The following is a 72,089-nucleotide window of genomic DNA, read 5'->3' on the forward strand; positions in this document are numbered from 1 at the left end:
TGAGGGCTGTAAAGCTGAAAACAAATGTGCCAATTGCAGTGGCAACCACCCTGCCTACTCCAGATCATGTGAGCTCTTCAAAAAAGAAAAAGAAATCCTTGCACTTAAGGTTAAAGAAAACATAACCTACCAAGATGCAAAGCGTCGCCTTTCCGCTTTCCAGAGAGGCTCTTTTGCCGAGGCGGTGTCCAGCAGGGGACCTGCGACGTCTAAGGTATCAGTGGCAACCCAGGTGTCCCTTGGGAACCCTGGGAAACCACTCCAGTCCTCCACGCCCAGGTTGAAGCTTTCTCTTCCTGGGCATTCCCTCTCGGCTGCCAAGGCAGCCGTGGCACCCGGTCATTCCAAAGACTCGGGTGCCATTGAGGCAATGGAGGTGACTCCATTGCCCACACCTCGCAGGTCGTCCTTGGAAGAGAGCGAGCGAGCCCCTCGCTCCTCTCAGAAGAGGACTTCCTCACCCAAGAAACCTCCAGCTTCGGGGGGAAGCACACCAGCTGACTCCCGGAGTCAGAATGGGCAGGCAATGCCTGTCCGTGGTTTGAGGACTTCCTCTGGTGAGGGGCGGCACTCTCGCCAAAACTCGCTGGAGAGGTCCTGCTCATCCAAAGGGCAGCATCGGGCTGCCCCTTCAGGATCTCAAGGGCAGGAACAGAGGGACTCGGGCAATATCACGCCCAGTATCTCCCCTTCGTCTTCAGTGGGGGGGGGGGGGGGGGGGTGGTCGTGGACGGAATTCTTCGCCCCACGCTGCGGACCTACCCAAAACTCTAGGAAAGGTCTCGTCTGAGGAGGTAGAGGCGATCGACGACGCTACTGATTCGGCTACTCCTGCGTCTGACCATGAAGACATGGAGTGGCAAACCCCAAACCGTAAATCGAAAGGGAAGAAGCCTGTGACTGCTCCCAAATAGATTATACCAGTTTACCTCTTTAATCGCGAGCATTAATTTTCTTTTCTTTACTTTTTATTAATTTATTCGTGTACTTTTTTACTTAAATGAGAAACTTGCATTTTATGCAATGGAACTGTCGAGGTCTCTTACCCAACATCGATGGTGTTAATTATTTTATGGATGAGCTTCGGCCAATTGTCCTCTCTTTACAAGAAACTCATCTTCAAACACATCATACACACATTTTGCGACATCATCAAGTTTTCCGCAAAGACCGTTCGAACTCCACTTCTGGTGGGGTAGCAGTGGTCGTGCAGAGTGGGGTTGCCTGCTCGGAGGTTCCTCTTTGCACGCCTCTCGAAGCTGTATCGGTACGCCTCCTTTTAGATCGCCTCATAAAAATTGTGTCCATTTATTTGCCACCAAACGTTCCATTGCAACTTCACGAACTCCAAGGGCTTGCAGGGCAACTCCCTCAACCCTTCTTAATTTTAGGAGATTTTAATGCCCATCACCCTATGTGGGGCAGTACTCGCCTTGATTCCCGAGGCCGAGTAATCGAGCGGTTTTTATTATCATCTAACTTGTGTATTTTTAACGGGAAAGAACTTACTTTTTTTAGTTCTGCTCACAACTCATTTACGTCTATTGACCTTTCTATTACTTCACCTTCATTACTTCCATGCTTTTCATGGAAGGTTTTTAATAATGTTTTGGGGAGCGATAACTTCCCTATCGGTTTAGAAAGTACTGTCTCTCTTCCGACTCTTTTAACGCGAATGCCTCGGTGGAAGCTAGACAAGGCAGATTGGTCCATCTTTCAATTGGAGGCACTAATTGATTCTTTTATAATCTCGAACATGAACCCAGATGAAGCAACACTGTATGTCACAGAGGTTATAATAAGCGCTGCCACACGGAGTATTCCTCAAACGTCTGGTCGTCTTCCTAAAAGATGCAAGCCTTGGTGGAATGATGATTGTAAAACAACACGAAAGTCTCAGAACAAAGCTTGGTGCATCTTTCGTAGATATCCGACTTCTAGGAACTTACTTGAGTTTAAGAAAAGAAGAGCTAAAGCTCGCTCGACAAGACGCCAGGCGAAGGGAAGCTCCTGGAGGAAGTATTTGACGTCCTTAAGTAGCTTTGTACCTGCAAAAGAAGCGTGGGATCGGCTTAGAAAAATTAGAGGTGACTACTTACCCTTCAGAATTCCACTTTTCCCTGCATCATCCTCAACGTCCCTGAAAGATCAAGCGAATGTTCTTGGGGAACATTTCCAAGACGTTTCTAGTTTACGCAACTGCAGTGACGCATTTAAAAAGTTCAGCGCAACAGCAGAGAAACAACCGATCATTCTGTCTGGGGCTCGTGATGCTCCATACAACAGGCCTTTTACACTCTCTGAGCTCGAACTGGCTCTATGTGTAAAGAAACAGTCTGCTCCTGGACCAGACAATATTCATTATGAGATGCTGAGGCACCTGTCACCTGATTCTCTAGACAGTTTGCTGACCTTTTATAACTCATTGTGGCACTGCTCTGCATTCCCCGAAGTTTGGAAAAGAGCACATGTAATCGCTCTTCTGAAGCCTGGTAAGGATTCTTCTCAACCAACTAGCTACCGTCCCATTGCGCTCACAAGCTGCTTGGGAAAAACCTACGAAAGAATTATTAATCGACGTCTCATTCATTTCCTGGAGACTGAGAATGTGCTTGACATTAATCAATGTGGTTTTCGAGCTAGACGTTCCACATTTGACCACCTAGTCCGCCTTGAAACCTCTATTCGGGAGGCATTTGTACACCGCCAGTTCTCTCTCTCTCTGTGTTCTTCGATCTGCAAAAGGCGTATGACACGACCTGGCGCTATGGGATCCTACGGGATCTCTATGCTTACGGTGTTCAGGGTCGCATGTTGCGGTGTATACAAAACTTCTTAATGGGACGTACCTTCCAAGTACGTCTGGGCTCCACCTTATCGGACGTGTTTTTTCAAGAAAGTGGTGTCCCTCAGGAAGGGGTGCTGAGTGTCACACTTTTTGCTGTTAAAATCAATAGCCTGGCTAAGGTGATACCACCGACAGTGTCTTATTCTCTGTATGTGGATGATGTGCAAATTTCAGTTTCTTCTTGCAATCTGCATAGTTGCGAACGTCAGCTGCAACTGACAATCAACAGAATGAGCAAATGGGCAGCCGAAAATGGGTTTCGTTTCTCCCCCGACAAAACCGTATGCGTTCCTTTTTCGCTGCGTCGAGGGTTGTCACCGGATCCTACCTTGCATCTGAATAATCATTCCATTACTGTAAAGGAGGCGCATAAGTTTCTAGGCGTGATATTCGACAAAAAGCTCACATTCGTACCCCACTTGAAAGAACTGAAACAAAAATGCCTACGATCTTCCAATATTCTTAAGGTGCTGTCTCACACAACTTGGGGGTCTGACAGACGATGCTTGCTGCGAATTTATAACTCTCTAGTGCGGTCCCGGTTGGATTATGGTGCACCGGTATATGCGTCGGCACGACCATCTGCTTTGAAGATGTTAGACCCAATCCATCACCTTGGCCTGCGTCTAGCCACAGGTGCTTTTCGCACGTCGGCCGTGCCGAGTCTGTATGCTGAAACACATCAGATGTCCCTTGAGCGACGCAGACAATATCTTAGTCTCTGCTATGCCTACAAAGTTTATAGTGATCCACACCACCCTTCATTCTCTGCTCTGCAGACCTCTGCATCATTGCGCCTTTTTGAGAATAAGCCCAGTATTGTTCGGCCCTTGAGCCTTCGGGCTGAGAGCATGGCAAGGTCGCTGCACCTTTCTTTTGATGAGCCTCCATAGTTGAGACAGGCCTATAGGGTTGCTCCTTGGGACTTGGTGCCAGTCTCTTGTGATTGGTCCCTTTCAAGGTACAGCAAAAAGGTAGTTCCTCTTTTCGTTCTTTTGCTGGAGTTCGCAGAGCTAGAGCAGAAATATAGTGACTATCTCCACTTTTACACTGATGGCTCGAAAACATTGACTTGCGTAGGCTGCGCAGTTTGTTCTCTCGCTTTCAGTGAAGTCAGGCAACTCAACCCTCTAGCAACTATTTTTACTGCTGATTTGTATGGTATCCTGATAGCTGTTGAATATATTCTAAAAAATAGCATTAACAAAGCAATTGTGTTTGTTGATTCCCAAAGTGTTCTCTTAGCTATTTCATCTTTAGCAGACAGCAAGAACGCCCTTGTGCAACAGGTTCGTTTTCAGATAAACAAAGCTTTCCATCTAGGACAACTTATAAAATTTTGCTGGGTGCCCAGTCATGTGGGAATACCCGGTAACGAGAATGCAGACCACCTTGCACTTAGTGCAAAAAACTACACGGAAACGTCTTTTGGCCTGCCACACCAAGACCTCAAGCCAGCCCTAAACAAGTCAATTATTAAGTTATGGCAGCTGGACTGGGACGCACAGATCGATTACAAACTCCACATTATTAAGCTCAACTTAGAAGTATGGGAGAGTTCCTCCCATAAGGACCGCCGTTCGGAAGTCCTTTTGTGTCGCTTGAGAATCGGTCATTCTCGATTGACGCACCTGCACTTGCTCTGCGGTGAAGATGTAAAGCTCTGCGAAAAGTGTGGGAAAGTGTTAACCGTCCTTCACATCCTTTGGAATTGTAGATTTCTTGATCATCAACGTCGAAGATATTTTCCTGAACTTTTCAGAAACCACCTTCCATTTCATCCTTATTTTTTGCTTGGAGATAGACCTTTGGTACCATTTGCTCGTGTTTTAAGTTTCCTACATGCAATTGGCTTTTTGCATCTGATATAAGTAGACAAGTAAGTTTAGACATAACTGCATGCTAGGCTTTTTAAATTAACTTTCTTGGCGCAATATGGGCACAGTCGCTGTTGCGCCATTAAACCCCAATCATCATCATCAGGCTGTAAAGCTTGTGCTCGAACGGGGCATATTGAACACTGGTGGTGTCTTTGACTGAAGTAATATACAAAGTATGAACAGGAGTGATAAAGAAACACAACATTTAATGCCGGTCATCTCCACTTTTAGAAAGTATCTCAGCGTAAGATTAATTTGACATTTCGTAGTAAGGGTGCTGAATTCCAGACATGGTGACACAAACCGTTTTGATAAAAACGTAAAAACAAAATGTAACTACTCCATAGAGGTGCTTAATAGTTTGATGACTAGGAAACAACACGGAGGAATAGAGAAATGTGATGAATATAAACGAATAAAGCGGGTCAGGAATTGAAGCATACTTAGGTATGTGAGCCACACAACTTGCAGCTGCCATCTCAAGGAAAATAAACAAAGCCTTTAGTGATTTCGAAAATCGGAACAATCCTGGCAGGAGTTTTACAGACTTTGGCGATCGCACTATGTGATCAGCAATCAGGCTACAGGTGTTTTCTTGATTGTATTAATCACCTTGATTGCAACTGGCCGTACCTGTGAGTAGATTAGAATAAGACGAAGACTCTCAAAAAGGCAGCTCGTATTGTACGTCTTCTGGCCATGGGCGAAGCCGAAAAGCCAGTAGGCCACCATGACCACAGTAAAGCCTTCGAAAAGTCAAATGGTTCCCTCCTGCATATAAAAGCAGAATTGATTCAGTCAGAGAATAATAAAAGTCGCACTGATGAGTATGATTTTAATGCTTTTAGCTCCCGGCCACCAAACTGATCACGTATCTTTTCGGGAACTAACGCCAAAAATCACTTCAAAACATCCCAGGTTTCAAAGTTGACTTTGGCGTTGGTTTTCTTATTTGAAACCGGCTTTGAAACCTACTGGGTCTCGAAGTCAGTTTTGGATCAGAAAGGTGTGCACTAGCAGGGTTCAAATTTGCTGTCAAAATTTTGTTTCCTTGAGACAAGGAAACAAAAAGAAACATACACACCACCGTCTCAAAACCAGCACAGCATACAGCTGTCATTTATTTCCACAAGTCTTCCTCCTTGTCATCCTACACGTTGCACATTCTATGGAACCTATTCCTATACACGCTATGAAACCTATTAATTCCGAACTACAACTTTATAAAATTATCCCACCTTCGAATTACTTTTTTGTATCACATCTCACTACCGAATTCTAAACCAAGAGCGCATCATTCGTTTAAACCGTTTGAAGCAATCGCCTGACGAGGAGCCCGTTGTCGTCACGCTTTGACGGCGCACTTTAGTTCACCTTTCTGCCGCCGTCTGGGGGGGGGGGGTCTCAGGCATCGTCCCCGCACAAATATTACCACAACTGTTTAATTGATTGGTGCGGCACACAAACTTCTGTTCGGGCTGGAACTTGGTCAACAGTGTCGGAGATGAGCCAGACGCCCCATTTCAGACGTCAAATAAAATTTCGAAATTGCTTTTATGGTCTCTTTAAGAGTTTTAATATAGGCGTCTGGAATTCACAAAATTTAGTGGCCGCGATTATGTCCTCTGTGACCGATTTGCAAAAATAAATGGTTTTACAGTAATGATTCAGATTGTGATTTATTGGGAATTAACCAGTGCTGTTAATAACATGCTCTGTATTGTCCACTCTGCTGGTGTTTTTTTTTTTTTGCCGTCATTGCATCCACGCAGCTTGAAAGTGCACTGCTTTATGTGACATGTGGCACGCACACACCGTGGCACTCCACTTCATAGCGTTGCGTGTGGTGGCAGCAATAGCCCCTGCCAAAGACATGCTAAGCACAGCATTTGTGGCGGCAGAAAAGATACAAGTATTAACTTGTTCCCGAGAGTATAGTATGCTGCAGGTTAAGACGTACGTGAGGGGAAGAAGCTCCGTCTACACTCTTTCCACTTCAGCAGAAAGGATGCTATAGAGAAAAGAAGGAAACCGCCAATCGTGGCAAGCAAACCCTTTTTGGACTGGCGGAAGTGATGGGAGACGCCAGGCAGTGTAAAAAAAGGGGAAGGGGGGGGGGGGGGGGGGGGGAGTGGACTGCAAACGTGTTTACCAAGAATAAAAATGGGAAAGAGTGAAAAGAGGTATTTTTCTGTAGATTCCTTTTTCTCCCGGAGCTGTGAATGTGCCATGGCCGGACTGGGCTCAACTCAATGCCCCAAATCATATCTAAAAAAAAAAAAAAAAAATTATTGCCGGCAGAGTTTTGCGGACTCCTAAAATGCCTTTACGGAAAGGTTCCACAAACCCTCTTTCCAGAACCGTTGGCCTAGATTGCGGGCATGGGCATCTGCAGTACGTTTTGCAGGAAAAGAAGGGGGAGGGGGGCAAACCTTGTTTTCTTTCAAAGTTATAGGTTTGAAAGCTACACCCCCGAGAATAATCCCCCCCCCCCCCCCCTTTTCCGCCACTGTGCTGACGCCCATGATTGTGGGCACCTCATCACTTAAAAAATGTTTCCTAGGACCCATGTGTAGAAAGTAGGAGCCACCATTCAAGCCCCTGTCATGACTACAGTGCAGACATATCACAATAGCAGGGAAGAACAATAAATAATAATGGACAGTCTGACCGAAAACAATGGTACAGTTTCAGACTCGCTGCTTGACTTGCCAGCTGAGTTAGGCTAGAAAAACGAAATTGGCAAAGTGAATGAGTTGCGAGTATAAAGATACAACAACAAAACCCTACTGGAGTTCTTAGAAAATGTTGGGGCCTTCTTGTCAATGGAAAAGGTACTCAGTAATTAAATCCAATACCCTTTCGGATAGTGAGATTGATCTTGTGGTAAGGTGGGTGCTTGTCCCAAGCTCTTGTTTTAGCACCAGTGGGTGTCAGGTTACACACGGCCAGAAAACAAATCAGCATAGCCAAACGAAGCACAACACAACAATTGCATCCGTAAAATAGCCAATGTTCCATATTTCAATTAGTTTTTGACACAATTCGTAGCAGACGATTGTCCCTTTCTGGCTCTGTTCGCAGATGACTTGCCAGTCTGTTCGTCGTTTTGTTTCCGTCAGAGAATGATACCTAGTAGCAAACAAACTCATTATTATTCCCTCATGTTAGCAGACGATGCGTCTGGTAGCGGTATTTTATAGCGAGTTCGTTTCACACGCACTGGCACCGTTCGAGGTCTCTCCCAGAATGCATCGCACTCGCAGAGTGTTGCAGGGAGAACTGGACTCAAACGAATTCGCCAAATGCACCAAGTGCGGAAAACTGATGCTGCCGCCATCTATGTTGTAGAAAGAATACCGACCTCAAACCGAAGCTGGCGCCTTGCTGTTCGCAGTGATGGGTGGGAATGCGAGAGTACAGTCGCTACCAACGTTTATCTACAAACCTTGGTCGCTGCAGCCTGTAGTTTATAGTTGCGATGACTTCAAGCAACTCGGCTGTCATAGCTACATAGGGATAGTTACATAGGGATAGTTACAGACGGCGTAAACTTCTGCAACTAGCTGTCCACAAAGCAGCTGGTTGCGATCTTTCAATTCTCATAACCGTTTACACTGAAGAAAACGGATGATGCTGTCCGAGCAGAAGCCTGATCCATTTGAGCATGGCATTATGCATGGACCACTGAAAGGGTACGGCTTAAAACTAGTCTGCTGGAATATCCAGCAAAAATTTTCGATTTCGATCGTCATTACAGGTGGATCAGATATTAGCTTTGGTGAGGGCGTCGAGAATGAGAGCTTTTTCGAACAAAATATGACGGGGCAAGTTAGCTGACGTAGGTAAATGTTAAACATGATGATGTTGCCCAAGCCTCGGGTAAAATCACTATGTTTAGCTTTCTCTGATGATTATTGGGCAGTCAAAGTTTCTGCTGGGGGAGTTTTGTCGACAAATGTTCAATTTTTCACCCGCAAACGTTGGTGATAAACATCTCGGGGGCCGCTGATGCATTTGTTCTGAGCATTCCTTGACACACTGGTATATTTCAGCGTTTTTACGGCAACAGAGCGACTTAGAACCTCCAAATAAAGCATGGTTTGTCAACTGCTTCCTTCACGAAATAGGAGACGCTCACAGTTCAAGCTCGCGTTTGCTTCCGTTGCCCGCGGGACGCAATTTCTATCAGAAAATCTACTTTTTTTCCTTTCAGTTCTGCGACACATCGTAGCATACGAACTTTCGTCGTCTGCTTCCGCACCTCGCCGGCCTAGCCGGAGCGAGGAACGACGGGTTGCATTTTAGCGCAATCTCGATTTTCTCCGTGCAGCGAGTGCATGCACATGTGCGGTGTCAGCGATGAAACGAACTCGGAGAGTGCAACCACTCGTGGAGTGCCGACTGAAACAAACCCGCTTGTAGTGGACCGCGTTCACGCTTGCGTGGATGTGCGACGCGAAGAGCATGGACAAAGAGACGACATCTTTGGGCCCGTACGAAAATATATTAAAGCGTTAAACACTAGAGAATGAGAAAATTTAAAAAAAAATAATTATCGGAAAATCTAACACTTAAAGGGTAATTAAAGAGGAGTACTTCACATAGTCCGTGAAGCGGGTCTGAGTTCTGATCATGGTTGACACGCCGAAGTCTTGATGCCAGGTAGATTGGCGCGTTGGGGCTGGGTAGTGGACGACGGGGTGGCTTGAAGAGTGTGGCCTGAAGTAGCGGCAGGGCAGCCTCGGAGGCCCGCTGACCAGGCCTGTGTTTGTGGACGACGAACTGAAGCCGTGCCGACCACGCCTATCGTTGCGGGTCGGTTTTTTCGTCCACCAGATCCTGCTCGCTTGTCCTGTTCGGTCACCTCCAGGCTTCCTTCTACTTCTTCTTTTTCCACCACCCGCCACTCGCGCCACATTTTTTCCGTGCACACAAACACGCAGTCAACCAGCCACATCAGTATTCCTTTTCGTCGTCGTTCTCTTTTTTCTTCTACATTGAAATCCGTAATCACCACAATTACCCCTCACTTAAGAGCATTGTTTCGGTCAAACAATGTCTACAACATGACAAAAAAAAAAAAAAAAACTTGTCCACAAACTATATTACAGTTTACACATTTGACACTTGGTTCGTTCAAACTTTTGGTTTCTGCCACACACAAACATATGCAAAGTAATTGAATCAACAACCCTGTCATACGCACGTTACACTCATAAGAAAAAAAAACTGTTTTGACCATTGTACACAATGCATCACTACAAAGAATAATAATAAAGTTTAAATTCTTATTTAACAGACATGCGACTCATATAATCGGCGCCCACATTTTCACAGCCCTTGATATATTCGACTGTAAAATCGTACTCCATGAGCGTCAAGCTCCAACGTAGCACACGGCTGTTGAGGTGCTTTGCAGAGTTTATGTACAATAAAGGCTGATGGTCGCTTTGCAGAATGAATGGTTTCCCGTACAAGTACACATGAAATTTTTTAACTGCCCATATCAGTGCCAGGCTTTCTCGCTCTATCGTTGAATAGCCGGCTTCACGAGGTAGCAGTTTACGACTCGCGTAAGCTACAGGATGGAGTATTCCATTATGCCGTTGCATGAGAACCGCCCCCACGCTTGTGGATGACGCATCCGTACTAAGCACGAAAGATTCAGAAAAGTTTGGTGCCCTTAAGATGGGTCGGCTCGACAGTACTTCTTTCAGTTTCTCAAAAGCGTGTTGTTCCTTTCTCCCCCAACTCACTTTGTTCGGGGCCCTTTTTCGTGTCAACTCCGTTAGCGGTTGTGAAATTTCAGAGTATTGCGGAACGAAATCTCTGTAGTAGCCTGTCAGGCCAAGAAACGAGCGGATGCCCTTTTTTGTCTCGGGTGGCTCGGCGACTTGAATCTTTTTTAGCGTTTCGATTTGCGGTCGCAGGAGGTTATGCCCAATGATGTGACCGAGGAACTTGACTGATGCAAAGCCGACTTCGCTCTTCGTTGGCCGTATCGTCAAACCAGCATCCCTCACCCGCTGAAAGAATGACTTGAGTGTTTCCAGGTGCTCTTCCCAGTTTTCTGTGGCGACGAGGACGTCGTCAAAATAGTGGTAGATGTTTGGCAGGCCTTGGACCACCTTCCTCATGAGCCGGGTAAACACCGCCGGTGCAGTCTTGATCCCAAAAGGCATAAATCGAAACTGGAAAAGTCCCGAAGCCGTAGGGAAAGCTGTCATTTGCTTTGATACTTCGTGCATCGGCACCTGCCAATAACCTTTCGAAAAGTCGAACTTTGAGAAGCATCGGCTGCTTCCCAACTTAGCGAACATCATGTCCACCCTTGGGATGGGTTCATTGTCGCGGAAGCCAGATATGTAGTGGACCGCGTTCACGCTTGCGTGGGTGTGCGACGCGAAGAGCATGGACAAAGAGACGACATCTTTGGGCCCGTACGAAAATATATTAAAGCGTTAAACACTAGAGAATGAGAAAATTTAAAAAAAAATTAATTATCGGAAAATCTAACACTTAAAGGGTAATTAAAGAGGAGTACTTCACATAGTCCGTGAAGCGGGTCTGAGTTCTGATCATGGTTGACACGCCGAAGTCTTGATGCCAGGTAGATTGGCGCGTTGGGGCTGGGTAGTGGACGACAAGGTGGCTTGAAGAGTGTGGCCTGAAGTAGCGGCAGGGCAGCCTCGGAGGCCCGCTGACCAGGCCTGTGTTTGTGGACGACGAACTGAAGCCGTGCCGACCACGCCTATCGTTGCGGGTCGGTTTTTTCGTCCACCAGATCCTGCTCGCTTGTCCTGTTCGGTCACCTCCAGGCTTCCTTCTACTTCTTCTTTTTCCACCACCCGCCACTCGCGCCACATTTTCTCCGTGCACACAAACACGCAGTCAACCAGCCACATCAGTATTCCTTTTCGTCGTCGTTCTCTTTTTTCTTCTACATTGAAATCCGTAATCACCACACCGCTCCACGCTGCGAGTGGACACGCGTGGGCACGAGTGCCGTGAAACGAACTCGCTAATACTTCTTCAGTGCAAGCCGGTTGACACCTCAATGACCAAAATCGGGCTCTCGGTGAGATGGAATGGCAAACTGAGAATGATTTCATGACCAGGGGCCAAACAAATAACAGGTGCATCGTATGGTGAGAGTATTAGCACCGAGAAGTTTGGGTGGCGACCCCTTTCGGCGAGCCGGGGTGACGTCATGCTAAGGACGAAATTTATCCCCTCACTCGCCCTACAAAGGCCGAGACGGCGTTAGCTGTCGGTATACTAGTTTTTTTATGTTTTTTTTGCGCGCATTTTACGTAGGAATTGTGAATTATTATATGCGGCCTTATCAAGGTATGTTCTGTAGCTGCAGGCGAAACTTCAACCAACATTCCGAGCATGGTTTCCTGGGCAGACAGCGCATGAATCACAGCTGGTATATAAAAAGGAAGAAATGCCACCACACTTGCCGGAGCATTGCAATATATTTACATCTCGCACAATCAACGCTGCTGATGATTTGAATAAATTAAGAGGTTTTTTCAACTTTGTTTCTAGACAAAAAAGTCTCCGCGAAAAAGCTGCACTCTGCTCGAGCAAAATGTTAAATATATTCTGGGCCATGGAGAGAAAATTACAAGTGAGATCGCCCAAAGGCCTTTGACTTAAATGCCATTTCTATGCCCGCAAAGCGGGGTCTGATGATCTCCTAAAGCACGAGACACATGGACGGCAGAATCGTCTGATCCGACAGTCCTAACGCCGCTCCGAATTGAGACACACGCTTCCGACCTTGCAAGCGACACGACGATCCGTTCGGCTCCGCCCAGGAGATACAACTTCCAAGTACTCCAGCGGAGGTCCGCGTTCACAAATCTCTGGTCCCAGATTGATGGTTTAGCTCGCACGAGCGAAGCTAGGAGCTCGTTCTCGTTAGCGCGTGCATTCTTTGCCGGGGCCATCTTTCTCGAATGGATCAGCGGGATCCACGCGTCTGGCTTCCCGTCGCCCGTCCCGTTTTCTTATTTGTCCCTACAGACCCAGTACGTCATCATGACGTTCGCGCTAGCTGTGCTGTCATTGGCTGGACGCATCCGACAATCCGTCCGCCGTGCGAAACTATCTGGCGCGTTTGACGCATGTCGGATCGCTGATCCGACGCCTGAAGCGACCAAATTTTTCGGATCAGGCAGTCGTACTGCCGGATCGGACGTCGGATCGGATGGATTTTTTGCGCATGTGTCTCGCGCTTAACTCATGAACCTGCAAAGAACAGAATTTCAGTGTCTGAAAGACTTACACCGCCGCTTCCACAACCCCTTGCACAACCGCCTTATATTGTCTGGAGGGGGCGGGGGGGTTCATCGACGGAATTCCCTCCACCGATGGCTCTTCATACATATAACCCAATTATAAAGATAAACGTGACAAACACGGTTGGAAAAGCTATGAAAATTCTGTCGCCATAAGTCTCACCCAGCGCCTTTTACACTGGGTAAACGAAGCCCCGCTTCTCGACGTGCTTACAGCTCACAACGGCCGATGTTGGCGGTGCCTTTCCCATCCTTAAGCCTAGTTCACATGCAGCGGTTTTGGCCCTAGAGAGGCGCGATTTCTGCCGTCGCGGCGCTCGTGCCACTGAATTGCTGGTGCTGGCCAGAGCGCCGCGACGGCAGAAATCGCGCCGCTTTAGGGCCAAAACCGCTGCATGTGAACTAGGCTTTAGTCTGACTGTCTATGCTCTCTTTAATCTCGAAGTTTTCGGGTGGTGGAATATGGTACCAGCTTCTTTCTGGAAATTGCATTTCAGCGCTGAACAGTAGGTCAGCATGATCACAAACCTCCGATCGTGAGGAAACGGGCGCAGGGAAGCCAGCCAGATGCCAGAACGCGAAGCGGAGTCCGTCACCAGACGTCACGGTACACCTCACCCAATCAAGACGGGGCGACCGCAGCGACACTTGTGTCTGCTCTGAAGACTAAAAGTACGCCGTGCAAGCAATACCTTTGATCTCCACGACAATTTGCTGGATCGCGTGTCTCCGCTTGGTCGTTGCAGCTCAGGTGCGGCCACCGGATGGCCACCTTGGGAAAAGATTATCAGTCAACCTTTTGGAGCGTTGCGGAGGCTGGGCGGCAGTAAGCTGAAGACATATTTTCTGCTCGTTCGTTGTCATTTACCGAAGAAGTTTGTTAAAACCCCGAACGGTGAGAATTGCGTTTGAGAACACATGGAAATTTTTACGAAAACTCAGCACCGCAAGAAAAAGGGGCAACTCGTCTAACGCAAGTCTCGCCGTTCTGGCGGCATGACCAAAGCTTCCTTGGCATGCCAAAGTGCTGCATCTTTGTCTTCGCACGCTTGAATACCGATCAAGAATTAACGCCGTGTGAATTTGTTTCGTGAGTGCAAAGTGCATGAAGATGCATATGCCTCTGGAGCAGCATTTTAATTTACTCTTACGACTGTATTTGTAACTTGCGGCAGTTGCAGTCCAGAAACGGGCATGATCCAGTGACGACAAAGGAGGGGTAGGAGGCTATGGCGACGGCGACAGATTGCACACAACCATATGGACGGGCCACGTTTGAAAAACTTTCGATCTCGCCGCTTCATACTTTTGCCTTCGAAAACCTACCTTCCTCCACAGCATTGCTCTATTTGTGCTGTCACGTGATCCATTTGAGTAGATCTGGAACATAGCCATGGTTAATACATAATAGCAACCACCGATTTCGTTTCCTATTGATAGCAACTCGCTGGAACAGCTGGGTGATAGAGAAGACGTCTATGTGCGACATACCTTCAAAGCTCTGCCATGGCATCGATTTTTGATAAGTATCCAAGCGTGAAAAGGCACAGAGACGCAGCAGTTTGGCAGGCCAAAAAAGCTTTGATCACGCCGCAAGACCGGCGAGACTCGCGTTCGACAAGTTGTGCCTTTTTCCTGCGGTGCCGCGCTTTTGCAAAAGATTTCATGTGTTTTCAAAGGAAATTCTCATTGTTAACACATAGCGAGCGTTTGGTACTCCTTTCACTAAACAGACGGGAACGCCGCCGGAGACTGACACTCGAGCTCGCTGTTCGTGCTCCGAGCATTTCTGGGAACACAAGTGACTTCTTTGCGCTCCGTGATGTCACGTCACCAAACAAGATGGCTGTGCTATTGTTGAGATTGTTGAAACAAAAGGCGTGGCCGGACAGCTGCTCCTTTTCAGTCCATTAGTGGTTAATCCAGCAGGTAAAAACAATTTGATTTGAAAGCCAAGAAAGCAATTAGCATTCCGGAAAAGGTTTGTTCATGTGCCTTGCCTGAAAACAAAGTGATCTATCGAACGAGCGTGCTGATAGCTCGGCGACAGAAAAGTTGCCGAGAAGACAGTGGGACGGCTGCCCTTTTAAACTGCTTAGTCCAGCTGCAGCGAATAAAAATACTTAGATTGGAAAGCCGAAGCATCAATTAGCATTGTGGGAAATGTTTGTTCGTGCATCTCGCCTGAAAACGAATTCATCTATTGAACGGAAGGTTACCGACAGCACAGGGACAGAAAAGTTGTTGAGATGAGAAGACAGTCGGACCGCTGCCTTTTCTAGGATGCTTTGCCCAGAGAATCAAGATACTTCGAATGGAAAGCCGAAACATCACGTTCATGTCTCGCCTGAAACGAATTGACGTGCTATCTACTGAACGACAGTGTTCCGGTATCGGCATAGCACATCAACAGCTTCCGTCCCATTCCGTCTTGCTGCAATACGGAACCAAGAAATATCTGGCAAGTGTGAGTGTAAGGATCAGAGCGTATGTTTTTCTTAAAGTATTGTTTTGTCTTCCACCGCTTGCCAGCATTGCCGAGAGGGTCACCTCTTCGAGGGGAGGGGGTGCTGGCGGTGCGCGGGAGCGAGCAAATGGCCCCTCCGCGAGCGCGCGCTGCGCCGTCGCGCGGAAGGAATGTGTCCCCTTGGGGGACGTAGGCGGACCCCCGGAGGAGCGGGGTCGGGGGAGTTGGAGCGGGAGAGGTCCCGGAGTCGGTCGCGGACGTGTGTCGTCCGCAGGCCCTTTGTTCTTTGTTAATAAATGTATAGTTAAAAAGCAACAAATCGTCGTCGCTGCCACTGCCTCGCCATCGAAGTCACCAGCCGCGATCGGGGAGAGGATCTTCGACAGCTGACGTCTCTCCCCACCACAACAAGAACTTTACTGTGAGGGTTTCGTTCGTCGACAAACAGGGTTAGAGAATGTTGTCTTTAATTCAAATATAAACAGCTTGCATGGTCAATAAATAGATCGGCCAAGGTGCCTTTCCCGGCATGTGCTCGAAGCGAGTCTCCGAACCTCTCGGAAATATTTAAACGTTCGTAGAAACTTCATAACGTCGCCGTCTCTTTTCCTTTTTACCCTGCCGCTCTACACTGGCTTTAATTAATTTAGTACCGAAATAATTTTGGCTTCTCCCACCCATATCCACGGGATGCCAGGTTCGTCATAAGCGCGCGGTGGGAAGGAGCTTGTGCGGCTCGTCAATAGATTCGGTGTGTCGCGCTCCTGTACGCCATGCGCCGTTTAGTTGCTGTGCCTGGAGTATGAAACTCGGAGTGTCAGAGTAGGAGTAAAGGATGGTGGACTTAAAGGGGCCCTGCAATCATATTTAAGCGTCTACCTCTTTTGCGGTTTCCACGTTCCTTGAGGTTCGGGCAAGCCAGCGGGCACGGAGAGAATAACTAAATAACAGTGAGTCATATTTTAACTGGACGACACGGAAACCTCCTCCACCTACGAGGGCGACCCGCGTTACCGAAAGCGCACAATATGTGACGTCTTTGGTCCTGGGCTTACTACTGGTCAGAGCCGCTAAAAGCTTTTTTTTTTTTAGTCGATACAAAATATAAGTGTTGCGAACCGTTTCAATTATGTATGAAAGTAGTTTCTGTTCAGTATTTTAGATCAGAAAAGAAACAAATGCAGTTTATAAAGTACGGAAACAAGAAAAGACCCATCGACGAACCCGCCACCAAGCGGCGAAAAAAACGGCGCATACTAAAAAGGTTTAGCGGGATGAGGCTCCGACGAACGGCGGGCGTAGAAAGATCCCGGATGTACGCGGTGGCGCTGCGGTCGTATACCGGCTCGAGGATCCGACCGGTTCCGAGCGTTCCCAAGGCTTTCGGCGCGGGCTTGGCTGGCGATTTGACCCTTTGGCGGTACGGCAGCACGAAGTGGCTCCTGTTCTGAACTGATCTTTACCCCGTGCTTGCTGTCGTTTGTGGCCAATGAAGTGTTATGCCGAATTAGTCTTTAATCACGCGGCAAATGCAATGCGAGCTGCCCTGGCCGCCCGCTTCATACAGCCTAGCCAACACGTGCTTTAGTGGCGCCCTCTCGAGCCGTCGACACTCAGTGCGGCAGCCGTGAGCGCTCGATGAGCTCACTACTTCACGGCCACTCAAGCCAGGACCTACGACGTCATGAAGGAGGTTATTTTTTGCTTGTTTTTGTAAGTCTAATTTGCCTATAACTTTTAAAATAAAGTGAAATTTGAGAAAAGAAAAGTTTCTTTAAATTACTAGGTTCAGTGCGCTCAGGTTCGGTCCAAATTAAAAACCAGTCAAAAAGTTATTGCAGATCCCCTTTAAACCTCCCAATGACGAAAAACGAGCAAAAAACATGTCTTCAGCACGCTGCCGGCCAGCCTCTGCAACGCTCCAAATGTTTAATTTTCCGTGTCCCAAGATGGCCGTCCTGCGGCCGCAATCACGGAGCGGGAAAGCGCAATTTAGCAATTGTCATAGAGATCAGTAAAAAAATATGGAATGCATACCCTCCTAGCATCAATCAGGTAGGGATAAGCATTCTGTGCAGTCTATATGCCCATCAATGTCAACGCATGTAGCCGCTTGCAGGCAGTCGCATCCATTCGAAGATCAATCTGGCCTTCGTCAGGCACCAGCTTTCGCTCTCACACACTAAACATCGTAACACCCTTGTGGGTGTAAATGGCTTGTCCTATAACTAACACCCATTTGGGTGTAGAAAAACGCCCTAAACAAAGGGCGTTATTCCTAACGCCCCTAAAATAGGGCGTTTTTCCCTAACACCCTTAAAGGACGGCGTTATTCCGAACACCTTTCAATTAGGGTGTGATTCCTCTGTACACCTTTTTATTAGGGCGTTATGTCTGCGCAGTAGGCCCTCTAAATTGTGTGTATCACCGCCAGAAAGGGAAATAAAAAAGGCACGATTACCAACACCCATAAAGTAATGCGTAATAACCCAAAAGAGTGCACGAGAAAATGACTGCAAATGCCTGGTTCACTTTTTATTTTTTAATCAAGGTTCTAACAGGTTCTACAAAATTCTCTATAGACGATTGCAAGCAGGTCATCTGGTCGCAGCCATGTCTCTGCTTATGCGGGCAAGTGCGTGCAATTACAAGCGTGCCAAAGGGCAAAGCTACGTTCACGCGCACGTCATCAAACTTGGCGAAGACAAGACTGAAAGAAATAGTTCTCTTTTACCCTCGCAATTCCACCACGACCGAGACGCTTCTAAACCAGCGGCGGTCCGTGCGTGTAAGGTCATGAATATTTCAACCGGATATTGCTTCATAACCCCTTCAAATTGTACAACCGAAGGCCCTAGTTGAATCTCCAACTGTACTTTTCTTGTGACGTTTATGCTTTCTTGCACTGGGGACGTGGACAAAACTGACAGGCTTGCAAAGACGGTACGACCAGGAGTTGCTTGGGATGCAAGCGGCAGTTCATGTTTGTAAACCGTAAAATGGTCTATTGAAACGGAAGCAGGGAGGCTATGTTCGGCAAATGTTTCGTTACTCCTAAAAATAAACGGAAGTGGCGGAAGTGACGATATCACGTTTGATTGGTTAGAGGTTCAATGACGAAAGTTACTTATTTTCGCCATTTGACCTTCCAACCAATCAAACGCGATCGTGGCTTCCGTCACTTCAGTTTCTTTTTAGGAGAAATGAAACATTTGTCGAACATAGCACCATTGGAATACTATCAGAAGCATGCTTGAAGAGTACTTACAAATAAAACAGCGATCTCATGTAATCCGTGATAGATGCATAATCCGATTCGGGCAGCACAGAACTATCCACAAACACAATGTCGAGGATGAAGCGGTCGCTCACATTCAGCGGAAGTTTCGCGGTCGCCGATGAGCACCTCTCTGTCGTGATAGATGCGTAATCCGATTCGGGCAGCACAAAACAACGCAAACACAATGCCGAGGTTCAAGGCGGTCGATCACATTCAACGGAAGTCTCGCGGCCGCCGATGAGAAGCTCTTTGTCGAAATGCGTCCACCAAATACAGCACAATATTTCCATGGAATCCGACGAAATAAACGACCATTTCCGAAAAGTTGTCATGGATGTATTCCGGCCGTTCACGACGAAAAATCACGGCCGCGACTGAACCACACGAAAAACAGGAATACACTGACGGGCGCCCCCCGTTTTGTAAACCGGGCCTACGTGGCCCCTACAACTCACCATAACTTGGCATACGGCAAAGACTACGGCCCCAGTAGCCCATCAGCGCGTCAGAGCGAATCACGTGCAAATTTCCGTCCAAGCGTCCTTGTCCTACGGAGAGCGATCACGTGTTTTGCGCCACCCCTCTGATTTGCTAGAAGTGGCCTTCGCACTCGCTCACGGCAACACGAAGACACAAAAGAAGGTTTGGAGGCTTATCAGCAGACGAGGTCAAAGGGGGTTGGACAAAGCCGCTAATCTCCCTCTGCTGCTTTGTATTGCCACCTGCCCTGCCCAGGGAAGGTCGCGAAATCGGACTCGCCAGGGCTTGCTTTGCGTAGTACAACCTTGAGCGTCTCAAACTGCCACTCCTGTAGACGCGCATGATCTGGTACGGACCGCGAGATCACAAGATAAATACGAAAAAACATTTTTAACGCCGCCGAAGACGCGGTTTGACGTGTTCCAAAGAAAAAAAAAAAAAAAAAAAGCGTCGGAAAGCTAGATATTTCGGTGTCATTGCGCAGAGATATGAGTCGCGTCCCTGGGGGTGTCATTAATCCGGCACTTTCGATTGTCTTGCGACATTGTTTCTTCAGAGCTACACTCCAAAATAAAGTATCAGTGAAGGTGCTATAAGTAGTTCGAAACCCAGTCAGGTAAGTCTGTAATATCCGAAATGAGGGCGCCACAGTTTGTTCAAGTCTTCAGCTTAAAAAGTCTTTCTCAGGTTAAAAGTAAGCATATTCTATTTCACTTAATCTTGCCTTGTATTGTTTTTTAACGTCGGATTTTAGACAGTCAAGAAAGAGAAATACCTCGCCGGCATAGCCGATTCACGCAGGACACTCTTGACAGTCGACCAAAAACGGCGCCACGTACGGTATGTCAGGATAGCGTCGGCGCGACCCATCCCATTTTTCAGATATTGGCTAGACCAAAATAATATCGGCACAATCTTTCCGATTTAATTCCATAACAGCGCAATAGTGTGTGCTGCCTAGGCTGTATATTTACACGTCTTCATTCTTTTTTTTTTTCTTTTTTTTTTTTGCGAGCGGAGATGCGTTTTTCTATAATCAAGGTTGAACCGATAAAACTGATGCACGCGCGAAACGTAATTTTAGGCTCGTGTCGAACGAAGAATTCAATAGGAGTTGCAAAAACTATTCTGTAGCACTTCCTAATCATACGCGACTCCGTGTGGCGATTAATTACACTCGATGTTTGTACCGCCGTACATCAGCAACAGTTTCACCAAACCAATAAATATGAACGGCTATAAAATCGTGGGTGTATTTGACAGCATCATCATTACGCCCCTTTCACACTGTGTGGATGAAGGGCGCCAAATTCGCCCATACACCCTTTTTACACGATTTCAGACACCATCGCTGCAAGTGGGGCGTAAAGAGGGCGTGTAAAGGGTGTAAAACCTCAGCACACCCTTTTTACACCAACCGATATTCAGAAATCGTGTAAAAAGCGTGTGAAAAGGGTGTTTTTCCTAACCTACACCCTTCCTACACCCTTTTTACACGATTATGGGTGTTACAATGTTTAGTGTGCAGCACACAGTTACTGTTGGTGGGCTTCGAGGCTGCTCGCATCTTCACCCTCCACAGGCGGGGCAACCCCGGTCTGTAAATGTAAAATATAAATATGGCAAGTATTATTTGATAACACTTTATGTTTTGGCCGTGTAAAGAAAATCTGCATTCTATTTTCTAACATATCCGTTATGAAATAACAAGGTCAGGTGGAACGGCTCGAGTTCGCTGACTGAAAGACAGAGGGCTTAACCTGAACCAATATCGTAGCAGCCGTCGATACTGGTGTGGGGGGAGAGAAGGCTGAACCTCTAAAGATGTCTTCAAATGATTCTCGACTTGCTTAACTCCAAAGTTTCAGGCTACTGCACTTCAACGTTCTGAACTTTTTCCAACATATATTTGCGCTGTCGCTAACCATGTTCCATTTGCCAATATTTTACACGCCCCTTCTCCTCCAATCAGAACAGCACGAGAGTCCGCAGACTTGGCATCATCGTGTGTCATATATCCCCTATGATTGCCTTCCCCACTAAGATGCATTAAAGCCAAGCCTCGAGCACGAGCTCATAGCATCGCTAGAGGGTCGCACTGCACGAACCCTCGTGCAGCTTGAGTATCTACTAGTACTGGTAAGAGCGAGCGAGTTGAAAATGAATACTTAAAATCGAAAGAATGAAACGCGAAGGACAAGCACAGGACAACCACGTAAAGCCTGGTTCAAACAGTTGCGTTTGACCGCGTTGCGGCTGCGAGAAACCATGACATCCCTGCTGCGCCAAGATGATTCTTTGAATTGGAATCCACGCTTCATACGAAGCACAGACGTGCCGGTGACTCGCTTTCGGTTCTAAACGTAACGCAGACAAACGCACTCAAACGCAAGTGTCTGAACCGACCTTTACGGTACAGGCTCACAGTAAAGCTGTGAGCCCGAACCGTCTCGCACGTCTAGCCTTCGCTTTAGTACATCTCAGGATGAGACGGAATGTACCATAATAGAACCGATGTTGTCTCACCATTTTGAGCAGAAGTGCGTGAGTAACCGATGCTATTTTCGTGGTGGCTTGCACGTAAACAACCAAGGAGCTTGTACACAACGCCGGCATTCATCTGGTTTGAAAACAACTTGAGCGTTGGCTTCGCTTGAATGTCAGCTGCCCATTGCGGTTACTTGAACTTCACGAAATCCTCTAAATTGAGCAGACTGCTTCCTGACTTCTGCTGTCGGCGCGTATGTCTGCAATTTGGTGGTTCCCGAGTTCGACAACTCGGAAATCATGGGTGTACCACCGCAACACCCTCTTAACACGATTTCGGTAGCCGTAGGGTGTAAAAAGGATGTACGAAGGGTGTAGGCCTTTCCGTACACCCTTGAATATTCAAAAATTATGTAAAAATGGTGTAGGAAGGGTGTGAGCTCGGAAAACACCCTTTTAACACGAACATGGGTGTTGAAATGTTTAGTGTGCAGTGTGAACTGCGTAAATAACACGCAGGTCTCTTTGTTACTTGGTCTTCTGATTTCACGTTGTTGTTTCTTTTTGTTCATTTTGTTCTTTTTGTTGCACGTGTCCGCTGTTTCTAATGTCAACAATTTCCACTTATGTAAGAAGATAAAAGCGTGGGCTCTTACTCTTGACCACAATAAACGGGCGAACTAGAATGATTCGCTCGCTGGGTGGTCAAGGTGCCGTGAGTATTGCTTCAATCATGATATGCATTTTTGCAATAGCCGGGTTTCTCAGTACTGGTGCTCATTTTTGACATGCTCCTGCAAAATTAATACGCGTTATCTTTGCTACAAGAAACGATCACATTTCTCCGGAATACTCGGGAAACTTGGCCCGAGCGTTTACTTCATCAAAGAAACTCAAGCACCCAAATTAAATTAAAATAACATACGCAAATAGGTGATAAAATGAGGCAGCTATGGAAATATTTAGGCCTAGTTTGAAGTGCAACCTGAGCTTGGAAGTCCATGCCGACTAGTACTTCAAAAAAATTAATGTTTGGGTGAAGAGCTTTTTTTGCTTGCTTCGTCTTCTGTCAGGATCTCTTCGTACATCGTATCAGGAGGAATCTTTGTACCGAATCAATATAATAAAAAGTGATACTTAAAACATCCTAACTAGTTTTACTTTTATATTTACACGAACCTTGCGCTGCGACATTTTTTTGACATATGAGCAGATGTAGTACATATGTACATATGTGCATCTGCCTGTCTATATTCTTTAGAGCAAGTCGCACTTGCTTAGATTGTTAAGTTTCTGAACAAAAAGAAAAAAAAAAGCACTTCTTACGAGTTGCGAACGGCATGAATGTCGCCCCTCCACTCCCTTAGTTCATATGCGGTGTAGTGGCGTGGACAGCCATGTTTCGCTACAGCCGAGGATGCGGCCGCCGCCGATATAGATGCCTCAGGCGCCGCGATGTTCCTCGGCGCCGAGAGGAAAAACACCAGACACAGCCCTCTCCGCCTGTCACGTGCCCTCTGGCTCGTCTTTCACCCTCGACTCCAGCAACTGTAAAAGCTCAGTGTGTTTGTTTCTGTAGTCGACGTCAGTGCGCTGTAAGTCGAACTGAAGTTCTGGGGTGTCGTAATTCGCACGTAACCGCTCATTCACACTGCAAGCGGATCCGCGTTCGCAAAGCGGTTGCGAACGCGGTTGTATAAAGGTCCAGTGCAATTGCACGCGCACGCGATGACATCAAGTGCGCGTGCAATTGTACTGAATCTTTATACAACCGCGTTCGCAACCGCTTTGCGAACGCGGATCCGTTTCCAATGTGAATGAGTGGTAAGACAAGGGATGTAAGAATGTACCCTTTTTTATGAGAGTTTATCAAAATCTCTGTATACAAGAAACGTCACTATAAAGCTACCCGTCACCAGCCAATAGGTGGTATTCATCAGACGCCATATTTGAGGTGACTGCTCATAGCCGATGCTCAGGGTGAGTTCCCAAAGAAAACAGTGTTAATGGTGTGCACTGTGCGTGTTACCAGCCAGCGTTGTGGAAGTTTGCCACCAACACGTACTCAGCAGAAGCGATCCCTGCTATAGCCGCCAGTGGCACCTATATAGATTGATTCTTTAACCCCCCATTCACACTGGAAGCGGATCCGCGGTGGCGAAGCGTTTGGGAACGCGGTTGTATAAAGATCCAGTACAAATGCACGCGCATATGATGTCATCAAATGCGCGTGCAATTGTACTGAATCCTTATACAACCGCGTTCGCAACCGCATTGCGAACGCGGATCCGCTTCCAGTGTGAATGAGCCCTAAGACTGGTTAGGTCAAGGTGAAACTGCTCCTTCCATGAACCAGAATTGCGACCATAAGGGGACCTTGGCGCTACTTTCCTAGGATACAGTGATTTTAAATAAACCTATCCTACTAATAGTCAGATCATTTTATAGCGCAGCTCTTAGGTGCCCATTTCCGGGTTGAGCGGTGTCGGCGTCGCTGTCGGCGTCGGCGTAACAACGCGCGTTGCATTATGGGACATTTCTCTTTTAAAGTTAGCGGGGAAATGTTCCTGTTAAATTTAGTGGGGAATTTTTTTCGCTATATTTAGCGTGAAATGTTCCCGCTAAAGTTAGTGGGAAACTTTTCCCCTTAAATTTAGCTGGAAATGTTTCGCTAAATTTAGCAGGAAAATTTCCCCACCAAATTTAGCGGAAAACTTTCCTAGTAAATTTGCTGGAAATATTTCTCCGCTAACTTTAGCGGATTAAGTTTTCCCGCTAAACTTAGGGGGAAAATTAACGTCACGTGCCCTCAACAGCAATTCTGTTTCACCGCTGAATTTAGTGGGAAAAATAACGCCACGAATTCGTGTCACGTCACCCATGAACAAATTCAGCGGCAGGAGGGGAGGCGGAGGAAGGGCGGAGGAGGGCGAGGAGGGGAAAAGGGAAGGGGAAGAGGAGGAGATTAGGAGGAGGGGAGGAGTAGGAGAGGTGTAGGAGAGGAGGAGGGGAGCGTACGGAGGAGTAGGGGCATTCTCTCCCCGCTGTACGCTCCCCTCCTCGTCCTCAAGAGCTGCGTTCTATTTTCACATTACAGAGACTTGTAAACATTTCTTTTTTTTTTATCGAGATCGCGTAGACGTTGGCACGCGGAATGCGTCTTTTGTCTGACTACACAGCAGAGGTCACGTTTGCTGGGCGTTTTAATTTTGCTAGAATTCTCTTTTCCACGTTTGAGCAGAGAGGGCTTTTATTCGTTCACATTCTTAATGATCAAAACCAAAGCACGGAGAGGTAAATAATTTACACAAAAAGGCGGTGCAATTACGCATTTGGAAAATATTTACCCCTCGTCGGCATAGTGATATATATATATATATATAAATATAAGGACATGTTAAACTAAACCCATGCCGAGAGGTACTTACACAGAAATGGTGCCGCTCAAAATATTTTTTTGGGGGGCGGGGGGGGGGGGGGGGGGGAACTTGGTGGTTTGTTAAACATTGTGAAACTATGAAACAAATTTGTAGTTCGTCTGTTTTTTTTTGTTTTCTTTTGCAGGATTTGATGTTTACTGGAACATTTTGGTAACTGCACATTAATTGCATGACTATTCTTGGCATAATAGTAATATAATCAATAATCACATAATTGTAGTATTCAGTGCTTTTACGTATAATCAGTGGGTTTCTTGATGTTGAGAGTGGTGAACGAAGACGAAGACTTGGGCAGGATGTTTTGAACAATCATATAAAATAAAATCTTACTGTTTATAATATAAAACAGTTATATTTTCTTGATTAAAATATATTCGGCTTACACACAGCTTTTGTCCATAGGTTGACCAGATGGCATGGCCAATGCAAGCCGCCGCCTTATGTCTTCTGTTACAACTCAGCTTGATCGAAGCTGATTTTAAGGACGCTGTTGATTATATAGATCAAGTCTCTCAAGCCATTAGACTGGTAAGCAACATTGCTCTGAATTTTAGTTAGCGCTGTCTGATACCAATTAAAACTCAACTTTGTGTTTTTAAGTACTTACGTATTTCTAAGTCAGTATTTCAACATCTTTTTTTTTTTTTTTTTTTTTTGCAAAATTGCATTTTTAATAGGTTGTAGTTTTTGTATTGGTACTTAAAGCGGCAATGATTCAAAATTTAGTTTTATTGTCGCTTCAGACATTATGAACGTATAGCAAATACGTGAATTTTAGAACGAAATTGAGGGTATTTTAAACAAAGATTCGATGTGTTCCCCGCGATCAAATAACAAGAGATAGAGAAGAAGTCATCATATTACAAGAGTCATACAGTTTAACACACAGCATTGTGATATAACCCAGTTATTATACGATCGCATATATGCTTGTGCCGAACCTTCTCAGAGAAGAAAGCATCAGGTTTATTATTCAAGACTCTAGAGAATAGAAACTTGGTGAATCAGAGCTAACGTGAATGCCCAAAATGAGCCCTCTGCACGAACTTCTGCCACCTATATTGCCCCGTGCGCAGCTCGGCAAGTAGGTAGAGCAGAGCGCCTTGATCCCACGCAGATGGTCAGGGTTCGGATCCCGCCACCGCTTGGCGTTATTTTTCGTTCTTTGTGCAAGTAGAAGATTCTATAACTTTGGAGAACCGTTTAGCATGTTCATGCTCAGACTAAATACTTACAGAACGAACGATGTACAATGCTCTAGGCTCCCAGAAAAGGCTAAAAAGAAAAACAACAACAAAAAAAAAAGCCGCGGGCGCGATACGAAGTCAGCTTTTTGCAAGCGCTCGGCTCTGCGTTCACGTCACCTTTCCACGCCCGCTACTCTGTACTTTTACCTTTCTTAATTGCCTTTGTTCTTGTTTTAGCACCAGTTCGCCACATTAAACGTTTTTTTTTTCTTATTTACCGCGTCATCAATTCTCATTCGCGACAACGTGCTCTTAAACAAAGAAATTGCGGAATGCATTAAATTAATATCAGATTAATGCGCAGTTCTCAACGACTGAAATGATTATATCGGGTTTCCCTTTTATGAAGGCTGAGTTTAAAAAAAAATAATATTTAAAGCATAACGCGTAAGCTGCGCTACGCCGTTAGCGTTACTTAACTTCGGCGTGTGTTGTCATTTTACTTCGAATGGGTAGTTTCGCTCATCATAACTTAGCACATATGCTAGCACCCCAACGCGGTAATTTCTACCACGAGAGTATTTTTTTCACAGTCCTTCAATCCTAAAAAGATAAAAACCGGTGATGGGGTGATGACTTATTCGAGCTAACGCTGTCGTAGAATTTACCTTGCTGCTACCCGCATCGCAGCAGAAAAACAACACACTGTTTCTACAGCATGCAGTCATTTATTGAATGATAACGTCCTCGCTGCGACCGAGCAAGGCTCTCCGCGTACTCCTGGGCCCACCTTTCGTCAGCGGCGGAGTGCCGCTCACTTGGCTCATCGCACTTCACCACCTCGCGGGAGAAATCACGAGATGATTTAACATGCGTGCAACCTAGTGGAACGCTTAGATCACCAGCTAGGCCACACATCTCATCCCTTCAAGAAAAAAAGAGGCGTCTCAGTACGTTTTGGCCTGGCCTTCTTTCGGGTCACCGAGGATCGAGCCTTCGCAGATGACCCAGCAAGTGGTCCACCGGGCGTTACTTGATATTGAGACCGACGTCCGATTTTCGGGAAAGGACCAATGTGGCCTGAGTGGGCCCCGTGATGAGTCTGCGTAGCTGCTACTGCATTTAAATTGGACGCGCAAGCCACTACAAAATAAAAAAAAGACGCAATGTTGGGGCAGAAATGAGAAGCACGACGTCTAAGTACCACGCCAGCCCAGCTGCAATACAGGAGCACGGCTACTTTTTCTTCTCTCCCCCTTCACCCCCCCCTCCCACGAAAAAACGTATAATAAAAAATAAAATAAAAAATGAAGAGGGCATGAATACGTGCATGAGGGGCTCATGCTCCCCTTTTTGCAGTCTTTACTGCCCTCGCAGGTTGCATTGTGACCCAGACGGTGTGGAATCTTCCGAGAGGTGACCCAGATCATTGAAGTTCGAAGTTTGAAGATTATTGGAATATCAACGGGTCAAGCCCGATATGGACTTGTAGAGCGAAGGCAGCTCTGCCTGCCACAGGTCTCTGCCCCCGCAGTTTACAGCAGCACACATATTATGTACACAATGAATAAAAATAAAAAATTAAAAAAACAGAGAAGCAAAGGCAACCTCTGACACTTCCATGCACATTCTACATGAACACATCCTTGAGAAACATTAATCAAAATCTTAAGACATGCACAAATAAACTGATCGCAGCTATGTTTCTTCTCTAAGGATGCAGCAGAGTACACAACAAGTCAACTTGCAGAATTAATTATACCAGCACAATACTGACGAGGCAGTTAATAAAACTCACAATTGAGGCTAAAAAACGGAGAAATTGCATCCATTCTTGGAACACAAAAAAATGTCAATACGCCAGACATGTAAAAACTAATAAATGAGGCACAAAAATATTTTTTTTCTTATTGCTGGCACACAGAAAAACAATGGTGTCATGTGTGTTCGCAGGTGCTCGTGTCATGGCGTGCATCATGCGCCTTCGTGCCACTAGATAAGCTACGCTTCAGAGTAACAACAGTTGGCCATGTTGTGGTTTAAAATAATGGTTGCCAGTTATCTGATGCTTTATCTGAAATCACAGAAAACGCTTTTCCGTCCTCCACGAATGTTTAAACAGTTCGAGACAAAGCAAAGCAAAGTCACATTAGCTTCGTAACACCGAATCTAATGCTAAGGACGTCACACTTCTTAATCGTGACGATCGGCAGTTGCGTCTGGTCTACACAAGCACCAAAATGGCGGCGCCCACAACAATGTCGGGGAACGGAGTGTTGATACTCTAAGCGCAGCTCACTTATTGGATCTAGTGCGCCTAACACGGTGGCGTCAAGTGCTTGACTGACTGCCAAGCCGAGCGATGGCATGCACCCGTGTTTGCGAATCCATCACCGAATTCGTAGCGGTACTCGAGACCTATCACAGAGCTGCGATTTTGGAGGTTTTGTTGTCGAAGCGCTCCGCGACCGTTTTCTGTGCGGCCTTTGCCGACAAGATGTACAGCGCGTCCACATCACAGAAGACAAAACGCTTTCTTTCTAGAAGGCGGTGGAGAGGGATCTTTAAAGAAATAGCAACTATCAGTGCATAGTTAAGGTGACCAGCAGTCCATTGGTTTCTGACACCCACGAGGCTCTAGGAGACCACAAAGCGCCGATTGACAAGCGAGTACCAGAGCAGTCCCGTTGTTTCCGTTGTGGCTTGATCAACCATCCAAGTGATGCGAGCCCCCACGTCGGCGACATATATTTAAAGTGTAACCGGAAAGGGCATCTTCAGCGCGCGGACCGTTCGGGTAACAAGAACCCGACAGAACCGAAAGTACAGCGACAAGTGAGAACGCTGACGTGCATTCACGACGCTTTATCTCTGCAAGCGGTCAAGGCTACGGACATCGAACTGATCGCCGTACCCATAAACATTGACGGTCTGAAGCTCTGTGTAACTCGACACACGCGCAGCTCTGTCCATTGTCTCCGGGATTGAATTTTGAAATTTGTTACCAAGAAAGCAGCTGCAGCCAGCAACGCAGACACTTCGTACGTATACAGGAGACTCCGTGAAGCCGAGGGGTGTGGCCTTGGTATTTGTGCAACACAAGGAACAAAGTAAGGAGCTTCCACTGTACTTGCCTAACGAAAAAGTATGGGCTAGTTAATTTAATTTTACTTTGCATTTATTTATTTTTTCTTCGTTTGAAACCAAGGGACCGGCATTGCTCTGCAGAGAATAGCTGCGAGATATTCGGCTAAACTGGAAGAACTTGGTCTCTGTGAACAGACTCGACGCGTCGGAGATTTGCAAACAGAAGTTGGACGCCTTGTTGGAGAGCCACAGTGACCCGTTTAAAAACGAGCTGGGCATAATTTCTGGGTAACAAGCCGCACTTTTTCTTCGTGAATGTTCACAGCCGACGTTTGCGAAGGCTACAAGAAATCCATTTGTACTGCGAACAGCAGTCGAAATATAAAATAAAAAAAATGAAAAAGTTTGAAGTCATCGCGCCTGTGGCTACCAGCGAGTGTACAACACCCCCTGTGTCTGTAGTAAAGACGGATGGCGGTATCCGCCCCTGCGGAGATTTCAAGGCTACACTCAATCCCTGCCTTGAGGTGGACAGGTACCCCCTGCAACGTATGGATGCGCTGGTGGCGGCCTTAGCTAGTGGACAATAATTCCCAAAGATAGGCTTCAGTAGAGATCTTCAAAATGTGGTTATGGCAAACAACTCAAAGTTACTAATGCAAATCACTATGGCATAGGCGCCGTTCTTTCGCGAATTTCGCCGAAAGAAAATGTTCAACCCGCACCTTACTTGTCGCGTACTTTATCGGAGGCTAAAAGAGCTACAGCGAGATTGAGACAAAAGCACTGGCCCTCGTCTTTGGCATTAAAAAGTTGCACGTGCTTTATTTAGGGGCGTTTCTTTACTTTAATAACAGACCAAAACTTTTGCAAACCATTTTCCTCCCGAAAACAAGCATTCCGGCAATGGCACCTGCACAGACGCAGCGCTTTGTTGTGACCTTTTCTACGTACAGCTACTCGCTCCAGTTCAAGAATTCAAGTTACAACGCTGAAGCAGCCTTTCTGTCAAGATTGAAACTTGACATTGTGGAAGATGAATCTACAGAAGGAAACGCAACTTTATATTCACTGCGTCTAGATACACTACCCGTCACCAATCGTGACATTGCTCGTGCCACAAGTAATTCACGACCCTTTGCTGAGCAAGGTACTCGACTTGACAAGCATAGGCTGGCCTTCGTTCATCACTGATAAGGAATTTTAAACCTTTCTTTGACAGACGTCTGGAGCTCACTGTGAATCAAAAGTGTCTCATGTATGGCATGAAGGTAGTCGAACCAGAAAAACTGCGTACCCTCCTGCTTGAGGAGATACATCAGGCTTATCCAGGCATCGTCAGAAGCAGTGAGCTAGCCGGCTTCATATCTGGTGGCCGTCAATTGACAATTACCGAGAAGAACAAGTGAAAGCATGTCTAGGATCCTATCGACAGCGAAACGAGCCAGCCCCCGCACCCCTCCACTCTTGGGCATGGCCGACATCGCCCTGGAAAACGCTGCACTTGGATTTGGCTGCTCGAATCAAGGAGAATATGTTTTTGGTCGCCGCAGATGCACACTCAAAGTGACTCGAGTTTGATGCGATCAACAAGATAACATCACAACATACAATCCAAAGTCTTCAGGACTTGTTTTGCCGCTCTGACGTGCCTGAGACCATTGTTACAGAGAACAGCCGCTAGTTTGTCTGAACAAAATTCAAGACTTTTATCAAGACTCTAGAAGGACGTCACACCTTGAGCGCGGCCGATCATCCGAGTACTAATGACCTTGCGGCGAGGTTTCTTCAATCATCGAAGCCTGCTTTTCGGGAAGGACGACAGCAAAACTCGCTGGAGTCCAGGGTGCAGAGGCGTCTGCTGATGTACGGCAAGATTCCTCGCACGACGGAAAACAAAACAAAAAAACACCTGCGAGTTTGTCTTTAGGTATAAGACTTCGCACAAGACTCGATGCCACCAAGCCTTCTGTTGGGGGAAGAGTACATAATCAACAGTTCTTCCAGACCTCGCAGCAAGAGACACAAACAAGTATTGTCAGTGTGAACAACAATGTTTTCGTGAGGGACTATAGAGGCCCCGAGAGGTGGGTTCCCGGCACAATTGTGAGGCAATCTGGCCCAGGGTCGTTCTACGTTCGAGCCACAACGGCTTGGGATACATATATCTGGCGCCGTCAATAGGACCAGATGCTTCATCACCATAATAACGCAAGGCAAGGCACAACGGAGGGATTCTTACCGGACCTGAGGGAGACAAAAAACTGCGGTGACGAGCCTGGGGTCAGTGAGTTTGCAACCACCGTCCCAACGGCAACCGACGATCCCTCTGCCCACCAGCGCTACCCCAAAATACCGTTGTCGTCTTCCAGACAGATACGAAGCATAGCGTTTCTGCATTGTGTGCAGTGCTGTTTTTTCCTTGGTTTCTTCAATTATTCTGGGGGAAACGTTATATGTGCTGCAGGTGCTCGTGCCATGGCGTGCAGTGAGCGCGTGGCATTGTCGTGTGAAGTGCTTGACTGACTATCTACCCGAAAAATAGCATGCAGCCCAGTTCCAACCGGATTGATTTCTGTATTATGTTTTTCTTGTAATATCACTAAAAATATCAATACACAGGACGTTGGCACAAAAAACAAATATATGGGAAAAATAAATTACAAAGTAATAAAATATAAATATCCCGATACTGGAACGAAGGAACTATTAATTTGTTTTGTGTAAATTATACCAAAGTTTGCTTCTTTTTCTTTTTTATCCGAGTCATATTTTGTTTTCCATAAGCGCGTAGTTTATTTTGTTTTTGTATTTAGGAAATGATATTGAAAAGCCAGCGTGGTTACCCAAATGTTTAGCAGTGCAGGGACCTGATGATCTAAATTTTAATTTCCATAAGTTGTCTTGACTTTGGGCGTTCTTTTCGGCATCTCTAAATTCATAGGGAGGCGTTGGGCTTTGATTTCTTTGATAAAATTTTTGTTTGGGAATACTTTGCATACGTTTGAAGAAATAAATCTGATTTGCTCTAAGTGTGTCGTGTATTTTATTTTAATACTGGACCACTGTGAAAATCACAAATGGTATACCCTAATAGCTTTCAAAAATGTGTAGCACCGTTTTTGAAGTGTTAAGAATTTATTATAATTGGTCTCAGTGTGTTGTTTCCGATACCAGCAGTCCGTAACAAAGTTTTGAGTAAAAAAACGAGTTTTATAGGATTTTCTTGGGCAAGCTGGGTACTTAATTTGATATTCTGTGCATTGAACCCATTTATTTTGATAAATCACCTCTTAGTTTAGTTGCCATTTGGAACCTGCGATATATCTACCTCTTCTGCTTCATAGAAAGCTCCAAGGTCGGCGAGGATAAGGGCCTCGCATACCTCATCGCAATCGCTATGCACCAGTTTGTAATACAAATTGGAAAGCTTCTTGCCAACGCGGTAGGGGCCCTCCCATTTCTGCTAGAAAGGCCGCGAAGCCTCTAGCAGCATCACTCAGCGGATGAGTTTGCCTCAACACCACATCCCCTATCTTAATTGCAGATTTCTCCTCTTTTTGTACTGATTGGCCTGCTTCAGTCTAGAGATGTTGAGGCTCTCTCAAGCCTTTTTCAAGTTCTGTGTGAAGCGTCCCGGAGATCTTTGTTTCGGCCTTTCTGTTCAGTGCATTGATTCCGTGAAATTCGCCTGAGGATGCTACGAAGAAGTCCGTTTGTGACCTATCCCTAGAGTCTTACACACGTCAGTGCCCACCTTGCTTACAAAATAGGAAGCCTTGTTCTTAATGAGCGTCGCGGAAAAGTTTAAGCACGAACGTCTCAAGTAGACAGTCCCAGATTTTTCTGGAGTCCGGCTTGCGCAAAGGAAACTGTTCGACTCACTCTGTGAACTGGTCGGTCACGAAAAACAAATACTGATTGCCTCGCGGACAACAATCAAACCGACAGACAACGTCACTGTCAACAAACTCCAAGGGTTACTTGTTATCCACCGACTGCATTAAACCTGGTAGTTCGCCACCTAATGGTTTCTACTTCTGATACACCCTACAGCTACGTGCGTACGTCGATAAATCCTGCCTGATGACTGGTTACCGTGCAGTTTTGGATAACTTTTCGTAAGTTTTGCTTCCATGGTTGTGGTCTGCTAGGGCGGAACCATGTATATATCTCAGAAATAAACTATGCAGTTTGCGAAGTATTACAGCCCGGAATGGCGAGCCGCAGGACTCGTCGACCGCCTGGAGCATCCACCGTGGCAGGATGCCGTCGCCGCTCAGCGAATATGAGGCCAAGTCTCGGGTCCTCCCAGTGTCGGCTGTGCTTTCCTCCCTCAGACGTTGTGTCACCTTCTGAAGAGAGTCCGTCGGATTTCTTTGCCGTCCTAAGCTTCTCCCTGCTCACCAGGGTTGTCCATCGTGATTCGGTGTAATATGCCTTGTATGGACCAGTGCCGCCAAGTTGTGATCCATCTGCATTTCTTGCCCGACAAGCAGGGTACGTGACAACGCATATGCCACGTGGTTAGTCAATTATGCTTGCACGCTATAGTGTTTATGTAACGCAGGGTGAAAGTCCATCGAACGAGACGTCTGGCAGAATTTTGAAGCACCTTGAGCCACGAGAGAGCCATGTGTGAAACCTAAAACGAAACCCCGTCTATGTATATATAATCTTTGAAAAAGTTTAGAGCCCACCGCAGGCATGGCTGGAGCGAGCTCGTTCGAAAAAAAATTGTTTTGCTTTGTATGTTTATACAACCTTCATGTTGGTACGCCTCAACAGGTGACCGGATTCTCAGCTGTGTATGAGAAATTTAGCCAGTGCAGTACAACCGCTGACATGGTTTTTTTAACGTGCATCACGCAGTAGTGATTACACGAACGCGTGCAGGTACGAAACTCATCCAGACCATAACCGTCGGGGGCGGTAGGTATTGAACCCAGAATGTTCTCAGCGGAATCTTTCGCTCCACGCAGGGAGCTAAGACATGTTAGCCCACTTTTCTTGACACCGCAACATGCAATACACTCCAGTTTTGCGTAGTGTGACTGTTTGATCTTCAGCAGCTTATTTGTCTCCTTGTTTTAAAACATGAAATGCCTTTTAACGCTACCTCCTATCCTCAAATTGTGTCCGTCCTTCTGTCCGGCCGTTGGTCAGTGTATTTTCAGCTCAATTTTGTATGGAAAATGACTTCACGTTACGTCACCTGACGTCGTGGGACCAATACAGCTTAGAAAAGTTGACTGCACGTCAATTAAACGTCAACTCTGGTTCCCCACTATATTTAGCGGGAAAATGTACGTCTTTTGGTAAAAATATCAACATAGTTATTCTGCTCAACTTAACAAAAAATTGACGTCACGTGACCAAGACACCAATTCAGTTACCTGCTAAATTTAGCGGAAAAATTCACGTCGTGTTACCTAGACACCACTAGACCCTTTGCGAAAGTCAGCGCCCCTAGTGTCGGTTGTGCGAACTTGACAAAATCCGCCATTACTGCGTCGTCAAGCATCGAGGGGGACGGTTGAACCTGAACCATTCCGCTGCGGTCGGCAGTGGTGATAAGTGGTGATAGCGTTTGACATGCCAACTCATTGCTGCGTCCCTCAATGAACCCAAAGAGGTCCAAAAGATGAAAAACACGACAAGGTGAGTCTTTTTTTTTCACGTTAAAAACACCATTATTTGAAGAAATCGGGTCGTGCAGATCCGCGCGGAGTGAGTGACGATCCCATTTGGCCTGTCCGCTACTGCCTCAACGGTTTTCGAAGCTTCGAGCGCGTGTTCACCGCTTCGGAGTGTAAAGTTAGCACAAATAAGAATAATCTATAGAGGACAGTCCCTGTCCACGCGACATCGTTTCGAAATGCGTTTGAACTGCACGAGTAATCGTGCGATGGATCCCGTAGCTCCGAGCGACTCCTGACCAGTATTCAGAGTTGATTTCTGACAACGTTGCGTTGTGGTGCCCGATCACAAGTTGTGTGAAGTTTCCTAGTACACTCTAAGAAAAAATGGAGGAAAAAAGTAGCAACGGCGCGTCTTCCTCCCTTCTACTGACGCGCCCCCAACCGGACGCGAGAAAAGGGGAGGAACGAAACGTTTTTCTCCTTCTCCAGGCAGACGGGAGAAAGCTTTCGCCCTCCCGACTCATCTTCTTTCGGTTTCGTTTTTCGAGCAGGTCGCGCACGTTGTTTAATAAATAGCTGTTGAGTTCATTGAGCTTCAGCGGCAATAAAGGCCGCCTGTAATTCCGTTTTCTAGTCTAAACGTGCAGAACATTTCGGTTGCATTGACGCTTTTATCACTAATTTTATCAAACGAGCAAACGAAGCCGCTGGAAACAGCGAAGTTGCGGAGCAGTGCCAGCAGTGCCACGTACACTGGGGGATGGCCGTCTCCGGATTGCGGGCTAAACTCCTTGATTGCGGGACTCGCGCGCGCGGCGAACCGATGGAACTACAGTCGCTACAGTCACTACAGTAGCGAAACCACGCGGAACTGTGTCGACGTTTTCAACGTCATGGAAACCGCAGGAACTGCGTCCAAGGTTTTGCTGCCGGCTGCCTGGGTGCCTTCCGCGCTGAGTTCGGTTCTGTTTTCCGATGCCGAGTGCAACCGGCGTTCAACGTGGTTCTGTATTTGTGCGTGTCAGCAACATAGCTGCAACATCGTGATGGCAGTGTTGTGGGTTGTGAACAGAAGACTGGAATTATCGCCGATGTGACCGTGTGTTCGCGTATCAGTGGTTTAACAACAATATGAGATCGTAAACTGTCGGGCATTGATGCCGTTGGTCGGGCCGTGATGAGGGGGCGGGGTGTCGCAGGTTGACATTCCGCTTTACATTAAAAAGTTTAATACCACTTGAGGGATTACGTGCAATCGATCAACGTGCGGATAGTCATGTTGGAACGCTGGTCTGAACAGTAGAAGCTCCTATCGCTATCGTACAATGGCCAATATGACTGTCGGAATTGTCTCGTCCCCGAGAGCGATTGCGCTCAGGGGCAAGGACTGAACAGTACGAAATCGTGACGGAATGTACGTATATTTACAGTATGGAATTCCGGCATTAAAAAACAATAGAAGGTAAAATCGAAAAAAAAAAAGCTGTCCTTTATTTTGCTGTTTAAATATACTACGGTTCCTGGAGAAACTGCCTTCCAAGTGGCGCGCTGGGATGAGCGCTAGACGTTTTTGGGCTCGCCACGGCGTAGCTCCGTACACTGAACACCTGCCGCAAGTCGCGGCTTTGACTGCATTCAAGTTGATCGAAAAGCGATTTCTCAGCGTGTGAAGCATCACTTCCAGCTGAGTGAATATCCGCTCTACAGAGATTAATTCAAGACGGCAATTGCAGCTTTGCGCGAACAGCACAAATAGAAAAACCAATAGAAATACAGGCTACGACGTGCCGTGTGGGGAAACAAACTCATGGCTTCGAACCGCATTAGGGCGGCTCGATTTATAGGCTTTCAAATAATTACGGCTTGATCGAGCGTTTACTTTTAATAAGAGATTCATCCCTTGAGCCATTTAAAATACTTTCAGAGGTATGACATTGATGGGAAAAAATCAACATGCTGGGGATATTTTTTATTGCTTAGGGGGTCACCGAAAAGTTCCGTACGTTCAAAACGACCAGTATAAAAGACGGAAACGCAGAGCACGGGTGTAGTGATCGGGTTAGTGTGGTGTTCCGTTGTATTAATACTTGTGTGTGTGCCGTGTATGTGCTCAATGTATGTTCACCTAATGCTTGTAATAAGTGTAATGTGTGTGTATAGTAGAGGATCCCCAAACGCAGGAGAGCGGCTCTGAATCGCAGTAGTGGCCTGAAAAGAATAAATTATTTTTTGTAGAACATGAATTGGGCGGTACCTAGCGCCACCTAGCCTAGCTGCTTGCAATTACTCTGCTTGACCCCGCCATCTGGTGGCTAGCGATTTAACCTTTCACGCTACGCGATAAACAGCGGCTTCGAGTTTGTTCTTTCGAGAGCGGCTTTTGGTTTCGCGGATTGAGTTTGCCCTTCTCTGTGATGTGCGGTTCACGAAGGAATTGTGACTCGAGGAACACCAAAGGTAAGACTCAAAGTGCGCGAAGTAACTGGGTATCGGTTGTCTCCGTTTAACATCGCAGTGCTGTCGACGAGAAGACTGAGTAACTGCTTTCGAAACGCAAGTTTCTGTACCTGTGGGGGGAATCTGGCTTCGGAAATAAACACAGTTTGCGGAAAGCTCGTGTGACGCTTTTATTTGCTGCTGCTCTCGTCCCGTACAAGAGACGTAGCGTCCTGGTTAAGCCTTATTGGGCTCGATTTGCTCGATTCGGGGCCGCCATATTGAGATGCAAGCGACAGAGGAACGTTGCTCCCCTGCTTCAGGGACGAACGTTTCTCCCTTTCTAAAGGAACATAGGTTACAAGACCGTTCCTCCCCTAGGGGAGGACTATCCATACCCTTTTTTCTAAGAGTGTAGGTATGAGCACGTAGCTTCGGATAATACCTCGTCCGCACAAGCAATGGCGCAAAAAAAAAGAACGAACGCAAGGAGTACTTGCACGTCACGACATTACATGGAATTCGATAGAACATTGTTTTACGTTCACGACATCGGCATTGCATGGTTGCTCTTGCTAGCACGGAGAGGTGTAGCTCGTGCTGCAACTTCCAAGCATGTTTTCAAGCGCGCGCCCGGTGCGGTATCGGGCCTCAGAGAACGATTTGCTTTGCTCGTCCCCGCAACGTTCTGCTAAAGCTGCTCTTCAAGTGCTTTGACAACATTACCTCGTAACTTTGTCTGTGAGCGTAGAACTCACCCGATCACAACCGCAAAAGGCACAGCATGCCATAGAATACATCACAGAGCATATTTGTCTCCCACAACATAAAGTATGGAATGAATGAATGAACGATGTGTTGTTGAGAATAACACTGGAGAGTAAAACAGACGTGCACATGGGATGCATAGAAGATTTGACTTTATTAAGGCCGTTTCAAGAGCTTGTAACCAAACAAACAGGGACAGAGGGACACACCTGAGTCTTGTCAGAAGGCTGTTTAAAAATAACCAGCAGAACAGCCCAACGGAAACAAAAGTTTCTGTTGCAAAGTTCCGTCTGCATCGTTCAAGTTATGAAACCACATTTTTTTCTAACCGCAATATTTCTACTCCAAGGTTTCCTACTTTGGCTTTCCTCTGGCTTATGAAGCAGCTTGCTTTGATGAGAAAGCTGCTTCAGATAAGCTACAAGCTATTTCAGATCCACCACTCCGGTGGTGGATCTGAACTAAATTTGTGTTCTAGTTTACTTATGTTTACTGCATAGATTGTACAGTGAACAAACATACTATGTGTTCACCCACATTGTTTTTTTAAATAAGTAAGAGGCATAATCTTAGCAGTGCTTTCTATCTGTGAGAAACCCTAGTAGCACGAGATGTTGCAGGAACGTTACTGCAACGTGGCTAATGTTGTGCAACGTTATGCAACGTGTAACAATGTAACAACAATATTACTAAAGCCATATTGCAAAAACATTATTTCGAAACCTCAACACAATGTTACACAAGTGAGATGCAACGTTACACTACTTTTACGCATGTTACTGACATGTTGCTGCAGAAATGTTAGGGCAATATAATCCAGAAACAAAGAGCCTATGTTTCAAAGGTAACATTAAGGAGATGTATCTGTGATAACTTATAAAATGTTACAAAAACATCCCGCAACTTGAGAGGACAACACGCCTTTCTGTCTGCAGAAACATATCTTGCCTGTATTTACTTCATAAGATCCACCACCACAATGACATCCCCCTTTGTCACACCTCCACCTATTGTCAGTCATTCCCGCCTATGTCATCACTAGGCAAGAATCATCCCCCCTACTTATCGCTGGCATAGCTGATTGCACCGAATTTAAAGATGCAGTGTGATAATGAATTCGGGGTCTTGTTAACAATATTTTGATTTAGTTTTTAATGTGTTTGTTTGCAATTAGATATTTCTGTCCACTCCACTCTGTAATGTCTCAATGCCCTAAGGAAATAAACCGCTACAATATTTCTTCGTCCGCACCCGGCGTGAAGCCCACAAGGGTTAATTTTGGCTCGAAAAAAGTGTTTTTCTTATACAGTCCCCACTCGGTGTATAGTCCACAGGGGCAAATTCAAACTGAATATCTGTTTCCTTAGACGGTCCACATTATGGGGAGAGGTCCTTTTGAGCCCGCTTGTCGTGGTGAATCACAGAGCTCATGAGGATTAAGCTTGACAAACAAAGATTGCCTGGAGGCACTTAAGCTAACAGCCTGTCAACCCCAAGACATCAAAGGCCTGGACGACACACTGACAGTATGACCTGTTTCTCACTTCAGCAAAGCAAAACATATTGTAAATATTGTATTGTAAAATATCTAGAACGAAAGACACAAAATGTATTGTATCCTCTGCACCTGCAGATAGTCTGCAGAGTGAAATATAAACTTTTAGGCATGTATAGTCTGCAGACTATGGTCTGGGAACTATTGTACTTTTGTGTGTAAAGGGCTCCATTGAATGGATGTAGCAGTTTGGTTTTACTGAAGTAATTTCTGAATTAACTAATGAATATTTAATTAAAATGGACGGAGCATGGCCTCCAAGTAATCAGAAATAGTAAACGGAATGCACAGTCTCCCCAATTGCCACTTCAGTTTTGGTAGAGCTACACCTGCATGCAGCACGAGCAAGCTCAAAAGCTTTCGAATGGCCCCAGTGAGCAAGCGCCCACGAAGCAGGATGCATGCACCACGTGCCCTTTCGCTCACTCATGTCCAAAGGGCCGTCTCACGCTGCAAAGCTGCGGTCTAGTGGCTGTAGCCTTCGCTGCACCTTATTTAAGGGTCAATGCAGTGTATAGTTGTGCAGGAATATTTGTCACCATTGTTTTTGTTTCTGCAATTGTAACTGCGATTGTAATTTATTAGCACACGGATTTGACGTGTATGCGACGACGTGCAAGGCTAGACAAGAAGGTGATAACCCTTATGCATATGCGCCTACTAGCAGGCCGCCCCCTACAGTGCAGGAGACAGGAGAAAGGGGACTCAGTAGGGTAAAACAAAACAAGCACACACAGCAACAAGAAAAATAATGGTGCAAGTCACTGGTCGTCACGAGCTCAAAGCCAGTTGGCGAGAGAAGAGCTAGCAGTGGCGGGTGGTCCTCCCACGGAGAGGCTCAGGCTGCCCAGTTATTTTGCCTGTCCGCACTGCGGAGTACAACGAGATCCCGGAAAGCGGTCCATCGAGCATCCGGCACAGTGCTCGCATCCGTGAGGCCCGTCGCCTCTCGTGGGGGGTCGCCGACCAAGGGCACCCACACCAGGGGGGCTATGTTGCGCTTTTTGCTCTCCCAGGAGACTAGGGAGAGGGAAGTGACGTCAACGACACAGCAAGCGCAGATTGGGTGTTGATTTCGTTTTCTTCTGTCAACATCCAATCTGCATTTGCTGTGTCGTTGACGTCACTTCCCTCTTCCAAGTCTCCTGGGAGTGCAAAAAGCGCAACATAGCACCTCCCTCTTCCAAGTCTCCTGGGAGTGCAAAAAGTGCAACATAGCCCCCCAGGCGTGCATCGTACGAGCCGTCCGCTGTGACACAGATGATCCGTGTCGCTCGGCGCTGCACACTTTCGAGCCGTTCCCAGAGGTGCTGCTGGGGCGGGGACCAGGTCGCCGAGCAATACTCCAGTCCAAAATGGGAAGTACGTGGGCCGTGTAGAGCGCTCGCAGAGCTTCCGTTCTACAGTTTCGTCACCCGCGATATGAACTCACACATCTGAAGCGCCTATCAAAGAGTATGCACAGATGTAGCACTCGTAAACCTGAGTTTTTAAACTTCTGATGATGAAAAGCTTGTACGCGGATCACTTCGTCTGCTCTCAATCGGTGTCATCGGAAAAACGCTTGGAAAAACGCTTAGGAAGAACGGGAAAACACGACTGCCATTTTGAGTATGCTGCCTGGATGGATAGATAAATACCCTTTGTAACGAGTAGTAACGAGCGGTAGCTTGCGTCACCTAGCGACGTCGACCAATGTTCACCAACACAACCAAACTTTATTATCGACTAAAGTGCTAAAGTGATTAAAAACAATTTTATAATTAAAAAAATTATACGTGTTATTTGGTACTATATACAATAAAATTATTTATTTTGTTCATTAATAAAATGATCGAAAGCGGGGCCTTTCTGGACTCTATCGGGCTCTAGGCCTTTCGTCTCATCATACCAACTCGCCCAACTTACTACACTTCTACACTTTCGTCTCTAGCCATAGCCAGAAGTAGCACTTTTCTTTCGTTTGCGCAGCCGTTAGTGTTCCCGCGCAAGGCCGAGGCTTTTGAAAGCGCTATCCGCACCATCGTCACCATCGCCCTATCGTTCAATCGCCGTTCTCCCTGCAAATAACACAAAACAAGGTACGTGGTATTTTGTTACTTGTTATCGTGGAGAATGGAGCGCGTTAAGCGTTCGCTGTCGGAGTTGTCCGATCGCCAGAAAAGAAGAATCGCGCAAAACGCCCAGAGGGAACTAGAAAGGTACTGCAAAGAAGATCCCGTGGACTCCAGCACCGATGAAGACGTTTGCGCTCCTCCGGTGACGACAGAAGGTGAGGCAACCGAAAGCTTGATTGAGGTCAGAAGTCAACAAGGCTCCGAAGTTACTTCAAACGAAGACGATGACGTTTCCCTGATAGATCCTGTGGACTCTAGCACAGATGAAGATGTTTGCGCTCTTCCGGTGGCGGCAGAAGCCGAGGCAACAGAAAGTTTGAAGTCCAAAGTCAACGAGGCTCCGAATTTACTTCCGAAGGAGACGATGATATTTCCTTGAATGACCCAGACTACCAGTTGTACTGCACTGGCTAAATATCTCATCTATAGCGTAGACGTATGCGCATCATTTGAATGGCTGATCAACATCACGCTGTCTAAATATCCACAACCCATTTTTTTTTTTTTTTTTTGCAAGCTTTTAAGATTTGAGCATACAGAATGTTTTTTCTTATTTTTTTACAAAATCTTTTAAAAATAAGAGCTGATAGCTACGTGAATGCCGCTTCACTGTATGTTTCTGGGGCTCGGCGTACATTAGGTGAGGAGATAAATGTCAAAGTATGTTCACTAATTAACAAAAACTGATAATTAACTTTTTATTTGATGGCTTAATTGGCCATGTTGCAATTGCAGTTTTAAAGGAAGCAATCAAAGCCCATCCCAATGGGGGTAATTTGCGAAAAGACAATGAGCTTTGTGATACTCGTAGTTAAAATTTTGCCGTTCTTCGCTTGATTCAAAACGCGCACCTGATTATGCTTGGTAGGAGAGTGACATAGCCACTTCTGTCCATCTGTCACAATCTCAGAAGAGTGACGCCGGCGCGTCTATGAAAGGCACGCTGTAGAGATAGTGACGATGAACCAGAAACAAATCCTTCACTATTCTACGAATCCTAACCAGGCGCGGTTTTCAGCACGCGGTTTTTAATCAAGCGAAGAAAGGCAAAATTTCAACAATAAATATCTTAATGTTTTTTTGCAAACTGTATAAATTGGGTTAGCCTTTACTAATGGCTCCCTTTAAAACTGCAATTGCAACATGGCTCATTAAACCGTTTATGAAAAAGTTAATTAACAGAATTTTGTTAGCCAACATACTGTGACATTTATCACCTCATAGAATGCCCTCCAAGCCCCACAAACATACACTGAAGGCGAATCCACGTAGCTATCAGCTTTTTTTTTTTTTTTTTTTTTTTCAATTCCGTAAAGAATTAAAGAAACGCCCTGTATAGCTTTACTCTTTAATATGCTTTTTGCAGGAGGGCACTGCTTTTGCCTAGAGGTGACTTTGTAGAAAGAGGCAAGCACTTTTTTTACTCTTATTTTGTGTATAGTCAGCTTCTTTCACTCTGACTTTCCCTTTTATAACTACTTTCCAGCCATTGAGTGACCTTTGATGTGGAAATTATGTTCCTTAATATGTCAGTTTGTTTTGCTGACTTTGACTGCACTTTAGAAACAGTACTGAGAAAAGTGAGTGTTTATCTCGTTAATGTCATTACCAAGCAACATGAAGCCTGCTATGTGCACAGCTTTTTTTAGGTTAGGGGGTGGGGACCCATGTAATTTATTGATCACAATAATTATGACGTTTATGTTATTGACAGAGGACAAGCAGGACATTTGCCTGTCTCATTGAGGTTTCCGAAAATAAGTTTTTGACTTCTGGGAGTAATCTACAGCTAATAATGACACTTGGTGTAGAGAAAGGGTGACACTGCGCTCAAGATGGCGATAAGGGACTGTGTGCCTTCTAGTTTTATGTAACTGTTCCTCTTCCTTCTCTGTTCATTAATATGACATATGTTTGTTTTATGATAACTTTGAGCAGCAACAGATATGGTAACATCAGTGGCAGGTTACTCTAGTGGTTTTTTTGATTGAACTTATTTACCACTATTTTCACAATCTAATATCTGTGTATATAGAACTAAGCGAGTAGCTGTCACACCTATTCCTGGTAAACGTCGATACTGCCTATGAATAGGATGTAAACATTTTTGTTATAATTTTCGTCTGTGTAATTACTTTTTTTTTTTCCTCTTGCAGTTGCCCTACGGATGCAAGAATGATCCGTTTGTAACACACCTTTGCTTATATATCTAGTCAATTTTATTTAACTCAAAGTTACTTTCAAACTACATGTTTCTTCTGCTAACTTAAGCTTGGTTGTTACCACTCATTATACTTTTGAGAAGTTGAGTATGTTTCTTAGTGAATCTGCAAATGTTTCCGCAGTACATGTCTGGTCCTGTTGCTGCAACCTTTTTCGTGATGTTTTCTCACAGTTTATTTTAATCAAGTTGGCTGAGCTTACAGCTTCTACTGAGTGCAATGTAAAACTTGGAAGATTTATGAAAATAAACCCTATCTCAACAAATCTTTTGGATTCCTCTAAGCGTCCTACTTTATGGTCAGTGACAGGTGCCTCTTAGAGGGCCACTAAAAAAGTTAGAACAAGTTAGAATGACATGGATAGGACACCCATGTCATAAAATGCATTTTCCTTGAAAAAAAAATAAAGTATAACTATTTAGGGTGCAAGACTCATTTTGGCAAGACTGATTTTACATGGTTGCCTGAAAAGTGGTTGCTATTTCAAGGAGATAGCTTTCTTTTTGTAACTTCCTATTGGCTGGAAGGAAGTGATGGAGACGGATGTGCATACTTTTCCCAGCAACCCCTGCTTCCTTCTCTGCTTGCCACGAGCAGATGCGAGAGAGAAAAGTAGAGTGGAGGACTGCTTTAAATTGTGTCACAAAGTGAAAATATTGCTGAAATTATACTGTCTGGGGGGGGGGGGGGGATGCATCTTGTGATATGCATGTTCTATTAGTCAGTCTTCTGCTGTAGAGAGCAGATAATCCACTCCAAAATAATTCAAAATCTTGCAATTGGAGAAAAAATTGTAGAAGTTATCATGCAAATCAATTGCCCAATGGTTGGGGATACTGGTAATCCATGAAACCTTTTACTTTTGTGGGTTGTGAAAGTTTAATATAAAAGAAATGAAAATCAACACTAATTAATTTCGAAATATTGAGTCTGAATAGTTACAGTGCTGTCTCCACTATGCTCCGTTTCACTTTAAATTAAAGCATAGTGAACGGTATGGGCCATCCCAGCTGATCCAGCGCCGGAAGAGTATCACAAGACTTTCCAGTTGTGTGGAACGGGAGGCAGAGCTCAAAGTCGCATCAGACTTGACGCTAAATTGACTGGGATGGCTCGTAGTGTATGCTGCGCTTCAACTGAAGGTGAAACGGAGTATAGCTGCTAAATTTGGCTTTGGAGTTCTGTGAGGCATATATATTACAGGCTACATTTCTGGTAACCGACATGTTGTCAACAAGTGCTGTGCTCAACAGTTACTAAGGTGTCAACTTGGGTATTAAGGCAACTTGGGACAAACATTTTATCTTCAATATACCCATTCATTAGCTAAACGTGTCTAGCCTTTGTTGGTTATAAGTGCTAATTATTTTGGGAATTAAAATCAATGTTTGTCCTTTAAGATCATCAGAAGTTCTTTATTTCTCTGTCACGTAAGAAAGATTTTTTTTTTCCCTCACAAAGTTTACTTCACAATTAGGCTAAATGTCTTTTTTAGTGACTTCTCTGCTCAGAAAATTCTTGTGCAAGAACATTGGAGTGACAAACATCTGAAAGTTAAAGATTTTGATTGGCTGAAAAAAGTTAAAAAAAAAGTGGAGCTTTTTATAAAAGCTATTACCTCGAAATAAAACTGGGATAGATCGACATGATTGAAAGCAGATTACAGAAAAGAGTATTCACGTTTTCTCAAGTGAAGTGAATAACTTCTTAGAGCGGTTCAGCAGCAGTGCTATTTGATGAACGACTTTCACACAGGCGAAGGTGGGGTGAAATCGCTGAGAGAGCTAGTCTGCGACTAATTTGCCCGAGACGAGGAAAGATAGAAACGAAGCTAGCACATTGCGGCTATGTATATGTGCTTGTCCGTTTTTAGCTGTCCTTGTTGTGGGTAAATTGATTTTTTTATAATGTAGCTCATGTAGAAAAGTAGTGGTCAATTGGCAATATGTTGGGTGTCTCAAATAGTGGCCAGTCTCTTTAAATCGACCACAAAATTCGGTTTCTTAACCTGTCGCGCTAGGATTTTGTGCACCGTTGCCCACAGGTGGTGTATTTTTTTCTATAAAAATTGCAAAGAGCGAACTAACTGAGGAAAAAATAAAGAAAGAAAAAGGCTTAACTGCTATGGAAATGCAGCGAAGCCAACGGTCTTCAAAAATAGGGCGCCCTATTGTTTGAAGACTGGTGCCTTCGCTGAATTTCCAAAGGAGTTAACCCTTTTTCTTTCTTTACTTTTTCCTCAGGTAAGTTCGCTCTTTGCAATTTTTATAATAAAAAAAATGTACCGCCTGTGGGCAACGCTGCAAAAACTCCTAGCGCAATAGGTTAAGAAACCAAATTTCGCGGTTGATTTAAAGAGCCTGGCTGCTACTTGAGACACCAAGTTAATGTTACACGAATGTTGAGGACAAAACATACCACAAATGTTTGCTGTGTGGTCATTGGAAATATATAAACAATGTTAATAAATTATGTTCCACTAATGTTGAGGGCATAACATACCACAAATGTTGAGGGCATAACATACCACAAATGTTGAGGGCATAACATAGCACAAATGTTGAGGGCATAACATAGCACAAATGTTTACTGTGATGTTACGGGAATGTTTTCAGATAACGTTCCAGCGACATGACATTTTGCGGACATTAGCCACGTATACACAACGTTGGCGGACCACATTCCAGTAACATTGTGGCAACATTCGGTGCTACTAGGGAAAGACGCGTCATATTTGCGATTATTCGTTTACTAAACGCCGGAATCTTTTACTACGCCGAAAGTTGGGACCGGTTTGTCCTACCTTTTGAGCTAGCATGCTCGTGCTGATAGTGGACATAGTGCACGCTCGCGGGCATCACACACGTCAAACCGTCAACGTGAAACTTGCCAGCACAGAAAGCAATACGATCAAAACAAACGCCTCTGCTAAAAAATAAAAGAATAAAAAAATAAAAAAAATACTATGAAGTACGGCGTGCAGAGGCGAAGTTCACCGACACGACGCAAGAGCGATTCTGTTTACCTCTCACCCCCCGCCTCGTACTCTTTAGTCCGTACGCCACCGAGCCTTGCAACATTAGTTGAAGCTGTGAGAACGAGCCGGAAAATATTACTTTTGTTTCATCATGCAAAAGAGACCCAAGGTGCTCGAGCATCTTAAGCCTCTTTCGGCGTTTCCTTATGCACGGCGCTGCGGCAGACGGCACAAGTCCGCCTGCACGTAAAGACACGTTCACGGCGTGATGCGCGCGCTTGTAGCTTTGGGTTGGCTCACGCTTAGGTCTGAACGGGCGACAAGAAAGAACGGTGCTTACCTCAACACTTGAACCGACGCCGGATCAACATAGGCCTCGGTCATGAACTTGCTGCTTTGGGCAACCTGGCGGCTCGAAGCGAGTGTCGAGGCGCGGTGCGCCTCTATCTTACATTTGTTAAAGCTACGCAGAACTGCAGTTAGGTCAGTGCTCCACGGGGAAGGCAAAGTCACTCGTCCCTGAGAATCGTAGCCAAAGGTACCGGGAGTTCTGCCACGAGCACCTGCTATCGCTCGCTCCCGAAACGACGACGCAGTAATGGCGGCGGTTTCGGTATTTCATAGTTGCTTGACTGACTTTCGTAAAGGGTCTATTCAGTTTCCCCCTACATTTAGGGGGAAAATCGATTTAACGTGACCTAACATCACGTGACCTATAAACTCCTTCAGTTACCCGGCTAAATTTAGCGGGATAATATATGTCACGTGACCTAACAATTCCCTCACCAATCTCCTCACCAATTTCCCTATAATGCATTTCGTGCGACACAGGAGTTTGAAGATAAAGGTCATGCCCATTTTTTTATTGTTAACTTACTATTTTGCACTTTATAATATTGAATTGACTTCAATCACCTTCATTTTTTTATACTTAGTGTAGAAATTTGTATTAATTAAACTAAAACTCTCCCGTATGTTCATCAGCTCTTCTTAGGTCCCATGAAGTTTTACGTGGTAGGAGGTACGTTCAAGGAAGACCCTCTTTTGAAGCAGGGCTCCGGAATAACTTTCATGTGTGGAGAAGTAAGAACAGAAAAAAATTCGCAAGGTAAATTTCTTCTGGAGCGGCGGCTTTATACGAAGAGACTTAAGGGCAAATGGTATGTACTCAAGAATTACGAAACTAAAATATTATCGAATTTTGTGGAATTCTTTTGCTACAACCCACCTCGGAGAATGACATGCACTGGTTCAAAAACACGTGGTCACCTTTTAAGTGTTATCAAACGAGCCTCGATCTAGAAAGGTCTCACGCATACTTCCGCACAGGTCTTTGGCGGCGGCGTACTGCAGCTCGCGTGGCTGATTGCGCTTCGCCACCTCACGGTAAAAATCAAGAGACGATTTAACATGGGGGAAATCTGATCAAACGCTGTGGATTGCCAGATTCCTCACAAGCTCTAAGTTATTATAAACATTCAGAAAAGTATATGCAGAATTTAGTTATCGCGTCCTAGAGTTTTCGGTTAGTTCAGAGGATATATATTTCAAGCAGCATCGAACAAACGATTAGGTCATCCTACAAAGCCCCGATGGCGGTATAAAACAGGAGTATAACGATTGATTACTGTTGGCAGAAGAAGAAAAATATAGAAAAAACACTTCAGTTAAGTACACTATACATATCAAAACGAGGATTTCCAATCTTGGACGTCGTAATAGCAAAACAATTTTAAAAAAGTTTACACCTTTTTATTTACTTTCTTTTTGTTTAATTAAGCTGCTCTTGAAAGGTTCTTGTTTTTAGTCTGTGAAAGGTTTGATGTAATCGTTGTGTGATGAGGGTTATAATGGAGGTAAGTAAGTTGGTGTAAGAAGTTTACTGGATACAGATCGATGGAATTTAGAGTATTGTTTCCACAATATTATCCCGCTGTTAGCAAAAGTGTGGGAAATATGGTCACCCTCGCTACATCACACGCGTTTCTTTTGAAATCTAGTTTAGATTAGAAAAGCAGTTTTCATGGCGCAATAATTTCATATTATCAGCAACATCATCATAAACGTCCTTTAATGATTCTGTACACCTGATAAATCGCCTTAAAGAAGATGATGATGATAATAATAATAATAGTGATAATGATCATGATAATAATAATAGTAGTAATAGTAATAATATTAATAATAATTATAATAATAATAATCTCCCCATAGCGGTGGAACGGCAATCTGACTTATGGGACACCCTAAATAAAACTGCCACAAATTCCTGCTTGAAGAACTTAAAAAAACTTATTTGGACGTAATCTTACTACTTCTTTTAAAAGTAGTTGTAACGTCTTTATTTCTATCTTGCGGTTACTTGTGATGTAAATTAATTACAAATGCGTAATTTTATAGAAGTAATTGGAAAGGTCATTTACTTTCGTTTGAAAAGTAATCCTGACATCGTTGAGTCTGGGCAACAGAAAGGGACGCCCTGCCAGTGGCGTCCTGTTAGTGACTATCGAAGGCAAGGGTTCCGCCCTCTCACATCATTACTATAGTAGGAAGAGAGTTAAGAATGACCCTATGAGCTTCAATCGTTTTCTCTGTTTCACTTTAACTATGGCGCCTGCAACGCGTCTCTGACTGGTGAGTTTACCGCGTCCAAAAAAGTGGTCCCTCGATTTCCGCCTGATGACGTCACAGAAGTTTCACGCTGTGGCCAGTCGCGATGCTGGTGGCGTTCCAACAGCTGTTGTGTGTGAGTGCAGACGCCTGTTCTGCCGCAGGTCGCTGTCCAGGGTGGCAGTCCACGGAAACTTCGGCAGCCATAATTTGGGACGCTTTGACGCCAGCGTCACTCGCGTTGGGTTGTGCTAGTCGCAGCTTCTTCTTAGCATTTTATGACCGACCTCCAGGATTGCTACATGTTACAGCATGACACTTGCGACTTCTGTGACGTCATTTGTTGCCACTTCGAGACAACTTTTGATGTGTGGCAGCGTAGGACGCTAAAACACTCACACCGTTCGAAGACGCTTTCCAGGCACTATGTTTAACTCCAACCCCAGCCGACGCTACGGTTCGATGGAGCCAATCAAACAGCGTTAAAAGTGCCTCGTCAGTCCGCTCGTCGTCATTGGGGGTTTGCCATCACCGTTAAATGCAATAATGAACAAAAAAAAGCGCAGGGTCACGGCGCGTTCACTGTGTGATCGGTTCAGTTGGCGACTGCAAACTAGCAGAAATGACAAGCCCTGTGTCAATGCAATTTTTCGGTGCTCCTTGATTGGACCTCTTGGATTGTAGCGTTGTCTGTGAGCATTAAGAAATAACTACGAAACACTTTTTACTTCCTTAAAAACAAATCTAAATATGCAGGCTCAACAGAAACTGCGCTATCATATTCTTTTTTTTTCTTGGGGATTCTATGGGCAGCTAAAATGTAGTCATATATTAATTGTTTAATTGCTAAATCAACGAGTAATTATCGCGATGTGCTTTTTTTATTTTCTTCGGCAATAATAATGTTAAAATAGTGATACTTCTAACCACTTGCTAAGTATAACAATATACATACATACATACATGCATATGGCGCAATAAGCGACTGCAAAGATAACGCAGGCCCGCAAAGGCACATGCGTGTTCGTGGGCTTTTCGAAAAATTGTGTTTCAAATAGGTCTCTAAACAAAAATCATGCGCAAAGACATGTTTTATTAAAAAAAAATGCTTAGCAAGGAAAGTTTCAATGAAGCTGCCGTCCACTTCCTTATCGTAACACGTCATCCTTACCATCTATATTAAAGAGACAATTTGAAGCACGTGAAAATTAGTAAATTACCTAGTAACATTTTAACCCATAATTTTAGTAGCTTACTATAACTTAGCGAATACCAAAAAGATTATGTTAGCAGAAATACTCTTCAGTACATATTTAGGCTTCAGCACAAGAAAAAAATAAACATTGATTGATTGATTGATTGTCCTTCATTTCAATAAATCAAAACCGGTTTCGTAGCCATTCAAAATAGCCGCCGTGTTGTCGGGGCTTTATTGTAAAACGGAGTATAGGCTGGGTATTGGGTTTAATTTTGCTGACTCACCTTCCAAATTTCCTTTTTTCTCAGTTATGTGTAATTTTGTTTTCCCCCATAAAACGTTTCCCCTCTTCCCCGAAATCGAGCCGTCAAACATTCTGTAATCATATCGTGCCATCGTAACATGTTCCAGTGAGAACGTGTATTGTATTATGACTTTTACTTGAATACCTTTACAGGTTAACTTCGATGTATGATATGAAACCAGAAAAATCGACAGGATATAAGCTTCCCAACTACATGGAAGCTAAGATACACCGGGGTTCAGGAACAAGTAGGTTATTTCTGCGGTTTTATTTTTACTGTATTTTTGCATGTTCTCCTCGTCTGCCAAAACTCTCCCACTTTTTTTGTCTTTCCAGGATATGCAGGAACAATATATCTCTTGTTGTCCGACCATGATTCGTGCGCTCTCTTTTACCATAAGACCTCAGGTAAGCAGCCCTTTTCAAACTTTGGTGGCTAACAATTAAGGGTGCTCCAAACCAAGCCGCAAAAAGGGCCCGCAATAATGAGTGAGGAGGAACAAGTTTTTCTTAGAACTTCCGCCTACCGTTTTAGCCCAGAAGCGCGCAGAATAGACCCTTTCCGGAATTCAGGGCCATCTGGTGATTCAAATGGCAGTTTGACTTTTACCGTACTAATGGCGGCGATGAACCTGTGGTTTGTAGTACTGTATGGGGCACCGTCACCTCCGCAAGTCAACTGTGAATGAGAATGGGCGCGTCACTGACCAGTTCTTTTTACATCTCTTCAGTGTCGATGGCTAAAAAGTTACAACCAGTCAGAACGAAGCGCCAGCCCACATAGACGCCTTCATAAAGTTCTATACATGAAGGGGCTTTGAAGCCAAGTGTGGGCTACTAACAGATTGACTTGGCCCGAGTTAGAAATGAACGCTTACGCAGCTCTTGCGTCCGATTCCTGCTTCACGCCGCGCTAACATCTAGAATGTATAGGCATAGAATCATCGGCTTAGGAACATCTTCAACTTCTTCTTTCATCAGTAAACAGATGGTCGCCATTAGTATAGCACATATGCCATTTTTCAGATGATGATAGTGATCAAAGTTGCCAGTCTGAATTCCGGAAAGGGTCTATTGCATGGACGAGAATTCGGAGGGCACTGCTCGCCGGGACGCCGAAGTCGGAAATGTAGAGAGGGAAAGGGATATATAAACACAAATGATGGGCGGGAGAGAAAAAGGAGGAATCATTTCCGGGATTTACGAGTGGCTTCGAGGGGGAGAATACAACATAAGGAACTGCTCCTTAAGCCGTCCTTTGTCCCTTTGTTGGGTTCCCGAGAAACGATTAGCACACTCCCACCCCCCTCCCCCCCTCGCTCCCCCCCAACAGCCATCTCAAGGTGTGTCATGAGGGCGACCTGGGTCGACCGTCTCCCCCTGCTGGGCCGAGAGTGCTCTCCGGCGCTTCGCGACTCTCTTCGGGGCCGGGGAACAAATACATATTTTCAACTTTGGACTGCAAAGCTGGAGCTGCAAAACGTCACTTTCACATGACCATTGAAAGCGCTGCTCTCCCACCGGATTTCTCCGGTGCTCATTTTTTACTGTTTTGCGGCTTGGTTCCCTACCGAAAAATCCAGTATGACTTTTCACTCTCTGGTTTATAAAATTGGAAATCTAACTGGAGTTGTTTCTGGAAGCCTGAGATCTAGATTGCAGAAAAAAAGAAGAATACTTTCTGAGAACCTAAAATCTAGATAGAGTGCAGATATGTTTGCAGTTTTATAATCCAGGTAGGAAAAAAGTCTACTGGGTTTGTCGCTAGGGTTTGGGCTGTGCTTTAGGGTGGTTGATGCGGGAGTCCAACACAGTAAAAAAGGAAAAGTTATAACCAAGCGCATGAAACGCGTTCTAATTATCCAAGAACGTTGCTCGTCCGTAAATGGAAACGAGAGCTAATCACCGTTCCTGATTATCGCGAATTCCCAGAACTTTAAATATTCAGCTAACCATCAGTGAGAACTCTTTCATGCGATCGTTTTCACGTTAGATCTGCATTAGAAGCTTCGCACCCAGTGGGAGCATTCTGCTATTGATAACACTTGGACGCGCGCATATCTAGATCACGACAGGATGCAACAGGTGTGCGCTGGAGATAGGGCATCTCCAGCACGCATGCACGATGAGTAATTGAAACATCTTGCTTATTGTCCAAGTGCACATTCGGCTTTTTTACTCTAACCATATTTCCAGCTCCGTCATTAACTGCGATCGTTCCACTGTTCGCCGCGATTGGTTCCCGCCCATTCTGCAGGGAAATGAAGGCGCACATATTTTCCTTTTTTACGGGAGTATTTCAAGCTCTGTAGTACGATATACGTCTCAAATTAATTTTACAGGCTCAAACACTGTACGTGTGCCTCGAAAGTAGGGCTCGATAGTGGATTGAATGTGTGGAACTATAGAAGTAAAACAGATCAATTAAAAGTTACAAATAAAATCTAGTACATTTTGCTCTGTGCGTAGGTCACCCTTTTTCGGTTATAATCATTTGAATGTTCTTCGGGAAAATAAAATATCTAATCTAAAATGCACCTACAAACATATTTCAATTGTCAACATTCAGGGAGATTAGGCTCCACAGACGTTTGACTTTTTTTTACTACAGTTATTGAGGTGGAAACGAGTATATTGCTAAAGAATGACAATTTTCTGGTTGATGTAATAAAAGAACACATGGTTCTTTTTACCCTGGTTACCAGCCCATTACTATTGGTGAGGCTCGTCAAGTGCTTCGCCTCTATTGCTTTGATTGACTGTACGTGGCCGTAGTGTTCCCTGTTTGCCAAGTTAAGGCTGGTTCACACTGTTGCAACGGACTACGGCAGAGTTCAACGAAAGGGGATTTCAGCCGCTTACGACCGCCACCGCTGCTGCGCGCCCGGTCTAATCTGTCGCAAGAGGGTTAAACACCTGCCCGAGTCGCACTCGGTCGGACTCAACGCTAGTGTGTAAATTGCCATTTACGGTAAAACGAATTGTATTAATAGGGAGTTTTAGGGAGCCGTTTTTGCCCATCCGATACAGTACGGTGAGCCCTCCAATGTGAACTGCGCATATGGGATTCTCCTGTGGTAGCGCATGCGCAGTTCGCACCGGAGGGTCCACCGTACTGTATCGGATATTTAAAAGCGGTTCCCTAAAACTCCCTATTAGTGAGTTTTAGTAGACCGTGCTTCCCTCTCCGCTAAGCCCCTCCGCTACCCGAAACTCTACAGCCAAGGCCATCAGCACGCAGGCGCCGTGGCGGTTCCTTCGTTGCAGAGGGTTCGCGGAGGGGGAAACATTACTTACTAGAACTCCCTAATATAACTAACAAGTTAACCGTGTACACATTTTTATTATTTCCTGATTCATCTTAATTCCCCAACAGTCTTGGTTGTCCTTTTTTTTATTTTTAGCTTCCTTGTTTTCTTTTCATTGTCCATACCACCATAAAGGAAACTGGACAATTGTGCGGAATCACGAATATACTTAGAGTTTTTTAGACATATAATGGCCGTGGCTTTTTAAATTTCAGGTGACTGCGAGCTTTGGGAAATGAAACGTCCGGAAAAGGATGGCCGGCCCTCTTCTTTCTGCTCAAGATATATACGCTCATGCAACAACAAAACTGTACATTATTACCACAAATATCCCGAGTGCCACACCAAGTAGTCCTTTCCTTTCAAAGGCAATGTCAAGATTAAATTGTTGAGGCCAATATATTTTGTTTGAGGAGTTTAAGTTAAAAGCGGAGCTTCTGGACAAGGATATATCTTGTTGCCACACTGGCCCTGGCAACTTTCCGCTCCGTATACGCATGTGAATAATAAAACACGTGTGGTTACGTCCAATTTACTCTACTAAAGCTTAAGAGATAAAATTTACTACAAATAAGGGTGCCTATTCACACTGCTCCTAATATTCGTCTTTTTAGAAGCATTAGTTAATGTTTGTATTTTTTGTGGAAAAAAACAGTGAGCGCGCCGGCCAGTTAGTGATAAGTAATTGTAATGTGACACCTAATACTGTGGTGCAGAAGAAATTAAGAAACGTTAAAGTAAAAAAAAAAATAATAAAGACAAGATACAATACATTCTCCTCCGTTCCATTGGAGTAGCCGGCGCCATTTCAAGGCTGCCAAATTCTCCATAGCACCATTTATTTTCTTCTTCTTCCTCCGTTCCTTTTTTTCTTAAACTTGAAAGTTTTTTTTTCTTACCGCAGTCCAAGGTGACATTTTTTTATTTCTTTAGCTTCCAACTGTGTAATGCGTGCAATGTCGCGCTTCGAGAAGCCATATTGATTATTGTAAACATTACTGGTAGGCGTACGCCCCAGGTTCAAAGAGTTCCGAAACTAGAATTGTTCGGTAACGTGCGTGTATAGCGTGTCAAAACAGCTAACACCGCCTGGATAAGAAGGATTCGATGCTAGTTTTTACACGTCACATACCGCGGAACGGACTTGGACACAAACTGGACGAGCAATGCTGTCTTCTTTGATAAGGCACTGATTGTGGACGAGCCGCGGCCGAAGGCACATTATTCTTGCCCAATCTGTGCCCCTTGCTGGCCCGCGGTATATGACTTGTAAATGTAGCTTGCGTTGCTCTATACGTGGCTCGCACATGAAGTTATTGAAAGAGCGCTCCGATGACCTCCAGAGCAAAGGGGAGGAAGGAGCACCACTCTAATCAGGATCCTCCCCTCCCGGATATGCACAGGCGTCGCTATTCTCCTCCGAGAAGATTATAGAAGATTAACCTGTCACTCAAAATTCTTACATAAGCAGCAACCCCAAGATTCTCGGACAGGCGCGCGCCGCCACTACTTACGCCATCTATCGGCCGCCGTTGCGCCGGCGCCCGTAACTCAATGGACCAAAGCGATCTTTTTTTATAATAAGAAAACTAATTACTCAATCGCTTTGCACTTTTGTGTCACGTTTTACTACGTTGCCCTCAACCCGCACGAGAAATTTCGTGGTCGTGGGTGTTATTAAGTCTGGCCAAAATGCAACCAAACTTTTACTCATTGGTTCCTATGGCGAACCGCAGAAAAATCATACGTCTTTTTAACATTCAATGCAAAACCCCAAAGAAACCACCCTATCAATCTAGTTGCATTTCGCTATATATATAGCCAATGTATCTAGCTGCATGAAAACATTTCATATTTTCAAATTACTTAATTTTAAAGTGGTTCCCCAGGACTTTAAATACCAAAAAGAAGACGCAGTTGGTGAGGAGACTCGAGGATTCAGTGACGTTGTTGCGTTCCTAAATACATTTTTAACAACATATGTAATGTATAACAAAACGGCAACTACACTGAATACTTTCTTGAATGATAACCACGGAGCCTGACTGCAGGTTTTTTTTTTTCACCGCGTAATTAGCTCAAACAAATTATGCTTAAAGTGCTGAATAATTAAGGAGTCAAAACGTTTTTTGATCCGAGCTATATTTTACAAAGTGTCAGCATTTCATTTCACCAGCTATTGCACATCCAAGGATGGTATTAAAAATAAAAATGCCAAAATGAGTGGGTGTGGTCCAGACATTTTGGCAAACGCGACATGAAGAGTACAATTTATGCCGACATGTAGCACGCTGTTACTGCTAATTAATCAATCTTATGTAGGTTTGCTACGCGTGCGCCCGAGAGCTTTTGAAACGGCCCAGTATCTCTTAAGTCATCACAACCTCAGACGTCAAAATCAGGCAAAAAAGGGGCGTGTCCCAGATATTTGGGCATACGCGCCGCCAATTGTGCCATCAATGGCGACACTCAGCACTCTATAAGTCATAACAATGCATCTCCTCTAGTTCTGCGACGCATATGCCCGATTGCTTTTGAAGCGGCCCAGAATTTATTTAGTTATCACTCTCCAAAGGTTGCCTCAGACATTAAAATCAGCCGAAAAGGGGGCGTGTCCCACAAATTTGGGCATACGGGCCGTCATTTGTACCATCAATGGCGACACTCAGCAGTCTGTAATTCATTATAAGGAATCTCCTCTAGGTCTATGACGCATATGCCCGAGTGCTTTTGAAGCAGCCCAGAATTTATTTAGTTATCGATCTCCAAATGTTGCTTCAGACGCCAAAATCAGCCAAAAAGGGGGCGTTTCCCACAAATTGTGGCATACGCGCCGTCAATCGTACCATCAATGGCGACACTTAGCAGTCTGTAATTCATTATAAGGAATCTCACCTAGGTCTATGACGCATATGCCCGAGTGCTTTTGAAGCGGCCCAGAATTTATTTAGTTATCGCACTCCAAAGGTTGCCTCAGACGCCAAAATCAGCCAAAAAGGGGGCGTTTCGCACAAATTTTGGCATACGCGCCGTCAATTGTACCATCAATGGCGACACTCAGCAGTCTGTAATTCATTATAAGGAATCTCCTTCAGGTCTATGACCCATATGCCCAAGTGCTTTTGAAGTGGCCCAGAATTTATTTAGTTATCGCTCTCCAAAGGTTGCCTCAGACGTCAAAATCCGCCAAAAAGGGGGCGTTTCCCACAAATTTTGGCATACGCGCCGCCAATCGTACCATCAGTGGCGACACTCAGCAGTCTGTAATTCATTTTAAGGAACTCCTCTAGGTCTATGACGCATATGCCCGAGTGCTTTTGAAGCGGCCCAGAATTTATTTAGTTATCGCTCTCCAAATGTTGCCTCAGACGCCAAAATCAGCCAAAAAGAGGGCGTTTCCCACAAATTTTGGCACACGCGCCGTCAATTGTACCATCAATGGCGATACTCAGCAGTCTGTAATTCATTATAAGGAATCTCCTTCAGGTCTATGACCCATATGCCCAAGTGCTTTTGAAGTGGCCCAGAATTTATTTAGTTATCGCTCTCCAAAGGTTGCCTCAGACGTCAAAATCCGCCAAAAAGGGGGCGTTTCCCACAAATTTTGGCATACGCGCCGCCAATCGTACCATCAGTGGCGACACTCAGCAGTCTGTAATTCATTTTAAGGAACTCCTCTAGGTCTATGACGCATATGCCCGAGTGCTTTTGAAGCGGCCCAGAATTTATTTAGTTATCGCTCTCCAAATGTTGCCTCAGACGCCAAAATCAGCCAAAAAGGGGGCGTTCCCACAAATTTTGGCAGACGCGCCGTCAATTGTGCCATCAATGGCGACACTCAGCAGTCTGTAATTCATTATAAGGAATCTCCTTCAGATCTTAGGATCCATATGCCCGAGTGCTTTTGAAGTGGCCCAGAATATATTTTGTTATCGCTCTCCAAATGTTACCTCAGACACCAAAATCAGCCAAAAAGGGGGCGTTTCCCACAAATTTTGGCATACGCGCCGTCAATTGTACCATCAATGGCGACACTCAGCAGTCTGTAATCCATTATAAGGAATCTCCTTCAGATCTATGACCCATATGCCCGAGTGCTTTTGAAGTGGCCCAGAATTTATTTCGTTATCGCTCTCCAAATGTTACCTCAGACGCCAAAATCAGCCAAAAAGGGGGCGTTTCGCACAAATTTTGGCATACGCGCCGTCAATTGTACCATCAATGGCGACACTCAGCAGTCTGTAATTCATTATAAGGAATCTCCTTCAGGTCTATGACCCATATGCCCGAGTGCTTTTGAAGCGGCCCAGAATTTATTTAGGTATCGCACTCCAAAGGTTGCCTCAGACGCCAAAATCAGCCAAAAAGGGGGCGTTTCCCACAAATTTTGGCATACGCGCCGCCAATCGTACCATCAGTGGCGACACTCAGCAGTCTGTAATTCATTTTAAGGAACTCCTCTAGGTCTATGACGCATATGCCCGAGTGCTTTTGAAGCGGCCCAGAATTTATTTAGTTATCGCTCTCCAAATGTTGCCTCAGACGCCAAAATCAGCCAAAAAGAGGGCGTTTCCCACAAATTTTGGCACACGCGCCGTCAATTGTACCATCAATGGCGATACTCAGCAGTCTGTAATTCATTATAAGGAATCTCCTTCAGGTCTATGACCCATATGCCCAAGTGCTTTTGAAGTGGCCCAGAATTTATTTAGTTATCGCTCTCCAAAGGTTGCCTCAGACGTCAAAATCCGCCAAAAAGGGGGCGTTTCCCACAAATTTTGGCATACGCGCCGCCAATCGTACCATCAGTGGCGACACTCAGCAGTCTGTAATTCATTTTAAGGAACTCCTCTAGGTCTATGACGCATATGCCCGAGTGCTTTTGAAGCGGCCCAGAATTTATTTAGTTATCGCTCTCCAAATGTTGCCTCAGACGCCAAAATCAGCCAAAAAGGGGGCGTTCCCACAAATTTTGGCAGACGCGCCGTCAATTGTACCATCAATGGCGACACTCAGCAGTCTGTAATTCATTATAAGGAATCTCCTTCAGGTCTATGACCCATATGCCCAAGTGCTTTTGAAGTGGCCCAGAATTTATTTAGGTATCGCACTCCAAAGGTTGCCTCAGACGCCAAAATCAGCCAAAAAGGGGGCGTTTCCCACAAATTTTGGCATACGCGCCGCCAATCGTACCATCAGTGGCGACACTCAGCAGTCTGTAATTCATTTTAAGGAACTCCTCTAGGTCTATGACGCATATGCCCGAGTGCTTTTGAAGCGGCCCAGAATTTATTTAGTTATCGCTCTCCAAATGTTGCCTCAGACGCCAAAATCAGCCAAAAAGAGGGCGTTTCCCACAAATTTTGGCACACGCGCCGTCAATTGTACCATCAATGGCGATACTCAGCAGTCTGTAATTCATTATAAGGAATCTCCTTCAGGTCTATGACCCATATGCCCAAGTGCTTTTGAAGTGGCCCAGAATTTATTTAGTTATCGCTCTCCAAAGGTTGCCTCAGACGTCAAAATCCGCCAAAAAGGGGGCGTTTCCCACAAATTTTGGCATACGCGCCGCCAATCGTACCATCAGTGGCGACACTCAGCAGTCTGTAATTCATTTTAAGGAACTCCTCTAGGTCTATGACGCATATGCCCGAGTGCTTTTGAAGCGGCCCAGAATTTATTTAGTTATCGCTCTCCAAATGTTGCCTCAGACGCCAAAATCAGCCAAAAAGGGGGCGTTCCCACAAATTTTGGCAGACGCGCCGTCAATTGTACCATCAATGGCGACACTCAGCAGTCTGTAATTCATTATAAGGAATCTCCTTCAGGTCTATGACCCATATGCCCAAGTGCTTTTGAAGTGGCCCAGAATTTATTTAGTTATCGCTCTCCAAAGGTTGCCTCAGACGTCAAAATCCGCCAAAAAGGGGGCGTTTCCCACAAATTTTGGCATACGCGCCGCCAATCGTACCATCAGTGGCGACACTCAGCAGTCTGTAATTCATTTTAAGGAACTCCTCTAGGTCTATGACGCATATGCCCGAGTGCTTTTGAAGCGGCCCAGAATTTATTTAGTTATCGCTCTCCAAATGTTGCCTCAGACGCCAAAATCAGCCAAAAAGGGGGCGTTCCCACAAATTTTGGCAGACGCGCCGTCAATTGTGCCATCAATGGCGACACTCAGCAGTCTGTAATTCATTATAAGGAATCTCCTTCAGATCTTAGGATCCATATGCCCGAGTGCTTTTGAAGTGGCCCAGAATATATTTTGTTATCGCTCTCCAAATGTTACCTCAGACACCAAAATCAGCCAAAAAGGGGGCGTTTCCCACAAATTTTGGCATACGCGCCGTCAATTGTACCATCAATGGCGACACTCAGCAGTCTGTAATCCATTATAAGGAATCTCCTTCAGATCTATGACCCATATGCCCGAGTGCTTTTGAAGTGGCCCAGAATTTATTTCGTTATCGCTCTCCAAATGTTACCTCAGACGCCAAAATCAGCCAAAAAGGGGGCGTTTCGCACAAATTTTGGCATACGCGCCGTCAATTGTACCATCAATGGCGACACTCAGCAGTCTGTAATTCATTATAAGGAATCTCCTTCAGGTCTATGACCCATATGCCCGAGTGATTTTGAAGCGGCCCAGAATTTATTTAGGTATCGCACTCCAAAGGTTGCCTCAGACGCCAAAATCAGCCAAAAAGGGGGCGTTCCCACAAATTTTGGCATACGCGCCGTCAATTGTACCATCAATGGCGACACTCAGCAGTCTGTAATTCATTATAAGGAATCTCCTTCAGATCTATGACCCATATGCCCGAGTGCTTTTGAAGCGGCCCAGAATTTATTTAGGTATCGCACTCCAAAGGTTGCCTCAGACGCCAAAATCAGCCAAAAGGGGGGCGTTTCCCACAAATTTTGGCATACGCGCCGTCAATTGTACCATCAATGGCGACACTCAGCAGTCTGCAATTCATTATAAGGAATCTCCTTCAGGTCTATGACCCATATGCCCGAGTGCTTTTGAAGCGGCCCAGAATTTATTTAGGTATCGCACTCCAAAGGTTGCCTCAGACGCCAAAATCAGCCAAAAAGGGGGCGTTTCGCCCAAATTTTGGCATACGCGCCGTCAATTGTACCATCAATGGCGACACTCAGCAGTCTGTAATTCATTATAAGGAATCTCCTTCAGGTCTATGACCCATATGCCCGAGTGCTTTTGAAGCGGCCCAGAATTTATTTAGGTATCGCACTCCAAAGGTTGCCTCAGACGCCAAAATCAGCCAAAAAGGGGGCGTTCCCACAAATTTTGGCATACGCGCCGTCAATTGTACCATCAATGGCGACACTCAGCAGTCTGTAATTCATTATAAGGAATCTCCTTCAGATCTATGACCCATATGCCCGAGTGCTTTTGAAGCGGCCCAGAATTTATTTAGGTATCGCACTCCAAAGGTTGCCTCAGACGCCAAAATCAGCCAAAAAGGGGGCGTTCCCACAAATTTTGGCATACGCGCCGTCAATTGTACCATCAATGGCGACACTCAGCAGTCTGTAATTCATTATAAGGAATCTGCTTCAGGTCTATGACCCATATGCCCGAGTGCTTTTGAAGCGGCCCAGAATTTATTTAGGTATCGCACTCCAAAGGTTGCCTCAGACGCCAAAATCAGCCAAAAAGGGGGCGTTTCGCACAAATTTTGGCATACGCGCCGTCAATTGTACCATCAATGGCGACACTCAGCAGTCTGTAATTCATTATAAGGAATCTCCTTCAGGTCTATGACCCATATGCCCGAGTGCTTTTGAAGCGGCCCAGAATTTATTTAGGTATCGCACTCCAAAGGTTGCCTCAGACGCCAAAATCAGCCAAAAAGGGGGCGTTCCCACAAATTTTGGCATACGCGCCGTCAATTGTACCATCAATGGCGACACTCAGCAGTCTGTAATTCATTATAAGGAATCTCCTTCAGATCTATGACCCATATGCCCGAGTGCTTTTGAAGCGGCCCAGAATTTATTTAGTTATCGCACTCCAAAGGTTGCCTCAGACGCCAAAATCAGCCAAAAGGGGGGCGTTTCCCACAAATTTTGGCATACGCGCCGTCAATTGTACCATCAATGGCGACACTCAGCAGTCTGCAATTCATTATAAGGAATCTCATCTAGGTCTATGACGCACATGCCCGAGTGCTTCTGAAGCGGCCCAGAATTTATTTAGTTATCACTCTCCAAATGTTGCCTCTCAGACGCCAAAATCAGCCAAAAAGGGGGCGTTTCCCACAAATTTTGGCATACGCGCCGTCAATTGTACCATTAATCGCGACACTCAGCAGTCTGTAATTCATTATAAGGAGTCTCCTCTAGGTCTATGACGCATATGCCCGAGTGCTTTCGAAGCGGCCCAGAATTTATTTAGTTATCCCTCTCCAAATTTGCCTCAGACGCCAAAATCCGCCAAAAAGGGGGCGTTTCCCACAAACTTTGGCATACGCGCCGTCAATTGTACCATCAATGGCGACACTCAGCAGTCTGTAATTCATTATAAGGAATCTCCTCTAGGTCTGTGACGCATAGGCCCGAGTGCTTTGAAAGCGGTCCAGAATTTATTGAGTAAACGCTCTCCAAAGGTTGCCTCAGACGCCAAAATAAACCAAAAAGGGGGCGTTACTCACAAATTTGGGCATACGCGCCGTCAATTGTACCATCAATGGCGACACCTAGCAGCCTATAATTCATTAAAATGAATCTCCTCTCGGTCTATGACGCATAGGCCCGAGTGCTTTCGAAGTGGTTTAGTATTTATTTAGTTTTCGCTGTCCAAAAGTGGACTCAGACGGGAGAAGCCCTTTCGAGCGCACGACACTAGAGTACAGTGAACTAGAATAGGAGTAGTGGAAAAATAGCCGGCCTCCAGGTGAAGCGCTTCGTGTAGAACCTACCAGGTAGCGCGGGTGCTCGATTTCGGAGCACTCCTGCCAGCGAAGCTCGCGCCAAGCGTAGTTGTTTATGATCTTAGCGGTTCATTAGTGTGGCCTTCGTATGCTTCATGGCTGTTTCAACGTGTATGAATAAATTGTTTAAAGCTTACTTTCACAATTTAGTGAAAACCGGGGTAACCAGTCTTGCATGCTGGCGCGTAGCGGTGCGCATCCGTCTTCTTTCTCTTTGTTTTCATTGCTTAGCGACAAAACTCGAAACTATCTAATCACAATGCCAAGCACTTGACATTCCCGAAAACAAATTGCGAAAACGACCATAGACACCGCAGAAACCATCTGAGAATGTACGCGATGCTATATCCCATGTTACAGTAGCCATGTCCTTCGGATTTTGACAACAGCGCCACTCGCGGCAGTCTGCACTTCTGGCTTCACACGGCCGATGGGACGCCGCCGACACTTTTTCCACTGCCCCTATATTCTAGTTCGGTGTAACTAGAGCGCCGACGTTAGAACGCGCGACTCGAGAGCGCGTTTGCCATTAGAGTGCACGTCATAAGAGCGCATGACCAGTAGAGTGCATGTCACGAGATTGATTACCTTGTCCGAAAAAGAAGCTTTATTGTAGGCAAACACTTTAAAGCGCACACAACCTCTTGACGATCGGCTGGGTGCAGGAGCCGAGATTGAATGTTATTTCTAATGGTGAAGTTCTGTACATTAGGAAGTGACTTCCTACTCAATCATAACCACATTTTCTGAGTTCCAAGTTTGCGAAGTGCTGCTCAACAACACAAGGTGCACCTCGCTAGACTGTTTCTTTCTACCACACAAACCTCTGGTGTAGTGGAAAGTCATCACTGGGGCCACTAACTTTAGCGCGTCGATGTCGTATTGGCGCTGACAGCATTTACAAACACGTTATGAAAGTGCGTCACACACCGCTAACAAATAAATGCGCCCCGCAAACTCAATAATCAGCGGCCGCATCATCGACGTCTGCCCTGAACCGGCTCTGCCATTCGTGCCTTCTTTTTCTGGACAGCATCTCCGTCGCAGTGCACACCGATGTTGCGATTGCCGGGGTACGGTAGAAGCCGGCCGTGTAGTTTCCGCTTCTTTTTTGTTGCGCGAGCGCTTGCTGCAGCCCAACGCACCGCCGTCTACCATATAGCTCCGTTGCAAATCGCGGTCGTCTCAACCACCAGCATGGTCGACACCGGCGTGCGACGTCCTTCTGTGGCATAGGTGCAGCCCATGTATGTTTGGTTTGTTTCTTTTAGGCTTCATCTAGCAGTCTGAAGGGGCTAGGAGATTTCGGTGCTCGAAATATTCAGTGTGCGGAGTTTTTGGTGCAAGGTCGTTAAACACAAAGCGACGCAAAGAGTCGCCTTTATCCTCATTTTACGATTATTGTTTGTCCGAACTTCATACAGAAATGTCATCTTCTCTTTCTGCTCGACTTTTTAGCAGACACCCCCGCCCCAAGGGGTTTAGAGCTTGTGTCTTGTCGCCCCCGACCACAATGAATAAACTTGCACCCCTGTGTAGCGTCTTTTGGGAAGCCGGTATCAGGGACCGCAATGATGCTCGACGATTCCTCAGGGGCGTTGCTAGCAACGCCGCCTAGGTACCAGAGCAGTGAGCACACACGTTTTGTAAATAAATGGGGTCCGCATTACCCTTTGCACATGATTATATTTCTTTTGAAGGCAGCTGGCCTCAGACTTTTACTTTATTACGTATACGACGACTCACCTGTGATACATGGCCGTTATAGTATTTGGGAGGGCTAGAAAATGGCATTCTTTCCAGGACATATTATTATCAAGCCACACATGCAAATTATTTCATATGAGTATGCTTATGCACGTTACATACCTATAATCCAGACATATTTATGACAAATCTTAATAAGGATGACCTAAACGTATATTCTAAGCTTTAGAATATTAAAGCATGCTATTGCCAGAAATGACGACCCGTTTACACCGAAATATCCGTGTACCTTACGTCTTTTATGAACATGTACTCATAGGATCACACAGGCAAATAATTGCTTGATTACGCCTATCGTATATTTTCATTAGGGGGAAAAACATAGTCAAATTAAGACATCTTGATAATTACATTCCTTATATTTTATGCGCCACTGCCGCCACAATATGTGAACATTCAAATGCCCGGAATGCCTGCTGGGAAGCTCAGCTATCTGAACCTCCAAACGTGCATTTATTTACACAAAAATCTCCATGCACCAAAAAGTCCTTGCACCGAAAAGTCCGTGCACCGAAATGTCGGCACCGAAACGACCTACACCGAAACGACCGGTAACCGGACAAAAGCTCACCGGACAAAAGCTCAGCGGACAAAAGCTCACCCGTTTTTCGACAGACCCGGACAAAAGCTCACCCGTTTTTTGACAGACCCAGGCAAAAGCTCACCTCGATTTCTTTTTTTTTTCCTTCCCGGGCGAAATACGGGCTGAAATAAAGTGCGGACGCAATGGACATTTGACCATTTTTAGGAGAACTTGTACCTCATCCACCATTGAGTTGCGAATTTTTTTTAAAATACTTTGAAACAACGGGAGTTCGGCCTTTTGGAAAAGTACAAGACAGATGACCAATTTAAAAACCGGGAGCTCTCACACTACCCCATGCCCCCCGCGCTTGGAACTATTGAATTTAAGAAAAAAAAGAAAGAAGCAATACGGGAACGGGGTGTGTGTGATTCATGCTGAAAGCGAGCAGAGGGGGGGGGGGGGGGGGGAGGCACTTATCGTTCTTCTTTGTTCAGTATACCAGGAACTCTGTGATAACGTTCAAGGTTTTCGAAACGCCCAATGGGGGGGGGGGGGGGGGGGGGGTCACTTTAGAGCCTGCTTGGGGAATTCCTTCGGGTCGCTGAGGTGGGGGCTTGATGGAAGTAGGACATCCGGACCCTACAAGCTGTTCCAGCCGATGCACTGCTGTGAGAATTTCATATGACTTCTCGCTCCTTGGCGTGCATCGCTGCACCAAATCCGAATGCCACGTGTCACTTTTCCCAGCACTGACTCACCTCCGATGTCTCGTGGTGTCAAGGCGCTCGAGGGGGAGGGGGAGGGGTGGGAGAGCAGGCTCCACTGCGTTCTCTCTTGTGTTTGGGTTCAATGTTTCAAGCCCAATCTGTAAATAACGGGGAGGCTTGGGAGTAAGCTTCGAAAACCAGACAGCTTCTTGGGCAAATCGTGATTGATTTGAGCCTGAGCTACGATATATGTGCATAATGAAATGTCCGAAAATATTTGTACTCTTTTTTTTATCCCTTTCATCGCCTCATCTAAAACTTTCTGGTTTTCTCGTGCGTAAATGACATCTTTAAAACAATTGTGAGCTTGGATGTTCCCTACTTTAGACATGCTTAGTAGCACAAGTGTGACACAAATAGGCGGCGCACACCCAGTCACTGAGCCAGAAACTTTCTGGTTGTCGCGTGGTAGTCAGCACTGCATAGTGTATGCGCACTTGTCCTCGTGTGACTACCATTATATTGCCGGAAAAAAGCAGTTCTTTTTTTGGTCCTGACATTTAATTGAAAATATGACATAGAATATATTTGTCCTTCGATGCAAAAGGAACTATTTCCGAAAACGAGAAACGATCTCCAAATACTATTTTAAAGCATTCAATCAAACGGCTTTGATGAAATGGCGTTCGATGAAATGGCTTCGGTGAGACGGCGTTTGATGAAGTGTCCAGACCCATTCACCAGCATTAATTTGAAATACGAGTTCATCTTTCCTACCTTGCTCAGTCCACGGATAAAACCACCTCATCTGGTTGGTTGCTAATATCAATGACCTAATTTGATCGTAAATGCCATCAGTGACGTTTTTTCGGTGGCCCGTGACCTGCTTATTTGTTTCTGTTTATTACTAGTAATTATTTGTTACAGATGTACAGACTATTTTGGCAGTGTATTGACCTTCCGCTGTATAACGACTTCGGGCCACGAGAGCGCATTCAATAAACAAATACACAAAAGTAGTAATCGTGGTCGCGTTGTCAACTCTGTCCCTTGCTTAATCATGTATACAATGCGTATGAAGAAACACGTTGATAGCAAGATAAGGGGAGAAGCTTGGAGGATTGTTAAGTGGGCGTTGTTTTTAAAAGCCGGAGATCTTGAAGATGCGTGACAGAACGCGGGGGTTTGCGGCAGGAATTTGGAGACGGGGCTGTCAGATTTGGATTATTTCTTAAACTAATCATGGAATGGGCCAGAATCGTAAATGTCGGCGAGGAGCCCTTTATTCTGTCAGGAAGACCCGGCTTGGCTTTTGTAAGTAAACGACCGTTGAAACAGATAACAGACATACACTGGATTCTCCAGGAGCTTCGAAAAGCCACGTCACGTTCTCCGCTGAAACCGTGACATTGGACTTTAAAAATATGTGGAACAGAAACAACGATCAGATAGAAAAGCTACACGGACTGAGTGTATATCCGTTTCACCATAACTCGGTAAACGGCGAAAGCTACGATCCCCATTGGCCAATCAGAGCAAGGGAGCGACGCACAAGACAGTTCTCCGTGGGAGGATCGTGTTTCAATGGTACATCGTCAAGTGCTTTGCTCCGATGCCCCGATTGGCTCACGAGGGTCGTAGCTTTATATCCTGTCTTCGGAGGACTGGCTCTCACGACACTTAAACGAGCACTTAATGCCTCCCCTTGTCCTGTGCGGAAGGTACTCCGTGATAATTGTTTTGTCCGGTTCGACATTCTGACAATATGCAATGACACTTTCGTGAGCTGCTTGGAGATGTCTTCGGGGTAATCCGGGAAGTCAGACATACTGCTTTGGTACAAGATTAGGTTCTGTATACCCAGGGATGGACCACACCGGACGCTGCAAGTCGTTCCAGCCAACGCAGCGCTGCGAGCGCTTCATTTGGTCTCGTGCTCCGCGTGTCCCCACACTCAGCGCATGTTACGCGTCACACACTCAGAACTGATTTACCTCCGATGGCTCGTAGCGTCCGCTGCGGTCCATTTTAAGGTAGAACGGATCGTAACAGACTACGCTGCTTTGTGTTTCCGAATAATGGATTGCTTAGAGTGGTTCGTTGGTAAATCCTGCTTGAGTTCAGCCTGAGCTCGCAAACTCTAGACACAATAAAACTATGTGGCGTAGAAATAAAACCTTCTGAAAATGTCAGTATCGTTTTTCTTTTTGTAATTGTAGCTTTTGCTATTGTTTGGGACCGAGTTCGGCCCTGGGAGCTGTTTGCCGCACTGTAAATCCTTCTTGGGAAGAACGTATCAAAAATAGTTCATTGCTTTATCTTGAAGACATTGCCAAATAACAACTCACAAATATTGGGTAAAAATGTCAAAGTTGCCTAGTTCGTGTATTTCGAAGCGCTGCATCTTGCATGGAGACAAAATAATGCAACATCTTAATGGAACCCCACGCGATATAGTGTAAAATATTTTCCTCGAGAAAAAAACTTTTAATGGCCCGCTCAAGTTGGGGAACTTTTCACATTGAAGCACGTTTGAAGCGTTGTAAATATCTTAAGTTATAAACTCGTGCAAAAACTATTTATATGTGATTTACCATTCCGTGAAGAATATACGAAAAAAAATGTCAATGTTATATCTAGAAAATATAACGAGATATCCACTCGCGAATATCAGATACAGATATCTAAGTTACACGCACGCACACCCGCACGAAGGTACACAATAACCTGAAAACCGAATGCAGTGGCTGATGTACGAGTAGTGATCAAACTGTTTCTGCGGTTGACATCATGGGACGTCGCGCTCATGTGGGAACTGTAAAGGTTGGGTGATCAAAAATGCACAATCATGACAATCAGAGCAAATATCTCCAACATTTTTTACCCTTAACAACCTTCTCCCCCCCCCCCTTTTTTTTTCTCGCTCAGAAAAAAAGAAAAGAAAAAGAAGGGAGATGTTTTAATGTGCGACTTTTCCCGACAGTGCACGCGCGCGAAAGAACTTGTCAATCGCAGAAGTGTTATTTACAAGATAAAGTACACAGGAGGGTGATTGTCGCTTTAGATGTCATTATTAGCGGCGAGATGTTTCGGTGGCGCCTTCGTTCGGTTACCTTTCGTGACGTCATCACCTTGTGAACAACAAATTCGATGGTGTTTGTAATGGGCATGGTGGAAGCCTGAAATCATAGCGCTCTCAAAGCAACACTGCCAACACCGTTCTTACATTCCTCTTATTTCCGTCGATGAGAAATCCTTTGCTGACGTCATAGACAGCATTCGGCCAATTGTGGTAGGCCGACCACAGCGACGCTTTCGTTCGCTCACGTCGCCAATAATTGGTTTTAGTAGTGCACCCATACCGTATCCCCGTAGCCTAACCTCATAGTTTTAACGCAACTACGTGAAAACGATCAGTTCTTTCGTTGACCCGTTCAAGACTGGCAGTTGTTGAAATATTTCAGCAAAGCGAAAACCGGGTATCGGCGCAGTTGATAAACTATACACAAACCCAAGCCCCTGAGACTTCAACAGTGCCTCCGTATATATGTGTGCGTGTGTTCACCTTGATTAGCGAAGTCATTCCAGATACAGTCACGGCAGTCCTGAAAGTCGAAGTTCTTCTGTCGCATTCGAATCAATGCTCGGAGCCTTTATTCTTGGCTGTAGGTATAGGTTACGTTAGTTCGCACCTCACGCGTGATTCTAAGAACAAACGATTCCGTCAAAGCATTTTATGCTGCACAATTTACGCCACCTCAGCATATCGGATATCAGGGATACATTACAATAGACTTGAGTAGCTCTTGCTGTGTTACAACTAACAAGCACAAGTACAGAATTAAAGAAAAAAATATAATTTTCTTCTCCTTTATTAAAAACGAGCTTGCGAGAGCACAGTTATGGTCTCATCTTATATGTTGCGCTGTAGTACAGCATGGCGACGGTTCCCGGACATTTCATCGAACGCCGTTTCGTCGAACGCCGTTTCATCGAAAAAATGGACGTTTCATCAAATCGCTGACGGCCGTTTCATCGAATGTCGTTTATATAGAGAGTGTGAAAGCTGCTCTTATATGCACGAATCGAGTGCATTTTCGTGGCATTCCCCCATTTCATCGTCAGGTTTTTTAATGTCCAAACTTGTAGCTGTTACAATTTATTTTCATGGAAGTAACCCATGAGAATATTTGTACCGATTTTTATGTTTGTTTCGCATGTTGTGCTTATCTGTTCCCCACCTCTGTATTACCCGATGGGCTGTGAGGCTATTGTAACAAATAAATAAAAAGTCGCACTCCCGGTAGGAGCGCACTCCAACTCATGGAGGCCAGAAGGCGACTTAGGTTTTGCGTAAGTCGAAGAACTCTAGCCATGTGAGCCTCCTAACCTCTCATGTCTTTCTATTGATACTTTTTTACTGCCCGAAACTTGACTTAGCTAAAGCCGAGGTGCTATTTATGAAACTACAACGAAACATTGTCTTTTTAGTTCTAAGACTCAGTGAAGTCAAAAGTAAGTACGTCCCTTCAAATTTTACTTGAAAACTTTCGGGTGCTCATATGTTCGTGCGACAGCCATTCACCGTTTCAAATGATGAGCAATTGCTCTCGAAAAGTCCCCCACAGCCATGCTCCGTCGGTTCATAAAAAAGGCGGACCGGCCTCCTCATTTCTTGCTGCTATGCCCTTCTTCTGGCGAAGAGGCTCTTGGGAACTCAGCATCGCCTCCAGCTTGTCTTCCGTCAGCTGATGTTCTGCGGCGATGCGAGTCAAAAACTTCCAGAACCGGGATGGGCATCTCCGACCAGCTTCAGGAAGCGATAATGCCACCCTGGCGTTCGATAAGACGGCGTTCGATAAAACGGCGTTCGATGAAACGGCATTCGATGAAACGGCTTCGATGAAACGGCGTTCGACGAAACGGCGTTCGACGAAATGCCTGGTCCCACATGGCGACACCACTGATTCGGATACTTTGGAGTTACTAGCGCATCGTAAAACCTTGTTGTCATCGGCGGCTTCCTGAGCAAGGTCGCGGCATGACAGTAATATATTATATTGCGCCTGCATTGCACTGATTGCAACAGCCGACTGATATTTCATTATCGACAAGCAAACTGTACCTGCAAAAATTAAATGTAATACGAAGAGAATGCCCATACTTTTAGTTATCAGTAATTTGTAATGTGATATAATTAAACTTTAGCGACCTTTAAGAAAGGAATCGGTAATGTAAAACAGTTTAGGAAAGTGCTTTTGCCATCTCTAGCCTAAAAATCTCAAGAGGGCGACTGTACTAAAGTGATTAACCATTTCGAGAAGAGATATTGAGTTGAGAAAAATTAACACAATATTGTAATTACACTCCCAAAATTTGACGGGTGAACTTGTACTTTAAACTTTTGCTTACGGAAAGGTGGAGTTCTAGTCATCGGTGCGGCCACGTGCAATATGACGTCTAAACGCGGCACTGGTCACTATGATCTCAAAATGCAATATAAAAATGCAAGGAACCGGAA

At 45.3% G+C, this 72,089-nt stretch overlaps 1 protein-coding gene across 1 annotated transcript; it reads left to right on the forward strand.

Annotated features, from left to right (window-relative positions):
- The first annotated feature begins 25,605 nt into the window (after nucleotides 1–25,605).
- Nucleotides 25,606–54,957, forward strand: LOC115317899. Its single transcript, XM_029977651.2, has 5 exons — nucleotides 25,606–25,722; nucleotides 48,170–48,345; nucleotides 51,451–51,545; nucleotides 51,634–51,705; nucleotides 54,821–54,957. Exons 1-5 carry the CDS (start codon nucleotides 25,606–25,608, stop codon nucleotides 54,955–54,957), a joined length of 597 nt encoding a protein of 198 aa, XP_029833511.2.
- Nucleotides 54,958–72,089: the final 17,132 nt, after the last annotated feature.

The sequence above is a fragment of the Ixodes scapularis genome, unplaced genomic scaffold (assembly GCF_016920785.2).
Source record: "Ixodes scapularis isolate PalLabHiFi unplaced genomic scaffold, ASM1692078v2 PGA_scaffold6__148_contigs__length_123643588, whole genome shotgun sequence".
NCBI lineage: Eukaryota > Metazoa > Arthropoda > Arachnida > Ixodida > Ixodidae > Ixodes > Ixodes scapularis.

Excerpts from the sequence above, each read along its gene's own strand:
- LOC115317899 (XM_029977651.2), top strand. The coding sequence starts at position 25,606 with ATGGCATGGCCAATGCAAGCCGCCGCCTTATGTCTTCTGTTACAACTC. Across the intron at positions 25,723-48,169 it reads TCTCTCAAGCCATTAGACTG|CTCTTCTTAGGTCCCATGAA; the intron begins GTAAGCAACATT and ends TATGTTCATCAG. Across the intron at positions 51,706-54,820 it reads CTTTTACCATAAGACCTCAG|GTGACTGCGAGCTTTGGGAA; the intron begins GTAAGCAGCCCT and ends TTTAAATTTCAG.